This window comes from Trachypithecus francoisi, unplaced genomic scaffold, assembly GCF_009764315.1.
Source record: "Trachypithecus francoisi isolate TF-2019V2 unplaced genomic scaffold, Tfra_2.0 Lachesis_group14, whole genome shotgun sequence".
NCBI lineage: Eukaryota > Metazoa > Chordata > Mammalia > Primates > Cercopithecidae > Trachypithecus > Trachypithecus francoisi.
Window position 1 is genome coordinate 38,025,904 of NW_022681459.1, and position 68,885 is coordinate 38,094,788.

At 51.1% G+C, this 68,885-nt stretch overlaps 3 protein-coding genes and 1 non-coding gene across 9 annotated transcripts in view; all 4 read right to left on the bottom strand.

The window, feature by feature from the left end:
• Positions 1-7,634: 7,634 nt before the first annotated feature.
• Positions 7,635-26,684, bottom strand: TXN2 (thioredoxin 2). 2 transcript variants are annotated; one of them, XM_033232830.1, is made up of 5 exons: positions 26,227-26,684; positions 25,237-25,499; positions 20,736-20,859; positions 8,392-8,512; positions 7,635-7,926 (listed from the first exon to the last, which is right to left on the bottom strand). In XM_033232830.1, exons 2-4 carry the CDS (start codon positions 25,497-25,499, stop codon positions 8,399-8,401), a joined length of 501 nt encoding a protein of 166 aa, XP_033088721.1. In that variant the 5' UTR covers positions 26,227-26,684; the 3' UTR covers positions 7,635-7,926; positions 8,392-8,398. The 2 variants fall into 2 exon arrangements, with proteins under 2 accessions (XP_033088721.1, XP_033088720.1); XM_033232829.1 differs by having other exon boundaries at positions 7,635-8,512.
• Positions 26,685-34,000: 7,316 nt separating this feature from the next.
• On the bottom strand, positions 34,001-56,745 carry FOXRED2 (FAD dependent oxidoreductase domain containing 2). 3 transcript variants are annotated; one of them, XM_033232831.1, is made up of 9 exons: positions 56,573-56,745; positions 55,541-56,068; positions 54,157-54,408; positions 53,741-54,010; positions 50,352-50,518; positions 45,783-45,948; positions 43,746-43,987; positions 41,457-41,627; positions 34,001-37,036 (listed from the first exon to the last, which is right to left on the bottom strand). In XM_033232831.1, the coding sequence occupies exons 2-9, from the start codon at positions 56,065-56,067 to the stop codon at positions 36,777-36,779; spliced, it is 2,055 nt and encodes a 684-aa protein (XP_033088722.1). In that variant the 5' UTR covers position 56,068; positions 56,573-56,745; the 3' UTR covers positions 34,001-36,776. The 3 variants fall into 3 exon arrangements, with proteins under 3 accessions (XP_033088722.1, XP_033088723.1, XP_033088724.1); XM_033232832.1 differs by lacking the exon at positions 34,001-37,036 and adding an exon at positions 38,712-39,462 and having other exon boundaries at positions 55,541-56,745; XM_033232833.1 differs by lacking the exon at positions 34,001-37,036 and adding an exon at positions 39,359-39,481 and having other exon boundaries at positions 55,541-56,745.
• Positions 50,914-51,077, bottom strand: LOC117096796. The gene has a single exon (XR_004442642.1). It is a non-coding gene; the product is annotated as a U1 spliceosomal RNA (small nuclear RNA).
• A 3,617-nt stretch (positions 56,746-60,362) lies between the features above and the next one.
• Positions 60,363-68,885, bottom strand: part of EIF3D (eukaryotic translation initiation factor 3 subunit D) — an 18,300-nt gene continuing 9,777 nt past the window's right edge. For all 3 annotated transcript variants that reach the window (XM_033232834.1, XM_033232835.1, XM_033232836.1), the window contains 8 exons: positions 68,424-68,556; positions 67,781-67,928; positions 66,328-66,458; positions 65,731-65,816; positions 65,504-65,633; positions 61,645-61,787; positions 61,009-61,292; positions 60,363-60,509 (listed from right to left, as the gene is read on the bottom strand). In XM_033232834.1, coding sequence (XP_033088725.1) covers positions 60,496-60,509; positions 61,009-61,292; positions 61,645-61,787; positions 65,504-65,633; positions 65,731-65,816; positions 66,328-66,458; positions 67,781-67,928; positions 68,424-68,556 — 1,069 coding nt within the window. In that variant the 3' untranslated portion in view covers positions 60,363-60,495. The remainder of the gene's footprint in view (positions 60,510-61,008; positions 61,293-61,644; positions 61,788-65,503; positions 65,634-65,730; positions 65,817-66,327; positions 66,459-67,780; positions 67,929-68,423; positions 68,557-68,885) is intronic.

The following is a 68,885-nucleotide window of genomic DNA, read 5'->3' on the forward strand; positions in this document are numbered from 1 at the left end:
ACATTTACGATCTCATAACCATGAGGAGGGTCCTGTCCTCCCATTTCAGAGATGAAGGAAACTGAGGCTTGGCTAGTGAGGGAGAGGGCTGTGATTAGAACCAGTTCTGTGTGACTCCAAGGCCCCACCAAAGCCTCCTCCTGGGACGGACTGTGAACTTCCCTGCCTCTGTGTCATGCACACGCTCTCCCCTCTGCCTGGAATACCCTTCCCGCCACTTGCCTCTCAGGCTGAGTCCCATTTGATTCTTCAAAACTCTGCTCTTGGCCGGGCGCGGTGGCTCACGCCTGTAATCCCAGCACTTTGGGAGGCCGAGGCCGGCAGATCACAAGGTCAGGAGATCGAGACCATCCTGGCAAATACGTGAAACCCCGTCACTACTAAAAATACAAAAAAGAATTAGCTGGGCATGGTGGTGGGCGCCTGTAGTCCCAGCTTTCGGGAGGCTGAGGCAGGAGAATGGTGTGAACCCAGGAGGCGGTGGAGCTTGCAGTGAGCGGAGATCGTGCCACTGCACTCCAGCCTGGGTGACAGAGCGAGACTCTGTCTCAAAAAAAAAAAAAAAAAAAAACTCTGCTTGCCCAGGCAAGGTGGCCCACACCTGTAATCGCAACACTTTGGGAGGCCAAGGCGGGTAGATCACTTAAGATTAGGAGTTTGAGACCACCTGGCCAACATGGTGAAACCCTGTCTCTACTAAAAATACAAAACTTAGCCGAGCGCTGTGGCAGGTGCCCGTAATCCCAGCTATTCAAGAGGCTGAGACAGGAGAATCACTTGAACCTGGGAGGTGGAGGTTGCAGTGAGCCGAGATCACACCACGGCACTCCGGCCTGGGCAACAGAGCTAGGCTCCATCTCAAAACACAAACACAAACAAAAACAAAAAAACAACCCTTCTCAAGTATCACCTCCTTCCCATGCTTTACCCGACAGCCTCCTTTTGCAGATGTGCTGCTTTTCAGGGCTTGCAGCCAGTCTGTACTCTATCACCATGGCGGTAAATGTCATCTCTCTTGTAGCATTTAGACTTCAGATTGTGTCCATGTGTTTGCTTCAGGATAAACCATCTGGGAGGACAGGACCCTCCTCATGTGTTTGCTGTGAACTCCTAGAAGGTAGGATTCCGGCAGGAGATTCCAGATTGTGTCCATGGGGTGGGGGTGGGGGGAGATGGATAAGAGAGGTCCGGCCTGGCGCGGTGACTCATGCCTGTAATCCCAGCACTTTGGAGGCCGAGGCCGGCAGATCACAAGGTCAGGAGATCGAGACCATCCTGGCAAATACGTGAAACCCCGTCACTACTAAAAATACAAAAAAGAATTAGCTGGGCATGGTGGTGGGCGCCTGTAGTCCCAGCTTTCGGGAGGCTGAGGCAGGAGAATGGTGTGAACCCAGGAGGCGGTGGAGCTTGCAGTGAGCGGAGATCGTGCCACTGCACTCCAGCCTGGGTGACAGAGCGAGACTCTGTCTCAAAAAAAAAAAAAAAAAAAACTCTGCTTGCCCAGGCAAGGTGGCCCACACCTGTAATCGCAACACTTTGGGAGGCCAAGGCGGGTAGATCACTTAAGATTAGGAGTTTGAGACTAGCCTGGCCAACATGGTGAAACCCTGTCTCTACTAAAAATACAAAACTTAGCCGAGCGCTGTGGCAGGTGCCCGTAATCCCAGCTATTCAAGAGGCTGAGACAGGAGAATCACTTGAACCTGGGAGGTGGAGGTTGCAGTGAGCCGAGATCACACCACGGCACTCCGGCCTGGGCAACAGAGCTAGGCTCCATCTCAAAACACAAACACAAACAAAAACAAAAAAACAACCCTTCTCAAGTATCACCTCCTTCCCATGCTTTACCCGACAGCCTCCTTTTGCAGATGTGCTGCTTTTCAGGGCTTGCAGCCAGTCTGTACTCTATCACCATGGCGGTAAATGTCATCTCTCTTGTAGCATTTAGACTTCAGATTGTGTCCATGTGTTTGCTTCAGGATAAACCATCTGGGAGGACAGGACCCTCCTCATGTGTTTGCTGTGAACTCCTAGAAGGTAGGATTCCGGCAGGAGATTCCAGATTGTGTCCATGGGGTGGGGGTGGGGGGAGATGGATAAGAGAGGTCCGGCCTGGCGCGGTGACTCATGCCTGTAATCCCAGCACTTTGGGAGGCTGAGGTGGCTGGATCACCTGAGGTCATGAGTTTGAGACCAACCTGGCCAACATGGTGAAAGCTTATCTCTACTAAAAATACAAAAATTAGCCAGGTATGGTGGCAGGCGCCTGTAATCCCAGCTACTTGGGAGGCTGAGGCTGAAGAATCGAGTGAATCCAGGAGGTGGAGCTTGCAGTGAGCCAAGATCGTGCCACTGCACTCCAGCCTGGGGGAAAAGAGCAAAATTCCATCTCAAATAAATAAATAAATAAATAAATAATAAAGGCTCAAAGTCCCTACTCTGGGCATGAGAGGAGGGATCCTTTGACCCTCCTGGGGCAGCAGTGTGGCAGAGGGGGAGGAGCAGGGCATGGGGTCAGGCCACCCTCAGTCCATTTCCCAGGGTGTGGCCTTAGGCACCGTCACCACCTCTCTGGGCCTCTGGTGTCCACATGTATGAAATGGAATCAGTCCCTCCTTCCGCGGGTGTTAGGTCGAACAAGGCATGGAAGGAGCTTCTGGTGGTGTGGGTGCAAAGGCTGGACACTGGATGGCTTCCTTGCTGGGACGCTGAGCTAGGGGGCAGACCAGAGACAGACAGCTACTTGCCTAAGCTCCCCCAGCAAGCTGGCTGAAGGTGGGGAACTGGCTTGTCCCCCAGTTGGTAATTAACAGCTCTGTATAGCAGGGGTGTTCTTGCTCCCAGGAGACGCTCCGCTGGCCGCCACAGAGGTATGCGTGAGAGTGCCGCTCAGAAGTGGCTGGGAGGCACGGAGAATGGAGGAGCAGGTTCAGGGTGAATTCCAGCAGGCATTCTCCAAGGGTGAGGTCACTGCCTCCAACTCCCTAGGGCTGCCTGAGACACAGGCACCACCAAGCCAGCTCCAGAGCAGGAGGAGGTGGTGGCAGGGACCAGGGCCAGGGCACAGGGCTAAATGTAAGGCCCTCAGCCTGGTACAGCGACGGGCCCCTCCCATGGTGCTGGGGTCCTTATCTTGGGAAGCCTGGTGTTTCCTGTTTAAGATGTGACTGGGGGCAGGGGGAAGGAGAAAGCCACGCAGCTCAACACTTCTGGAGCTTCCAGTGGGTGCCAGCGTGCTTCCACCTGCTGAGCTGTGACCTCATTTGCAGAGACTGTCATGAGCCCCAGCTTGGAGATGGTGCAACGGGGGCTCAAAATGGTGAAACACCTTGTCCCAAAAGGAAAGCAGTATAATGAGCAAGAACAAAGAGAATTAGAAATTAAAGACATTGGGGTTCATTCTTTTCCCCCTTTTTAAAATTTATTTTGGAGCTGGGCACGGTGGCTCACGCCTGTAATCCCAGCACTTTGGGACGCCAAGGTGGGTGGATCATTTAAGGTCAGGCGTTTGAGACCAGCCTGGCCAACATGGTGAAACCCCGTTTCTACTAAAAATACAAAAATTAGCCAGGCATGGTGGCAAATGCCTGTAATCCCAGCTACTCGGGAGGCTGAGGCAGGAGAGTTGCCTGAGCCCAGGAGGCAAAGGAGGTTGCAGTGAGCAGAGATTATGCCATTCCACTCCAGCCTGGGCAACAGAGCGAGATTCCATCTCAAAAACAATAAAATAAATAAATAATTTTTATTTTTTATTTTTTAGAACAAGGTCTCACTCTGTCACCCAGGCTGGAGTGCAGTGATGAGATCACAGCTCACTACAGCCTCAAACTTCTGGGCTCAAGTGATCCTCCCATCTCACCCTCCCAAGTAGCTGGGACTACTGGTGCACATCACCATGCCAGGCTAATTTTTTTTATTTTTATTTTTTTGTAAAGACAGGGTCTTACTGTGTTGCCCAGGTTGATCCCGAACTCCTAGGCTCAAGTGATCCTCCCGCCTTGGCCTCCCAAAGTGCTGGTATTACAGGCGTGAGCCATCGTGTCCGGCCACATCGGAGTTCAAATCTGAGCTCTGAACTCCATTCATGCCAAGTTACTTAAGCCCTCCAAGCCTCAGTTTCCTCATCTGTAAAATGGCGGTAACAACGGTCCCTGCCTTTGGGGTTGCAGTGGAGACTCAGTGGGAGGATTCATGTAGCATGCACTCAGTAAATGCCAGCCGTCACTGCCAGCCTATTTCACTATCGTGAACAGAGCCTCAGAATGGAGAAGCAGCCTGCCCAAGGTCACACAACTTGCAGGTGGCACAGGCAGGATCTGAATCCAGATCAGATTCTTCCCGCCCTACTTCCATCACCGTGGAAGGGCCGGAGGGGCCCTGCTGCCAGGAGGTGGCTGGAAAGGGAGGTTCCTTGGAACAACCAGTGGCCCAGGTTTCCTGCAGAGCCAGGGACCCCAGACCTGGCCAGGGTAAGGGTCACGCCTGCAGCTGGTGTTCCAGGCAGCGCAGAGGAACTGCGGCTGCAGGCCTGGCAGCCTTACTGTCGCCAGCATCCTGCCCTCCATGGACACGGCCCCAACATTGTTCTCTGGGCCCTTCCCTGCCCAGAGCCCACACATTTGGGATTTCCGCAGCTTGGCCAGAACTACCTTCACTTCCTGGAACAGCTTTCCCCAGGCGGCCGGGGTGGGGGCTGAGCTGGCCCTGGCCCCTGGCAGGGGCAGGCCCTGCTGGGAAGGCAGTGGCAGCAGCAGCATCAACATCCCCTTGACCTGACAGGTCCTTACCTGAGTCCTCCCTCCTCAGAGACACAGCTGCCCTCCTCATGCCCCTCTCCCGAGGCCAGGGTAGAAAAGGCTCTGCCTCATTTCCACTTTAGGGCAGGCTGGAGTCAGGGCATGGGTTAAAATCCTAGACCTGCTACAAAGACCTGGGCAAGCCTCCCCTTCCCTCTGCCTCACAAGGGATGCTGGGTAGCCGGAGGTCCCTTACGCTACCCTGACGTCGGCTCAGGGATGATCGGAGCCCCGTGCTCTGAGGTCTCTGGACGTAAGTTCCTCGAGGACAGGGTCAGTTTCCCTCTCATGTTCGGGAGGTTTATTTATTTTTATGTTTTATTATTATTATTATTTTTGAGATGGAGTCTCGCTCTGTTGCCTAGAGTGCAGTGGTGTGATCTCGACTCACTGCAACCTCTGCCTCCCGGGTTCAAGCCATTCTCCTGCCTCGGCCTCCCGAGTAGCTGCGATTACAGGTGTGCACTGCCATGCCCGGCTATTTTTGTATTTTTAGTAGAAATAGGGTTTCGCCATGTTGGCCAGGCTGGTCTCGAACTCCTGACCTCAGGTGGTCCACCCGCCTCGGCCTCCTAAAGTGTTGGGATTACAGGCGTGAGCCACCGCGCCAGGCTCTGTGTTCTGTATTTAGAAGGAACCTGTGTTTGTGGCCACCAAATGTTCACTCTGAGCCATGCTGGTGCTGCCTGCAGGTGAGCGTGCCTGCCTGGACTGGTGTCTCAGTCGTCTCAATGCCCACCCTGGCACTGTCTCCTCTGTGGGCTGGCACCTGCTCCCTGATAGGGTGGAGCTGCAGGGCGCAAGGGAGCACAGAAGTCAAGCAGCCAGCCCAGCAAACTCGAGCTTCTATCCCTGCCGCCTCTCTGCAGGCAACCACAAGCACTTGGTGTCAAGAATAAATATACAGGGGCCATATCCCGGGTTGTCTTCAGGCTCAGCAAGCCTGCGACTTTGTCCCCTTTCCCCGGCTTCCCAACCTGGTGGCTAAAGCCTTTCAGCAGGTGTCTGCCAACCCTGTCCACAGTCCTGGGGCCCAACATGGGCACCCAGAGGACGACCGTGGGCTGACAGCCCAGAGCCAGCGGCATCCCCGGTGAGATCAGTGTCCTGGAATTGGTCAAACAGGATCACCCGGAGGATTCTGTGAGCACAGCCAGCGTGACTCATGGCCATGATCAGCTTCATGGGCACAGGCTGCCAACCTGGGATGGCCACAGCCACCGGCTCACCTTGCAGGGCAACGCACCTTTTAAGGAGAGGGAGCTGGAGCAGCGCCTGGGTCCTGCCTCTGGTCAAGGCCTCTGCCACAGTTCTCCACGCCCACCCGGGCAGAGAGGCCATACCCCCACTGGGTTCAAATTTGGCATCATCACTTTTCAGACATGACCTTGGGCAAGTCAATTTCTCTGAACTGTTTTCACTTATGATATGGAAATAATACTTGCCTCACAAGAGTGGAATTCGATGAGGTAATGTGTGTAGAAGGTGCGTGGCAAACGGTGCCTTTTAAGGAGTGGCAGTGGGGTCGGGTGGAAAGGGCCCAGACTCAGGAGTCAAGGCGCCCCAGCATTGTGCTCTGGCCCCACCCTGGGCTCACTGGGTGTCATTGAAAGAGTTACTCAACCTCTGATCTGCTCCGCTCCCATTGTGTCAAATGAGCTGACACCACCTGCCTTGTTGCCTGTTGTGAGACGAAAACCACACACACGCCACCTTCTATCAGATGAAGGGAGGCAGAGAGGTTGGTGCCTGGGGGTGGGTGTGGAAGGCTGCCTGGCCTTGAATCCCAGTTCAGCTTCTCAGGGGCTTTGTGCACTGGGGAAAGCTCCTCAACCTCTTGGGGCAGGTCTCAGGTGGAACCTGAAGGGCGATGCCTCCCTGCGGGGCTGAGGTAAGCTGAAACCCTCAGAACAGTGCCAGGTGCCTCCTGAGCCTGGACAGGTCCTGCTCATCTTATCCAGGGCTTTTGGCCTTTGGAGGATGTTCACTCCACGAACTTCTGTCTCCACTGACACCAGCTGCTGGTTTTGTCGCCTCCATGTGACTGTGACAGGCCCTGGAGCCTGGGGTCCTTCAGAGGCCACGGGCCCCTCTCCTCCCTCAGTCTAGGCAGCCTTCCCAAGGCAGTCCTTGGGTGGGCCCCTGGAGAACGCAGGCAGTTCTAACAGGAACAGGGTGAGCCTCTGAGAGCAACCAATACCAGCCCCATGGCATCCCTGAGGCCATGGGGGAGGCTGTCAGGATCCCCCTGCCGCCAAGTACCGGACTCACAGGAAGCTGGGGCCTCATCCGGGCAACTGAGCCCTAATGACAGCTTGGCCCCAGCACTGAGGCAGACGGAAGGCTTTCCTGACTGGCAAGCCTGGCTCCCCTGGCACACTCCTCTATGGCCAAGGGGAGCTGGGGGCCAAGAGAGGTTGTCTGGTCCCAAGGCCCAGAAGTTCCTGCAGGCACCCATGGGAAGGACAGCCTGATCCCCACAGGGTCAGGCACCTGCTGGGGCAGCCAGGAGCCCGTCAGATGGGTCAAAGGGATCAGCTATGGGAGCCCAGGTTTCAGAGGCAATCACGTCTGGATAGGAACCCCAGTTCTGCATCCCATGAGCCTCAGTGTCTTCATCAGGGTAATGGGGACAACAGCCTCTTGCCTTAGGAGGGCATGAGGACTGGCATGTGGCATCCTCAGAATAGCAGCCACAGCTGACAAGCATGATAGTGAACAGGAGGGGCTGGTTGGAGAGAGTGTTGTGGAGTTAGGGGAGGATGCGGGGACAGTGGACAAGCCCCCTGGGAAAGGGTCACAGGTGCTCTGAGCCCACACAGATGCAACATTGCAGACGGTGCAGACCCTTGCTTTATTGGTCTGACTTGTTCACAGTTCAGCCCCCCGCTCAGAAAACCAATGGGCCAGCTAAGGAGCGAAGGAGGTACCTCGAGACTTCCAGAGTCAAGGTTCTCCAGGGCTCCCCAGCCCATCAATCATTTTCTGCCCCACTGCCTGGGAGGTGAGGTGGGAGAAGGCTCCCGGGGGGTGAGGATGGGTGACTAGAGGGGATTTCAGTGTGGGACCCAGGGTCTGTTCTTCACAGTAGGAGGTGGAAGGGATGACTAAGTTCTTTATCACAGACCTGCAAAAAATGAGAATTAGACATTATTCTCACTAGTTTGGGCTTCGTTTTTCTTTTTCCAAAACAGCAGCAGGAAAGAGAAATGCAGGTGGAGATGTGGAGATGAGCCAGGCACGAGGTTTCAGATTGGAAGGGACCAGAGATGAGGACCAAGGTGTGGCTGCCTGACCAGGAACACTGTGGGCTGGCCCGGGCTCTCTCCACGCATCCTGGGAGAACTGCCACAGGCCCTAGAGGGAGGGACGAAATGCGTGTGGGAGGGAAGACGGCAGTCCCCGGATCAGCAGCAGCACCATCCTCTGATGGCCCCTGGGCAGTCCGCCAGCTCAGAAGCACTCAGGGCTGGAGCCTGGGCTCTAAGCACAGGCCCCAGAGGCCAGACAGGAGGGAGGCAGCAGGAAGGGCTGGCGTGGAAGGGCTGAGTTCTACTGGGGTCCCACGCAGGCAAGGAACCAGGACTCGTCCCTGCTTGTCAGCCAATCAGCTTCTTCAGGAAGGCCTCCAACTGATCCTCATCCTTGATGCCCACAAACTTGTCCACCACGTCCCCATTCTTCATGGCCAGTACAGTGGGCACCGCTGACACCTGGGTGGTGAGGACAAGGGGGTCCAAGTGAATTGGGAGTGAACGCTTCTTAACTGCCACTCCCAAGCCTTTGTGGGGAAAGCTGGTGGCTTATCCAGGGCACTGATTTCCCAAAGCCATGGGCAGGCCTAGAGGAACGTGGCTCTTCCCTTAGTGCAGGGGTACTGCAGGGCCCGGTGGCCACCCGTTGAAGAAACTTCTTCCATTGCAGGCTCCCAGCAGTACCCTTCCTCCCTTAACCACAAGACTGACTCACTGGCCCAGTGGTTTTGCTGGAATGACAGGAGAGATGAAAATAGCCCATGCAGCTGCAGGCCAGGGCTGGGGGCAGGGAGGAGCTCAGGGGAAGCCTGGCCCGGGGGGAGACAGAAGCTGGGGGACAGTTCGAGTCCTGGCTTTGCACTCACTAGCAAGGGAGCCTTGGCCAGGTCACAGAACCTTTCTGAGCCTCAGTGTCCTTTTCCATAAAATCGGGGTAATGTCTACCTTTAGGGTTTGGGATGAACATTAAAGATTCAAGTATAGGCTGGGCACAGTGGCTTACATCTATAACCCAGCCCTCTGGGAGACTGAGGCTGGAGGATCGCTTGAGTTCAAGAGTTCCAGACCAGCTTGGGCAATATAGTGAGACCTTGTGTTTACTAAACTCCCCACCAAAAATTAGCCAGGCATGGTGGTGCATGCCTGTCCTCCTGTACTTGGGAGGCTGAGGCAGGAGGATCGCTTGAGCCTGGGAGACTGAGGCTGCAGTGAACTGTGATGGTGCCATTGCACTCCAGCCTGGGTGACAGAGTGAGATCCTGCCTCAAAAAAAAAAGAAAGAAGAAAGATCTGAGTATAAAGCACAGCTCAGGGCAGGCGCGGTGCCTCACACCTATAATCCCAGCATTTTGGGAGGCTGAGGCGGGCAGATCATTTGAGGTCAGGAGTTTGAGACCAGCCTGGCCAACATGGTGAAATCCCGTATCTACTAAAAATACAAAAATTAGTTGGACATGGTGGCGGGCGCCTATATTCCCACCTACTTGGGAGGCTGAGGTGCATTGCTTGAACCTGGGAGGTGGAGGCTGCAGTCAGTGGAGATTGCACCACTGCACCCCAGTCTGCGTGACAGAGTGAGACTCCATCTCATAAATAAATAAATAAAGCAGAGCTCAGGCTCTGGCTGACCCAATCGGACTCCTACCAGCCAGGTGAGCTGGGGCATGACCCTCAGTAACTAAGCTTTTGTGTTGTCAGATGCTAGATGGAGATACTAACGACACTTCCATTAGAGGGCATGAAAGCTGAATGAAATAATGCGAGTAAAGTCTCAGCACAGCACCCGGCAAATAAGCGTAGGAACCTGGCATTGTGCCTGGCATACAGTGGGCATTCAAAAAAAAAGTGGCTGCAGAGGGCACAAGGAAAAGTCCAACAGAGGCCCCACGAGAGCATGTTAGCTTGCTGCCGTGATGAGTGACAGGGTCCAGAAAGTCAGGGACTTCTACTGGACAGCGTGGGAGGAGAGGCTTGGCCATACATGACCTCACGCTTATTGGCGGGTTGCAGGCAGATGGCAACGGCAACATTCTTGGTCTGTGAAGCATTTACTCAGTTCCCTCAGGGACCTGCATAGGTTACGTGGAATGCGGATGAGGCTGTGGCCCACCAGACTGGCATCGTGAGGTCTCTGCTGCCTGGGATCCCTGCCTGGCATTCGTGGGCATTTGAGAAAACCATTTAAACAGAACAAGATAGGCCGGGCGCTGTGGCTCACACCTGTAATCCTAGTACTCTGGGAAGCCGAAGCGGGCAGATCACTTGAGGTCAGGAGTTCGAGACGAGCCTGACCAACACGGTGAAACTCCATCTCTACCAAAAACACAAAAATTAGCCAGGCCTGGTGGTGCATGCCTATAGTCCCAGCTACTCGGGAGGCTGAGGCAGGAGAATCGCTTGAACCCGGGAGGCGGGGGTTGTACTGAGCTGAGATTGTGCCATTGCACTCCAGCCTGGGCGACAGAGCAAGACTCTGTCCCTGCCCCCAAAACAAAATAAATAAATAAAAATAAACAGAACAAGATAAACACAGACTTTTCTTACACACAAGTTAACTACAAAGTAAGAGCAGAGATTCACACAAACGTACCAGGCCTTTACATATCCCATTGCTGCCCTGCCACAGACCATCTTGGAAGTCAGTAAGATTTAGAATGTTCAAAAACCGTGCACATGGTAGTTAGGAAAGGCATGCAGGCCAGACCATCCCACCTTCACCCACTAACTTTACGTGGCAGGCCCCGCACCCCACTCCTCATGGGCACTTTGGGGACAAACACAGCAGGTCAGAGGACACAGTCCTTGTCCTTCTTAGTGCCTCAGGCCCCTTCAAAGTCTGTCCCTAGGCTGATGTGGGTGGCAAACCCTGTCTCCAGGCAGAGCAGGGCTGGAAAAAGTTTGCTCCAGGAGGCTCCAGGGAGCGCCTGAAGCCACCAGGGCCTTCCCAGGCATTCTCTGGTGCCCTCTAGTGGTCTGCAAAGGTAGCTGGAGCACCTCAAAGCCGGAGCCTCTTGGCAGAAGCACAGAGCTCAAGCCGCCGGCTCCCACCTGCACACTGTCCTATTCCTTTAATTAAAATAAACGCTTTATGCCACTGTATAAGAAATGGCCTAACCTTTTTCATGGTAGGACTCTAAGTTCACTGAAGAGGCTCAGAGAGTGGACTTAGTGTTCCTTAAGAACTCCAGATAGGGACAAGCACAGTGGTTCACACCTATAATCCCAAACACTTTGGGAGGCCAAGGCAGGAGGACTGCTTGAGGTCAGGAATTCATAGTAAGACCTCGTCTCCATAAAAAAATTAAAAAAAACAAAAAAAGGAACTCCAGATGAAGGCCATAATGATGTCATTCATGTAAACCTCCACACATGCTTCAACACGCACAGACCCTGCTGGTGTCAGGTAGACAGCAGATGTGCTGTGAATGGAGGTCTGGTCATTACTGATCAAGAGGATTTTTTTGAAGTTGAGCTGAAACACACACACGCACACACACACACGCACACGCGCGCGCACACACGCACACACACACACAAACCCCCCAACTAGGGCTCACAGGAAACCTGAGCTGGAATGGGACTTCCCTCGACCCCGAGGAGGCGGCTGAGGCTCCGCTGCTCCTGTGTTTGGCTCACACAACAGGAGGGGCCAGTGCCTGTAAACACTGCCTTCCGTGGAAGTGCACAGGGCCTTGGCACATTCTTCTGGAATGTTTTGAGTGTGAAAAAGGCAGTGACTGGGCCAACTGAGGGGCTGAGGAAAAGATACGCTAAGATGTGCTGCCTGTCCTGTTCCATGAAGCCATTTGGAACCTCCTATCCTTGGATAAAGACCCTCTGAACTCAGGGCAGAAGTCGGGGACTGTGCACATGTGTGCAGTCTCTTCCGGCTAGCCCACAGCCTGCCTGCACCACCACCAAGCTCCATGTCCTGGCATGTCTTCTCCTGTCTCACCCCGATGGCATCCCTCTGTTAACTCAGCTAAGGGCCTACCAAGGGAAAGGCACAGTGCTAGGTGCTGCGGAACGCTGCAACCTCCTCCTCGGCTCATTGCAGAGTTAAAAGGAAAAGATCACTGTCACATGCTGGGTGCTTTTTCGTGTCAGGAATGATATAAACACCTGTGTACGCTATCTCACACTCTCCTGGCTGTGGGTAGGGTCATTTTAATGATGAGAATACTGAGGCCCAAAGGGTGAGCAACTGTTCAAAATGACGCGGTGTAGGCCGGGCACGGCGGCTCCTGCCTGTAATCCCAGCACTTTGGGAGGCCAAGGAAGGTGGATTATCTGAGGTCAGGAGTTCAAGACAAGCCTGGCCAACATGGTGAAACCCCATCTCTACCAAAAACACAAAAATTAGTGGGGCTTGGTGACAGGCACCTGTTGTCCCAGCTATTCAGGAGGCTGAGGCAGGAGAATGGCTTGAACCCAGGAGGCAGAGGCTGCAGTGAGCTGAGATCACGCCATTGCACTCATTGCAGTGAGACTCTGTCTCAAAACAAACAAGGCCGGGCGTGATGGCTCATGCCTGTAATCCTAGCACTTTGGGAGGACGAGGCGGATGGATCACCTGAGGTTAGGAGTCTGGGACCAGCCTGGCCAACACGGTGAAACCCCGTTTCTACTAAAAATATAAAAATTAGCCGGGTGTGGTGCCACACGCCTGTAATCCTAGCACTTTGGGAGGCTGAGGCAGGAGAATGGCTTGAACACGGGAGGCAGAGGTTGCAGTGAGCCGAAATTGCGTCACTTCACTCCAGCCTGGTGAAAGAGCGAGACTCCCTCTACTAAAAAAAAAAAAAAAAAAAAACAAAGCTGGGATCTGAAACAAGATCTGTTTGACTTTCAGGCATCAAACTCCGTTGTGCTTCTGCCCAGCAGCAAAGAGACAGCACGGGGAAGAACATGTGGGGACGCATTAAAGCATTTCATGCTTCAAATGCAAAATGCCAAGTGTTTTGTAAAAGCTTTTAGATATGAGAGGGTTCTTGGAAAAACAACTATTGAAAAATTCAAATCCAACTACATGACATTCTGGCAAAATTAGGGAGACAGTGAAAAAATCAAGGGTTGCCAGGGCTGGAGGGAGGAGGAAAGAGAGATGAACAGGCAGAGCAGAGGACACGGAGGCAGTGAAATGACTCTGGATGATGCTAGAATGGTGAACACCGGCTTTGACACATTTGTCCAAACCCACAGAAGGCACAACACCAAGAGTGACCCCCGATGTAAACTTTTGGCTTTGGGGGATAATGATGTCTGTGTAGTTCATCAGTTGTGACAAATGGATCACCCTGGTACAGGCTGTGGATAGTGGTGAGGCTGGGCATGCGGGAGGACAGGGGGCTTATGGGAAGTCTCTGTACCCTCCCCTTCCTCTCAATTTTGCTATGAACCTAAAACTGCCCTAAAGACATAAAATCTTCAGAAAGAACGACGACAAAAAATGAGATCAGTGACTGCCGGGGGGTGAAGGTGGGGAGGGGCGGGAAGGAGAGGTGAACTGCTGGAAAACAGGGGAACTGAGGGCAGTGGAACGGTTCTGTATGGCGCTGGAATGGCGGACACATGCTATTATACATTTGTCCATGAACTTTCCTTTTGGCAAGCAGTCTGTGCTGAGAGCGGCAGCTGAGACACAGGCTTTCAAAGAGCAGTTCCTCCCCACAGAGTCAGTCCAGGGCCTCCAGAAGCAGAAAGTCAGTCTGGGGCCTTCAGAACACTGGCTTCTCTCCATGTTGGCTCAGGACGCCCAGCCTTGGCATCACCTGGGAGCTTGTTAGAAATGCAGTCTTGGTGGCCAGGTGTGGTGGCTCATGCCTGTAATCCCAGCACTTTGGGAGGCTGAGGTGGGCGGATCACGAGGTCCGGGATTCGAGACCAGTCTGGCCAACATGGGGAAACCTCGTCTCTACTAAAACAAAAAAATTAGCTGGGCGTGGTGGTGGGTACCTATAGTCCCAGCTACTTGGGAGGCTGAGGCAAGAGAATAGCTTGAACCCGGAAGGCAGAGGTTGCAGTGAGCCGAGACTGCGTCACTGCACTCCAGCCTGGGCAACAGAGCGAGGCTTCATCTCAAAAACAAACACATGGCCGGGCACGGTGGCTCAAGCCTGTAATCCCAGCACTTTGGGAGGCCGAGACGGGTGGATCACGAGGTCAGGAGATCGAGACTATCCTGGCTAACACGGTGAAACCCCGTCTCTACTAAAAAATACAAAAAACTAGCCGGGCGTGGTGGTGGGCGCCTGTAGTCCCAGCTACTCGGGAGGCTGAGGCAGGAGAATGGCGTGAACCCAGGAGGCGGAGCTTGCAGTGAGCTGAAGTGAGCTGAGATCCGGCCACTGCACTCCAGCCCGGACGGCAGAGCGAGACTCTATCTCAAAAAAAAAAACAAACAAAAAAAACACACACACACACACACACACACACAAATGCAGTCTTGGTGGCCGGCACAGTGGCTCACATGTGTAATACCAGCACTTTGGGAGGCTAAGGTGGGAAAATTGCTTGAGCCCAGTTCAAGACCAGACTCGACAACATAGGGAGACCCCATCTTTTCTAATTTTTTTTTTTTTTTTGAGACGGAGTCTCGCTCTGTCACCCAGGCTAGAGTGCAGTGGCCAGATCTCAGCTCACTGCAAGCTCCGCCTCCCGGGTTCACGCCATTCTCCTGCCTCAGCCTCCCGAGTAGCTGGGACTACAGGCGCCGCCACCTTGCCCGGCTAGTTTTTTGTATTTTTAGTAGAGACGGGGTTTCACCGTGTTAGCCAGGATGGTCTCGATCTCCTGACCTCGTGATCCGCCTGTCTCAGCCTCCCAAAGTGCTGGGATTACAGGCTTGAGCCACCGAGCCCGGCCAATTTTTTTTTTTTTTTAATGAAACAAACAAAAAAGAAATGCAGGGCTGGGCGCAGAGCTCACATGCCTGTAATCCCAGGACTTTGAAAGGCGGAGGTGGGTAGATCAACTGAGGTCAGGAGTTCGAGACCAGTCTGACCAACATGGAGAAACCCCATGTCTACCAAAAAATACAAAATTAGCCAGGCGTGGTGGTGGGCGCCTGTAATCCCAGCTACTCGGGAGGCTGAGGCAGGAGAATCGCTTGAACCTGGGAGGCGGAGGTTGTGGTGAGCCAAGATGGCGCCACTACACTCCAGCCTGGGCAACAAAAGCAAAACTCTATCTCAAAAAAAAAAAAAAAAAAAAAAAAAAAGGCACTCATATCTTCTAAAAGATGAGAAAATAAAAGGATAACACCTCTAAGTGTGAGGTGAGGAGAAGAAGCCCAAGAGGAAAGCACAAAGGCCGAGGGTCCACTCCTGGCCCATTCTCTCCCTGCCTTCCCCACGAGCTGGCAAGGTTGGGATGGTCGGGAGAGTGGCAGGTAGAGGCAGAAGAGTGGAGAGTCTTGCATCTTGCTAAGCCAGGGCAGTGCCAAGTGTGAAGAGGGGCTGGAGCATTGAACCCCAAGGCCCTGAGGGACTTTCCCTTCGCCCTCCCTTGGCAGCCAGTGAAGTCCTAGGGTGGGCAGTTAAAGCATAAAGTGGTTCAAGGGGAGAAATTTGTGTGAGGAAGGAGACTTACCTGAGGGTGTGTGCGGGGGGCGGGGAGGGTGTCATGAGAGCTCCGGGAGAAGCGCATAATTCCCTGAATATAATTTATTTAAAGCAGTTTTTCTTTTTTTTTCAAGGAGTCTCACTCTGTCACCCAGAATGGAGTGCAGTGACGTGATCTCAGCTCACCGCCACCTCCACCTGCTGGGTTTAAGTGATTCTCCTGCCTCAGCCTCCTGAGTAGCTGGCACTACAGGTGCCCACCACTACACAGCACTAATTTTTGTATTTTTAATAGAGACAGGGTTTCACTATGTCGGCCAGGCTAGTCTTGAACTCCTGACCTCAGGTGATTCATCCACCTTAGTCTCCTGAATTGCTGGGATTACAGGTGTGAGCCACTGCACTTGGCCTAAAGCCGTTTTTCCAACAAGGTCAACCAACATTTGAAAAAGGACTTGAAGGTCGGGAGTGGTGGCTCATGCTTGTAATCCCAGCACTCTGGGAGGCTGAGGTGGGTGAATCACTTGGGGTCAGGAGTTTGAAACCAGCCTGGTCAACATGGTGAAACCCCATCTCTACTAAAAATACAAAAATTAGGCCAGGCGTGGTGGTGCACGCCCGTAATCCTAGCATTTCGGGATGCTGAGGTGGGCTGATCACCCGATGTCAAGAGTCCGAGACCAGCCTGACCAACATGGTGAAACCCTCTCTATTAAAACTACAAAAATTAGCTGGGCGTGGTGGCTGGGGCCTGTAATCCCAGCTAGTTGGGAGGCTGAGATAGGAGAATCGCTTGAACTCGAAAAGTGGAGGTTGCAGTGAACCGGGATCATGCCACTGTACTCCAGTCTGGGCGACAGAGTGAGACTCCATCTCAAAACAGAAAAAGGACTTTAGGCCTTAAAGAAAGCTGTCATGGGGGCACTGTAGTTCTCTCAGAGGCAACTTGTTCCTCAGGCTCTCTTCAGAAAGAAAAGAGGAAGGAAGGAAGGAAGAAAGGAAGGAAGGAAGGGAGGGAGGGAGGGAGGGAGGGAAGGAGGGAGGGAGGGAGTGGGTCAGGAAGAACCCTGGCTGGAGCTTCCTAAACCCTGCAATGATGTCAGACCAGGGTTTGGCAAAACAACACGGCTGAGACCAAGCGATGTGGGCCCAGCAGCCTTGAGGACTTTCTGTGTGCTAGCGCAGTCCCCAGGCAGTGGAGGGGTGGCAGCGGCGGGGAGAGATTGAGAGGATTCCACGAGAGGCATCTCCCTCTCACTTACGAGGCTTTACCACAGGCCTTCGGTGCCCACTCCCACAACAGCCTCCTGGGGACAGTCCTCAGCATTCTTGCCACCCCACGAGACACTGGGGCAGGGCCTATGCGCTTCTTAGCATCTGCAGTAGTTACCATAATCCCTGCACATGGCTGGCCCTCAGGTGGTGTCTGCTGAATAGTTATGATGTGGTGTCTGGCAGAGCCAGGAGGCCTGAGACATCTGAAGCCCACGCGTGACCTGTGGGAGGCTCTAGGAGCCCCAGTCCGGGCTCTTACCCGAGGCATGGCCAGGCAGGGGAAAGCGAGGGGCGTCCAAATGGGCAGACAGACGCCTCCCTCACTGAGCAGTCAGTGGCCAAACTTTTTGAAAAAGTGACTCACCCCTCCTGCAGCCCCTGTAAGCAGCCCTCAGTTACTAACTCCCAAGGCAGGCCTGCTCCAGCAGCCACCTGCAGTGGCCATCGCGTTTGTCTGCCTGGTCTCCATCTCTCCTGCTTCTGGTCATCGCAGACTGATATTCCTTTGGGTAGTCACTCCCCACTCCCTGCCTAGCTCAAGGGGTGGCCAGTCTGTTCTCACCCCGCCCTCACCACCCATTTCCTGCCACAGAGCACTGGTTCAGGGATGGGTGCCTCTATTTGAGCTGGTCTAGTTTTTTCTTTTCTTTTTTTTTTTTTTGAGACGGAGTCTCGCTCTGTCACCCGGGCTGGAGTGCAGTGGCCAGATCTCAGCTCACTGCAAGCTCCACCTCCTGGGTTTACGCCATTCTCCTGCCTCAGCCTCCCGAGTAGCTGGGACTACAGGCGCCCGCCACCTCGCCCGGCTCGCTGTTTGTATTTTTTAGTAGAGACGGGGTTTCACCGTGTTAGCCAGGATGGTCTCGAACTCCTGACCTCGTGATCCGCCCGTCTCGGCCTCCCAAAGTGCTGGGATTACAGGCTTGAGCCACCGCGCCCGGCCTGAGCTGGTCTAGTGAGAATGAAACCTGGACTTGTAAACTCTGAGGAAGACAGAGGCCTCTTTCATTCACTTGTTACATGGAGGAGGAAGGAGGGAGGGGTGAAGGCTCACTCTGGCCAGGTTAAGGTATTTCAAGAAAATCAGAAATCCAGATTTCCACATGACATCGGAGTTTCATATATCAGCATCTGGTTCCTATTACTTTAAAATACTTTGAGTGCCAGACTAAAAGTGTCTGTGAGCCAGACTGGGCCCAGAGGCTGCCAGGAGTGCCCTCGGCTCTGCAACAGCGCTACCTTCAGCACGGCTATCCAGAGACCCACCCAATCCAGCTGCAGTCTGCTTTCCCCAGCTCCATGCTTGGCCCTTCACTCTGGCCACCCAGGCAAAGTGGGCCTCTCCCCTTTCTCCAGGCAGTGGTCTCCAAGCCCCAGAGGATGCCCCCACCCCAGACACCTCCAGGCACCTGGCCCCTGCTGGCCTGTAAGCAACCCAGGCTCATCAGACCTCAGGGCTTTTGCTTTGCCTCAATAGTTCTTCCAAAGACCCACATGCTTCACTCCCTTCCTGTTTTTGCTCAAAGGTCACCTTCTCAGGGAGATCTACCCTAGCATACCCTTTAAAAAAGAAACTCGCAGGCCGGGCGCGGTGGCTCAAGCCTGTAATCCCAGCACTTTGGGAGGCCGAGACGGGCGGATCACGAGGTCAGGAGATCGAGACCATCCTGGCTAACACGGTGAAACCCCGTCTCTACTAAAAATACAAAAACTAGCTGGGCGAGGTGGCGGGCGCCTGTAGTCCCAGCTACTCGGGAGGCTGAGGCAGGAGAATGGCGTAAACCCGGGAGGCGGAGCTTGCAGTGAGCTGAGATCCGGCCACTGCACTCCAGTCCGGGAGACAGAGCGAGACTCCGCCTCAAAAAAAAAAAAAAAAAAAAAAAAAAAAAAAAAAAAAAAAAAAAAGAAACTCGCTGGGCGCGGTGGCTCACGCCTGTAATCCCAGCACTTTGGGAGGCCAAGGCAGGCGGATAACCTGAAGTCAGGAGATTGAGATCAGCCTGGCTAACATGGTGAAACCTCGTTTCTACTAAAAATACAGAAAATTAGCTGGGCGTGGTGGCATGTGCCTGTAATCCCAGTTACTCGGGAGGCTGGGGCAGGAGAATTGCTTGAACCCGGGAGGCAGAGGTTGCAGTGAGCTGAGATTGCACCACTGCACTCCAGCCTGGGCGACAAGAGCAAAACTCTGTCTCAAAAAAAGAAACCCTGGCCGGGCACGATGGTTCAAGCCTGTAATCCCAGCACTTTGGGAGGCTGAGACGGGCGGATCACCAGGTCAGGAGATCAAGACCATCCTGGCTAACACGGTGAAACCCCATCTCTACTAAAAATTACAAAAAAACCAGCTGGGCGAGGTGGCGGGCGCCTGTAGTCCCAGCTACTCGGGAGGCTGAGGCAGGAGAATGGCGTGAACCCGGGAGGTGGAGCTTGCAGTGAGCCAAGATTGCGCCACCGCACTCCAGCCTGGGCGATAGAGCGAGACTGTCTCAAAAAAAAACAAAAACCCTGCCCCATACTCAGTACTCCCGTCCCCTTTTCCTGATGTATTTTTCTCCATTGAACTTATTATCTAAAACAGGGGTCAGCAAACTATAGTTTACAGGCCCAATACAGCCTACTGCTTGCTTTTGTAAATAAAGTTTTATTGGAACACAGTCATGCCCATTTGTTTGTGTAGTATCTATGGCTGCTTTCGGCTATGAGCAACGGCTGAATGGTTGTAGCAGAGACCACTGCCCTGTAAGGCCTCAAATACCAACTGGTCCTTTAGAGATAAAGTTTGCCGACCCCTGATTTAAAATACTAGAATGGAGACTCCATGAAGGCAGAGACTTTTTGTCAGTTTTGTTCACTGCCTTATCCTCAACACCAAGTAACAGTACCTGGCACTCGAGGGACTCTCAAATATCTGCTGAATAAATGGACAAACCAACCAACCAACCAAGTGAGATGACTCCATGTCTTTGTGCACGCTGTTTTCTCAACCCTTCCTCCTTCTCCGAGCATCCTTCATGGCTCGACTCAGAGGTTCTCTCTAACGTGAAGCATTCCTTTCCCCTCCAGCTCCCCCACAAGCAAACAGTCCCTTCTTCCTTTATGCGTCTCTTCTTCTAGCACTCCTCACCCTACACTGAGATGATCTTTCTACCTGCTGTTCTCTAGGAGTTGCTTGGAGACAAGATCTCATCTTATTTGTGTCAGAATCACAAATACTTGCACATCGAGCTCCCAAATGACTGCTCATTGAACATGTGGGTAGATGAATAAAGGAATGTACCAATGTCTGAGACTAAGAGAATGACCTGGTGTTTTCGGGTCATACTATCTACTTCCTAAAGGTGGCGAAGAGAGACAGGTGGCTCAGAGGATCAACAGCCACCTCTACAAAGTGCTCTGAGCTCCTAAAAGCTCTGGAAAAACAGGCCGGGCGTGGTGGCTCATGCCTATAATCCCAGCACTTTGGGAGGCCGAGGTGGGCGGATCATGAGGTCAGGAGTTCGAGACCAGTCTGGCCACCATGGTGATACCCTGTCTCTACTAAAAATACACAAAATTAGCCGGGTGTGGTAGTGGGCGCCTGTAGTCCCTGCTACTCGGGAGGCTGAGGCAAGAGAATCGCGTGAACCTGGGAGCCAGAGGCTGCAATAAGCCAAGATCACACCATTGCATTCTAGCCCGGGTGACAGTGAGACTCCGTCTCAAAAAAAAAAAGCTCTGGAAAAACCAAGAGACCTTGCTTACTGGCTACCTGGTGCTCCCCAAGATATCTCCTACACCAGCTACCCCTGGGCCCGACACCCCCTACACTGGCTGCCCTGTGGCAACTCCCTGTCAATCCATACCTCATACTCAATGGCGAGGTCTGTGTGGTCATCAATATCCACCTTGGCCATCACCACCTTCCCGTGCTGCTTGGCCACCATCTTCTCTAACCTCGGCCCCAGGATCTTGCAGGGCCCACACCACCTCAAAAGGTGAGAAAGGAAGCGTCCAGTCAGTCAAAAGACCGCTCAGCATCCCCTACCGGCTTCCCAGACCTGCATCTTTCCAAGGAATATTTTACCCTTATTATCTCTGTCTACCATGTTTAAAAATTAACACAGGCCGGACACGGTGGCTCATGCCTGTAATCCTAGCACTTTGGGAGGTCCAGGCGGGCGGACCACAAGGTCAGGAGATTGAGACCATCCTGGCTAATACAGTGAAACCCCGTCTCTACTAAAAATACAAAAAATCAGCCAGGCATGGTGGCAGGCACCTGTAGTCCCAGCTACTCGGGAGGCTGAGGCAGGAAAATGGCGTGAACCCGGGAGGTGGAGCTTGCAGCGAGCCGAGATTGTGCCACTGCACTCCAGCCTGGGCAACAGAGTGAGACTCCGTCTCACACACACACAAAAAATAATAATAATAATAAAATAAAAATTAACACACCAAATGGTAATGCCAGGAGATGCTGCACATGGGAAATCTTCACAGATCCCAGACTTCTAAAACACAGGCCTCATCAGAAGACTCTTAGAACAAAAGGGACTTATTTCAGTATATTTCAGATGAATATACTGTCATATAAAAGAATATGGGATTGGAAGTTAAAAGGTTCAAACAGGCCGGGCGCGGTGGCTCAAGCCTGTAATCCCAGCACTTTGGGGGGCCGAGACGGGCGGATCACGAGGTCAGGAGATCGAGACCATCCTGGCTAACACGGTGAAACCCTGTCTCTACTAAAAAATACAAAAAACTAGCCGGGCGAGGTGGCGGCGCCTGTAGTCCCAGCTACTCGGGAGGCTGAGGCAGGAGAATGGCGGGAACCCGGGAGGCGGAGCTTGCAGTGAGCTGAGATCCGGCCATTGCACTCCAGCCCGGGTGACAGAGCGAGACTCCGTCTCAAAAAAAAAAAAAAAAAAAAAAAAGGTTCAAACAGAGGCTCCTCACCAACCAGCTGATTATTCTGGGGCCCTATTTTCTTCACCTGAAAAAGAGAGATTATGGCTCTCAAAGCTATTAGGAGAGATCAACTAAGACAATGTGGGTAAGCATGCGTTGGAAGCTGCGGGGTTATTTCAAACACCATGTGGACTCAGAACTAAAAGGAGGGGAACCAATGGCCAGGAGTGTCTATAACGCGCCAGTCCCTGGACAAGCACTTTTTCTGCTCTTACCAAACACACCCCTCAACTCTGCAAAGAGAATGCACCTTCCAAAGAAACTGAAGCCCATATGAGTTAAGAAACCTGTGCAAGATTAGAGAAGCACAGCCGGGATCGATCATAACCCAAAGCTGTGTTGAAAATGTTTTCTTTGCCTAGGTGCGGTGACCCACGCTTATAATTCCAGTACTTCGGGAGGCCGAGGCAGGCGGATCACCTGAGGTCAGGAGTTCGAGACCAGCCTGGCCAACAACATGGTAAAACCTCGTCTCTACCAAAAATACAAAAATTAGTCAGGAGTGGTGGTGTGCGCCTGTAATCCCAGCTACTAGGAAGGCTGAGGCAGGAGAATCGCTTGAACCTGGGAGGTGGAGGTTGAAGTGAGCTGAGATCGTGCCACTGCACTCCAGCCTGGGCGACAGAGATTCTGTCTCAAAAAAAAAAAAAAAAAAAAAAAAAGAGGCCGGGCGCGGTGGCTCAAGCCTGTAATCCCAGCACTTTGGGAGGCCGAGACGGGCGGATCACGAGGTCAGGAGATCGAGACCATCCTGGCTAACACAGTGAAACCCCGTCTCTACTAAAAAATACAAAAAACTAGCCGGGCGTGGTGGTGGGCGCCTGTAGTCCCAGCTACTCGGGAGGCTGAGGCAGGAGAATGGCGTGAACCCGGGAGGCGGAGCTTGCAGTGAGCTGAGATCCGGCCACTGCACTCCAGCCTGGGCGACAGAGCAAGACTCCGTCTCAAAAAAAAAAAAAAAAAAAAAAGTGTTTTCTTTCACCCACAGGCTACCCTGTGATCCCACGGCGCCTGAATTGAACACTATCACTGCCCTGATCACAGGTTCCCCTCTTGCTGGGGAAGCTCATCCAGGACAGGCCTGGTGCTGTCATCTCTATGTATGTGGCACCAAGGACAGTGCCTGGCAATGAATGAACAACTCACACCCCACTTCTTTACCAAACAAAATGAGGCATCGTGCATTTCGGAAGCCCTCTCTGGAACGCTCACTACACCAGCAGGCCAAAACAGTTCCACCTTTCACAAACCCCTGGCTGACAACTGCTATTTTATTCTCAGCACTTACTTGTCTATTTTTGAGATGGAGTCTCACTCTGTTGCCCAGGCTGGAGTGCAATGGCACGATCTTGGCTCACTGCAAGCTCCGCCTCCTGGATTCAAGTAATTCTCCTGCCTCAGCCTCCTGAGCAGTAGGTGTGGTTGTGCACACCACACCCAGTCAGGCCTGAGGGTTTTAAATGCTGAAAATAGGCTGGGAGTAATGGTTCACACCTGTAATCCCAGCACTTTGGGTGGCCGAGGTCGTGGGGGTGGGGGTCACCTGCAGTCAGGAGTTCAAGAGACCAGCCTGGCCGATAAGGCGAAACCCCATCTCTACCAAAAATACAAAAAAAATTATCTGGGTGTGATGGCAGGCACCAGTAGTCCCAATTACTTGGGAGGCTGAGGCAGGAGAATCATCTTAACTCGGGAGGCGGAGATTGCAGTGAGCTGATCGAGCCACTGCAGTCCAGCCTGGGTGAATGAGACTCTGTCTCAAAAACAAAAAAAGAAAAAAACCCTCAGGCGTGGCGCAGTGGTTCACGCCTGTAATCCCAGCACTTTGGGAGGCCAAGGTGGGAAGACTGCTTGAGATCAGGAGGTAGAGACTGCAGTGAGTCGTGATCACACTACTGCAGTCTACATTCTAGCCTGGGTGACAGAGTGAGACCTTGTCTCTAAAAGAAGCAAAACAAAAACAACTCATAACACCTGAAAACCCAGTGTACAAGACCTTATCTCCTATCACAAGTGAAGAAGGGAGCACAAAGATATCAAGCGGCCTGCCCAAGGCCACAGGGCGAGTCAGAGAAACAACTGGAAAGATGGCAGAACAATCTGTCAGAGACCTGACCAGAAGGCCCTTCAATTTCTTTTTCTTCCTTCCTTTCTTTCTTTTTTTTTTTTTTAAGATGGAATTTCCCTCTGTCACCCAGGCTGGAGTGCAATGGTGCGATCTCAGCTCACTGCAACCTCCACCTCCCAGGTTCAAGTGATTCTCCTGCCTCAGCCTCTTGAGTAGCTGCGATTACAGGTGCCCGCCACCGGGCCCAGCTAATTTTTGTATTTTTAGTAGAGACGGGGTTTCGCCATGTTAGCCAGGCAGGTCTCGAACTCCTGACCTCAGGTAATCCACCCGCCTTGGCCCCTGAGAGTGCTGGGATCATAGGTGTGAGCCACTGTGCCCGACCTGAAGGCCCCTGAATTTTTAACTTATGCTACACTGGTTTCTCCCAGGATGCCTCATTCAGAGGGCTTTGTCCAGTTTTTGTGTAGTTGGGTGTCTAGCCAGGCCCCAAAGGTCTAGAAATGAAAAAGGCCAGGCTAAAAATCAGAAGGCCAGAGGGACTTAAATATCACTAAAGCAAACTCAGACAGCACTGAAAGGAAACTCCTTCCTATGCCCTATGTGCTTGGGCACCACGATAATGACACTAACCTTTTTTTTTTTTTTTTTTTGAGACGGAGTTTCGCTCTTTTTGCCCAGGCTGGAGTGCAATGCCCAGGCTGGAGTGCAATGGCATGATCTCGGCACACTGCAACCTCCGCCTCCTAGGTTCAAGTGATTTTCCTGCCTCAGCCTCCCAAGTAGCTGGGATTACAGGTGTGCACCACCATGCCTGGCTAATTTTGTATTTTTAGTAGAGATGGGGTTTCACCATGTTGGCCAGGCTGGTCTCGAACTCCTGACCTCAGGTGATCTGCCTGCCTCAGCCTCCCAAAGTGCTGGGACTACAGGTGTGAGCCACCGCGCCTGGCCGACACTGATAACTTTTTGCCAGCCCTTCTTGCAGTTTTCATGGCAAGGTGTTAAACTTATCTGCAGGGCCAGGAACTGATATACACCAAAAGCAAGGTGACAGTCATATTTTTCCAACTCTGGTCCACGCTGAAGATGATGCTGAGCTTTCTGGGCATTAAGAAACAGAACATATGTTTCTCAGCACTAACTGCAGTCAGCTTTGCAGACTGTTCACTCATCTGTCTTCTACTAGACTGTACTCCCCTTGAGGGCAGGGACTGGGCCTGACCAGTCTGTATATTGAGTGTACATATGAGCAGCATAGAACATAGCAGGCATTCAATAAATACTTGAACAAGCAGGACCCTAGTCTTCTGTGGACCCCCAATACTCACTGTGCGTGGAAATCCACAACCACTGGTGTCTCACTGTTGACCACTCGGTCTTGAAAGTCAGGTCCATCCTGGATATTAAAGGTGGTCAAGGAGATCCTGGTGGTGTATATTGTTCGGCCCGGGTTGGGTGTTATAGTCAGGCCACCAGGACTGCATTGTGGGGTCTGCAGGGTTCTGGAAATGAAGGGTGGCCACCGACCCTGAGAGGGCTTCCCGGAGATGACGGAGGCCAGGAACCTCCTTAGGAGAAGTCGCTGAGCCATCTGTGAGGGAAGAGGCAGAAGAATTGGGGCACACAAAAGGAAGTTGACACACTAGAAAAATAAAGAGATTTGGGGAGTACTCGGGGCTCAAGAAGAGGCAGAGTGGGAAGCAAAATGCAAGGAAATAATATGTAAGATTTGTAGTGTAGAAGTGAGGACGCTGAGAATCAAGGGAAAGGAATAGCTAGGCAAACCAGAAGGACAGGAAAATTGGCTTCACAACCAAAAAGAAATCGGGATTTAGATTATAACAGAAGAACGGGAGGGAGAAACCAACATTTAATAATTTATGTAAGGACCAAGTACCTTACATATATTATTGATCTTCCTACAGCAACTCTGAGGAAGTTGCTATTGTACTGCCCACATTGCAAGTAAGGAAAGGCATCCGAGGCTCAAGTAAGTTAAGTGACATGCCCAAAGTAACCCCACTATTAAATGACACCAACACTGGAACCCAGGGTCGTCTGAAAAGATGAAACGCAACAATTGAAGGAGGAACTAAGAGTATGATAGGAACCAAAAACGAAGAGACATGTACTGGAGGGAACTAATAAAGAAGGGACATGAATGGAGGGAACTGGGAAAAATCGGACGCCACCAGGGACCCCGGCTCTCCGGCGAGCCAGGTTCCCCCCGCCCGCCCGGCCGCCAGCCTGCGCAGGAACGCGGTCGCGTCATGCCTCAGTCACGACACCACTTCGAGCCAGCCCCACAGGGCTCCTACCTCCCTGCAACGCGAGCGGAGGGATGCACAGCTTAGCCCTCCCTGCCTGTCAAGGGCACTCCTGTCGTCACTTCCTCAGGGAGGCGGACATAACGTCACTTCCGGGGACAGGCAGGCGGAACACCGTCCCGCTCGAATTTTTTTTTTTTTGAGACGGAGTCTCGCTCTGTCCCCAGGCTGGGGTGCGGTGGCGCGATCTCGGCTCACTGCAACCTCCGCCTCCCGGGTTCAAGCGATTCTCCTGCCTCGGCCTCCCGAGTAGCCGGGACTAGAGGCGCACGCCACCACGCCCAGCTAATTTTTGTATTTTTAGTAAAGACGGGGTTTCACCATATTGACCAGAATGGTCTCCATCTCTTGACTTCGTGATCCGCCCGCCTCGGCGTCCCAAAGTGTTGGGATTACCGGCCTGAGCCACAGCGCCAGACCGGTCCCTCTCTAATTTGAGGAGCGTCTGGGATTTTCCGCCAATGGGAATGGCGGGAGGAGGCACAGCTGAAAGGGCGGGGCCTCAGCTAGGGACCGGAAGCAATGGGCAGGTCGTCGGGCGGGGGGGTGGGGATTGAAAGGCGGGCAGGCCCTGGTCGGAAAGAAGGCTGGCGCGGGGCGGAACCGGAAGGGGTGGGCGGGCCCTAGAGGAGGGACCGGAAGAGGAGGTGATGGCGCAGGGGTAGCAGTGGAGGGTACTTAAGGGAGAAAAGGCAGTTGAGAGGTCCCCGTGGTTTTTGATTTTGTTAACTCCTGTTGCTTGATGACAGATTCTCGCTCTCCCAGGCTGGAGTTGCAGTGACGCGATCTCCGCTCACTGCAACATCCAACTCCCGGGTTCAAATGTTTCCTCTGCCTCAGCCTGCCAGGTAGCTGAGATTACAGGCGCGCGCCATCACGCCGGGCTAATTTTTGTATTTTTAATAAAGATGGAGTTTCGCCATGTTGGCCAGGCTAGTCTGGAACTCCTGAGCTCAAGTGATCCGCCCGCTTCAGCTTCCCAAAGTGCTGGGATTACAGGCGTGAGTCACTTTGCCTAGCCTCCTGTTTATAACTGGCGCCGTCCACTTCCTACAGATGTTGACAGGTTCTGTTTCTTCATTTAATAAGTAAAGCTAAGCTCCTCAAAGGCATGGTGCCCTTTATATGTAAAAGAACTCACCCCGGAGTTGAGGGGTCATCCTTAAATGGCCCTCGTCTGTGTCCACCTAAAGGAAAACAAATAAAAACTGAGGCGAGCTTAATTTAAGCAGGGAGTTTATTTGGGTCAAGTTCGAAGACTGCAACTTGGAGCAGAGATTCAAGTTGTCCTGAATATACACTTGGATTAGCAGCAACTGAAAGAGCGTTTTTAAAGGAGAAGAACAGGCAGTTTCTCAATTGTTGATCAATAATTTTTTCTTTTTTTGAGACCGAGTGTCACTCTTGTTGCCCAGGCTGGAGTGCAGTGGCGCGATCTTGGCTCACTGCAACCTCTGCCTCCTGGATTCAAGGGATTCTTCTCCCTAAGCCTCCCTAGTAGTTGGGACTACAGGCATGCCTCACCATGCCCAGCTAATTTTTGTATTTTTAGTAGAGAGGGAGTTTCACCATGTTGGCCAGGATAGTCTCCATCTATTGACCTCGTGATCCGCCCACGTCGGCCTCCCAAAGTGCTGGGATTACAGGCCTGAGCTACCTCGGCTGGCCTCTTTTTTTTTTTTTTTTTTTTTTTTTTGAGAGATGGAGTCTTGCTCTGTAGCCAGGCTTCAGTGCGGTGGCATGATCTTGGCTCACTGCAACCTCTACCTCCTGGGTTCAAGCGATTCTCCTGCCTCAGCCCCCCAAGTAGTTGGGACTACAGGCGAGCACCACCGCACCTGGCTAATTTTTTATATTTTTGGTACAGACCGGGTTTCACCATGTTGGCCAGGCTGGTCTCGAACTCCTGACCTTAAGTGATCGCTCGCCTCGGCTTCCCAAAGTGCTGGGATAACAGGCATAAGCCACCGCGCCCAGCTGCCCTGCCCATTTTTGTATCTGCTTTTCTGTGTCTCTAGCACTTTCTCTTCCACAGTTACCTATCAGTCCTATTCAGCACTTCCACAGTATTTTGTAGAGAGCCAATTTTCCTGCCTAATTCACATTCTGAATTTCAAAGGAGGACCAGTCCTGTTTGTCCTTTTCCCACAGTCACTTCACCCTGATCAGCCTCAGTTTTCTCATCTGAGCAATGGGAAGAATAATGCCTTTCTCATAGTTGGGCTGTGGGTTGCAGTAGAGACAGAATCCATGTCATTGCTGCCTGATGACTCATGCAGGGAAAGCCTGTGAGACACATAGGGAAGGCTGAGCTCTCGGCGCCCTACAAAGGGGCTCTCAGCTACATGATGGCTCCTCTGTCCAGCTAGAGCTGAACAGGCCTGGGTCTGGCTTAGTCACAAGCAGGCTCAGGGCACAGCTGTGAGGCAAAGGGAAGGAAGCCAGGACTGGCAGCCTGGGCTAAGGGTAAAACTTCTACCTGTTACCAATATTTATTGCAGTGGTTTTCAAACTGCAGGATGTGGACATCAGTGGGTTTGCAAAATTAATTTAGTGGGTGGTAATCAACTTTTTAAAAAAACAAACATGGGGCCAGGCGTGGCTGCTCACACCTGTAATCCCAGCACTTTGGGAGACCAAGGCAGGCAGTTCACTTGAGGTCAGGAGTTCGAGACCAGCCTGACCAACATGGTGAAACCCCATCTCTACTAAAAATACAAAGATTAGCCGAGTGTGGTGGTACACGCCTGTAGTCCCAGCTACTCGGGAGGCTGAGGCGGGAGAATTACTTGAACCCAGGAGGCAGAGACTGCAGTGAGCTGAGATCATGCCACTGCACTCCAGCCTGGGCTGCAGAGTGAGACTCCACCTAAAAAAAAAAAAAAAATTACAGAGAAAGCAGCAGATGTCACATATTTAGGCATCAGTAAATTATTTGCTGCAGCATCTCATATCCTTATTGGAACAAATGGCTCAGTCACCCTTCAGGAACTGGGTAGGCAAGATGTGTGTAACAGGATTTGATATTATGAGTTTGATCCTATCAGAGATTTTTTTTAAAAAAGTTTTGAAAAAGGCAGGGTGGGATGACAGGATTCAAATTCTGGTTTACCTGTAATCTGTATGCAATACAACATCCTGGTTAGGGAGAAACCTTTAATTTAGAAGTTTCAGCCTCATTCAAGTTATCCCAAGTATTATTGTTAGAAATACATTTTTGGTGCTGCAAAAGAAATAGCACTCGAACATAAATTTTCTCAGCAAGGCAATTTTACTTCTATAGAAGGGCGCATCTCGTGGATGGAGCAATGGCAAGAGCACACCTGAACAAGGGAGGGGAAGGGGTTCTTATCCCTGATGCAGGTAGCCCCTACTGCTATGTTGGTCCCTTATTGGCTAGGGTTGGACCACACAGTCTAAGCTAATTCTGATTGGCTATTTTAAAGAGGGCAGGGGTATAAGCCAGACTGGTGGGGTGAGCAGTTTCGACAGGAAAGATGGTTCCGGACCAGGTGACTAAAGGTCACTCAGGTCAGAGCAGGTGATAGAAGCTAGAAGGGGATTGTTTACTGAAACTAGGGGCAAGAAGACATAAAGAATGAGGAAGTTACTTTAAAATGAAGAACAAAGAACAGGGGAGCTGAACACACTGATACATTGGTTCTTTGGAGAGGATCTCAGAACTCATTGTACTTAACAATTTACAGGCTAAAACCTTTGAAGAGGAATTTATTATATCCTACATTTTCCCCCCTTTCAATTTTCATAGTACTTCCTCTTCAAACCTTTTTTAACATGTCTTGGCTTTGCTGCTCAACTTAATCCTCTAAAAGAAAAAACTGATGTGAAGAAGGTGGAGGAGAGAGGTAAGGGAGGTTTTAGTAAATGCTACTTCTATAAGTCTTTGCACTAGCCCATGGATGCATAGTATGACACAACACCCAACAAGAATGAGTACACCTATTATGGCTGCAAGAGAAGTACGAATTGAGGCTATGATTTCTTTTTTTTTTTTTTTGTTGTTGTTGTTGTTGTTTTTTTTTTTTTTTTTGAGACGGAGTCTCGCTCTGTCGCCCAGGCTGGAGTGCAGTGGCCGGATCTCAGCTCACTGCAAGCTCCGCCTCCCGGATTCACGCCATTCTCCTGCCTCAGCCTCCCGAGTAGCTGGGACTACAGACGCCTGCCACCTCGCCCGGCTAGTTTTTTGTATTTTTTAGTAGAGAGGGGGTTTCACCGTGTTAGCCAGGATGGTCTTGATCTCCTGACCTCGTGATCCGCCCGTCTCGGCCTCCCAAAGTGCTGGGATTACAGGCTTGAGCCACCGTGCCCGGCCCGAGGTAAGATTTTTATAGACTCTTTTAAACCCTTTATCATTTTTGTTAAAGAGCAGGTTAGTACTTTAAGAAAAACCCGTTTTGCTTTTATTTTGATGTCCAGTTTACAGAAAAACTGGATGGTACCAGAAAAACTGGAGTACCAGTACCCCAGTAAAGTGGAACTGGAGAGTACCCCTTTAACTTTAGCCATTATGTCTACACATGGAATTTCTTTTACAATTAACATTTCAAAACTTGCTTAAACCTTCAAAACATTTTTTTAACCTTTTAATGTATGTAAAAATCCACATTCTTATGCCTCCTTATAATTCTTTTACCAAAAGTATATTTTGCTTTTCTTACACACTTTGCACATAAACTGTTTCTTCAGTAGTTTTACATTCAGGAGTCCTAATTACTTTTAAATTATACATTTTTTGCATAAATTTCCTTTTATAACATTTTTCACGACTTTTACAGACAATCTTTGACATGCCTTAACTTTCTGACTTGTAAACATCCCTTTCTTTAAACAACCAGTTCATTTACTTTAGGACAAGAATTTACCATATGAAATTCTTTTTACTTTAGGACAAAAATTTACCATATGAGATTCTTTTTTACTTTAGGACAAGAATTTACCATGAGATTCTTTTCACATAATTCTCCTTTTTTTAATGTCAAAAATGATAACTGTTATTTTCCAAAGTGAACTTCCTTTGCGTCCGGGGACTAGACTGCCTAAGGCCACAAGATTAGAAGTTAGGAGAATACATGTTACACTGTTAACTTTTAGCAAACTTTGCTTTTGTTGAAAACCTTATAAGTTTGGGATTTTAATTATGTGCCAGGTGTAGAGCCTAGGACCTAGACAGAAGTGCAGATAAGGTCTGGCTTATTCCAGCATTTAACTCCATGTGTCCTAGGTTTTCCCTAGCTGCAAACTGGGCTAGTGGTACAGCTAAGAAATGGTAGCCTGTTTGGATATCTGATTAATAGCTCTAAGGTCTTGCACTAACCAGTATGACCTGTCTGGCTTCTTTACAGGCAGTATTGGAGTGTTATAGGGAGACATACAGGGTTTAACATGTTCATCATGGAGAAGACCTTCAATTATCAACTATAGGTTTTAAATACTCTGGCCTTGAAAGGAATAGGATACATTGCCTTCTTTACTACTTCCCCAGGGGTTTTTAATTTAACATGAAACCGAGGAATCTGTAACTTTCCTCGGTTCTCCTCTTTTGACCATACCTTGGGATGAATGAGTTGTCTGTGGTGGTGAGCAAGTTTAAGGAGGGGAGGAATTTTCCCTGATTAATATAGAGGCCTATGCCAAATTTTAGCATTAAATCTCTCTAATAGGTTTGTTCCTGCCTCTGGGATAAACAGAAATTTAATATTAGCTGATTTGCTTTTATGTATGACTTTTGTTCTTTTTCCCATTTGGGACATTCTCTTTTGAAGTGACTTACTTTTAATTTGAAATATTTGTTTTGTCCTCTTTCTCTCCCTTTGCCTCTCCCTCTCTGCCTCTTTCTCTCTCTCTGACTCCCTCTTTGCCTCTTTCTCTCTGTCTCCCTCTCTGCCTCTTTCTCTCTCTCTGACTCCCTCTTTGCCTCTTTCTCTCTGCCTCTTTCTCTTTGATGCTGACTCCCTCTTTGCCTTTCTCTCTGCCTCTGACTCTTTCTCTGAGTCCTTTACCTCGCTCTTTTTGCCTCTGTTCTGTCAGTCTTTTTCTCTCCTCTAAGTTTTTTTTCTCTACCTTTGAGTCTCCTGGCTTTACTCTTTCATACCCTTTATATTGCCTGGAGAGTAGGGGTCTAGGTTTTTATAGGTTCTGGCCCCCTGGGTACTTTGTTGTATGGTGGACAGCAGAATTTTTGCCTTCTGCTTTTGTTTTTCTTCATTTTTTCTTATATATAGTTTTTGGGCTTCTCTTAGAAGCTTGTCTATAGGTTTATCTTTCTAGTTCTCCATCTTTTGTAATTTCTTGTTAATATCTGGCCAACTGTTAGTGACAAAATGAAGTTTTAACATTCACTGCCCAAGAGGATTCTCAAGACCTAGACTAGTGTATTTTCTCATTTGTTCCTTTAATCTGTCTAAAAATCCTATAGGCCCTTCATCTTTCCCGTGTATTTTTTTTTTTTTTTTTTTTTGAGACGGAGTCTCGCTCTGTCGCCCAGGCTGGAGTGCAGTGGCCGGATCTCAGCTCACTGCAAGCTCCGCCTCCCGGGTTCCCGCCATTCTCCTGCCTCAGCCTCCCGAGTAGCTGGGACTACAGGCGCCCGCCACCTTGCCCGGCTAATTTTTTGTATTTTTTAGTAGAGACGGGGTTTCACCAGGTTAGCCAGGATGGTCTCGATCTCCTGACCTCGTGATCCGCCCGTCTCGGCCTCCCAAAGTGCTGGGATTACAGGCTTGAGCCACCGCGCCCGGCCCCATCTTTCCCTTGTTGTATATCAAATGTTCGGGTAAGATTCTGAGTTCGGGGTACTGATTCTTCAGTCCCCTTTATCATCAATTCCCTAAAGTCCTGCATATTTTCTCGGTGGACTGTGTTGTTATTGGCCCACTGGGGGTCTTGGGTGGGAATTTTTTGATCTGTTGTAGGAATGTTTTGGCCAGGAGGGTGTTCATGTTCCTAGGCTCCCATAGCAGCTCTATGGATCATGCCTCTTTCTTCCCCTGAGAAGAGGGGGAAAGCGAAGTTCTGAGTCTCTTTTTTACATTGCTCTATCTTGCGTTGAAGTCCTTTTAGGGAAAGGTGCTTAGGCTGCTAGTGAGTGGGCTCTTGGGATGATTCTCAAGAGACAGGATTATAAGAAAGGGGACAACAGGGATAGGAGAAGGGTCTGGGACAGCAGCTGCTTTTTTTTTTTTTTTTTTTGGTCCTTTCATTATCCTTCTAATATTTTAACATTAGGCCTAGGGGATTATTAGGGGGAATATTATTGTTGCTAGCTTTCTCCTTTTTATCTCTTACCTTACTTGGGGCATTTCCCATCTTGGGTCCTGGTTAGGCTCCATCGCTCCTATTGGAGATGTCTCGCCTATCCTTTAGCTCCACCTGCTGGAGGCTCCTTGCATTCATGCACACTTTCAACCCCCAGAATATCCTGACCACCAAGGAAATACTTTGTCGCCCCTGCGATGTTTCTTACCTTGGTCTGTGCAGAGAGTTATTTGGTCACTGTGGTATGTGAGGATCCTTTCCCCCAGGAAAGAACCAGCCGGTTTCCTTCCACATTGCTGAGAGTATAGGTTTACTTGTCACACTGGTGGGTCTCGATTCCTTACCCCTGTGACCACCGCAACAAGGCAGCGGGGCATGCCTCCTCATGGGAGAGGTCTCGACCCTCCTCAGAGGAGAATGGGAATCCCAAACAAGACCCCAAAATTGTTAGAAATAAATTTTCGTTGCCACAAAAGAAACAGCACTCAAATTTTCTCAGCAAGGCAATTTTACTTCTATAGAAGGGTGCATCTCGTGGATGGTACAATGGCGAGAGCACACCTGGACAAGGGAGGGGAAGGGGTTCTTATCCGTGATGCAGGTAGCCCCTACTGCTGTGTTGTTCCCCTATTGGCTAGGATTGGACCACACAATCTAAGCTAATTCCTATTGGCTATTTCAAAGAGAGCAGGGGTATGAGCCGGGGTGGTGGGCTGAGCAGTTTTGATGGGAAAGACAGTTCCGGACCAGGTGACTAAAGGTGACTCAGGTCAGAGCAGGTGACAGAGGCTAGGAGGGGGTTGTTTACGGAAACTAGGGGCAAGGAGACATAAAGAATGAGGAAATTAAAATGAAGAACAAAGAACAGGGGAGCTGAACACACTGATACATTGGTTCGTTGGAGAGGATCTCAGAACTCATTGTATTTAACAATTTACAGGCTAAAACCTTTGAAGAGGAATTTATTATATCCTACATTATCATGGGGTAAATAATTTGTCCCTGACAGAATAAGGCTACTGGAGTCCTCTTCCTGTAATTTGAGAACTGGAGGGAACTGTGTCTGCAGACAGTGGGGCCAGATGGTTAAGTCTGAACTGGGCCAGGCATGGTGGCTCACACCTGTAATCCCAACACTTTGGGAGGCTGAGACAGGTGGATCACCTGAGGTCAGGAGTTTGAGACCAGCCTAGCCAACATGGTGAAACTGTGTCTCTACTAAAAATACAAAAATAAGCTGGGTGTGGTGGCAGGTGCTTGTAATCCCAACTACTCAGGAGGTTGAGGCAGGAGAATCGTTGGGACTCGGGAGGCAGAAGCTGCAGTGAGCCAAGATCATGCCATTGCACTCCAGCCTGGGTGACAAGAGCAAAACTCCATTGCAAAAAAAGAAAAAGAAAAAAGAAAAAAGTCTGCACCTAGCCAAGAGGGGAAGAGGACATCCCCATGAAAGAGCTTTGGATCCAGAAAGCCTGGGTTCTTGGAACTTTTTTTCACTTTTGTTGTAGCATACTTTATTTTCATTTTCTTGAGATGGGGTATGGGGGCTTCACTGCAGGCCTTGCTTTGTCACCTCGGCTGGAGTGCTGTGGCTCAGTCTCTGCTCACTGCAACCTCCGCCTCCCAGGTTCAAGCGATTCTCCTGCCTCAGCTTCCCAAGTAGCTGGGATTATAGGCATGCACCACCATGCCCAGCTAATTTTTTTTATCTTTAGTAGAGACCAGGTTTTGCTATGTTGGCAAGGTTGGTCTTGAATTCCTGAGCTCAGATGATTAGCCCGCTTCAGCCTCCCAAAGTGCTGGGATTACAGGTGTGAGCAACTGCACCCAGTGCATGCTTTATTTTAATTTAATTATTTTTTGAGACGGAGTTTCCCTCTTGTTACCCAGGCTGGAGTGCAATGGCGCTATCTCGGCTCACCGCAACCTCTGCCTCCCGGGTTTAAGTGATTCTCCTGCCTCAGCCTCTCAAGTAGCTGGGATTATAGACATGTGCTACCACGCCTGGCTAATTTTGTATTTTTAGTAGAGATGGGGTTTCTCCATGTTGGTCAGGCTGGTCTCAAACTCCTGACCTTAGGTGATCTGCCTGCCTGGGCCTCCCAACGTGCTGGGATTGTCCTTGGAATTCTGAGTGGATACATGAAGAGCTAGTAAGAACTAGTGAAAAAGCAATCACCTATGATCCTGGGCTTTGAAAAATCATTGTGATTATGGTATGCCCTTATAAATGAGACTAAGATGCCCGACGGGAGAGTGCAGACTGCTGGTGAGGAAGGACAATGAAGCAGAGACCAGGAACCAAATTCATCATCATTATCACATAAAGGCATTAGGAAATGTCACCTTACACATGGTGAGCACATATGGGTGCCCACCACAGAGACAGCAGGATACATTTTACAAAACTTGACCAGGCAAGTTAGAAGCAAGGCATGGTTCAGGATGGCAGAGGGCAGGGAGTAGGGTGGGGAGAAGAGCCAGTTGGAAGATGGGTCAGGGGGTGCAATTGGGGAGAGCAGCTCTGAATCCTGCTGCTCAAGGAGAAAGTTGCTGAGATAAGATGGCTTTCAGGGAGCTGTCCTATTGCTGCTGGAGAGCAGCCTGCTGGGCCTACGATGATAAGCAAGGCTGACCCTCTTGGGCTCCGTAGCTAAGTTCAAATACTGCTGAAAACGGGGCGGAGTTGAGGCAGTGTGTGGCAAGTGACACAGACGGGGACTCGCAGCAGGGGGTCCCTGGGAATTACTTGACATCTCTCAGCTGGCGTCTTCAGCAGTCATCTGGGGCAACAATCGTAACTGCCCGTTATGGTTGTTGAGGATATGAGAGTTTTTGTTTTAAAGCGCTTGCCACAAACCCTTAAGATGCAGATGGGTTTCCCCTGTGAAGCGCTCCACAGGCGGGACGCAGGCCCATCTGAGGAGGGGCCTGGAAGGAAGAGGAGCACTTGAGAGGGGGCAGAACCAGGCTGGCCTGGGGCTCAGCGATCGCTCCACTGCAGAGAAGCTGGGCTGAGGAAGGCAGCTCACACCTGGCGGAGGATGCCCTTCTTCTGCCCCCAGACAGGAGGGAGGAGACCACCATATCCCCGACTTGCAGCCCTCACGTGCCGTCTGGTGGCTTTGGTGCAGTCACTGCCATGATCTGAGTGGTCTTTGGCAATCGCGCACCGGTGGGAGCGTGAGGTTGCGGGGAAAGAGGAACTAACCATGGGCCTGGGTGGGGAGACCTGGCCACTGTGCCCACAGCCTAGGAAGGGACAGTCAGAGCTCCTCCTTGTTGCTATCGAGGGACTGAGCCAGGGGCCCTGGAGCCAGGGGGGCACCTAGTAGCTCTTGGTCTCCAGGCTGCTGGCTGCTGTCCTCCAGGTCCCTGCCCGTGGGGGCATCGTCCCGTAGAAGCCTGCTCTCCACTCTGTGATGCCAAAGGCTCTCAGTACTCATGAGTCCCTGCATCCTCAGGTACCCCTGCTGGCAAAAGGGTGGCAGCTTCTGGCGCGTGAGGGCGAACAGGAAGCAGGACTCTACATAAAAGCAAAATGAAGAGAATGAGCCAGGCTGGGACGTGTGGGGAGGGGTGCAGGAAGGGGAGCTGCCAATGCCAGGTATGGGGGCTTCACTGCAGGCCTCGCCTGGTATCTTCCATCCCTTGAAACTGGGAGCTGACCTTTCTGGGCATCTCACATCCAACTTGAGTAGGTCATGAATCATGACCCTCCATGAGGCTCCAGGGCAGGGGGCTGCCTTGACACTCTGGAAGAACAAGGCTCCAAAATGAAAGTAAACCACAGCAATGCCTCAGCTCCCAGAGATCAGGGCTGAGCCTGGTACTCTGCAGGCAGCCACACTGGGGTTGGGGCTCCGGCCCTCATGAACAGACCCTGGACCTGGTGCAGCTGGGAACTCAGTGGTCAGTCCCGCTGTGAAATCAGATCTGCCTGCAAAGACACATTCCCTCCACATCTGAGTTGCAAATACCACGTGCAAAGTTCTGAGCTAAACAGTGTGGGGGATAGAAAGATAAATGGGTATATCCTCACCTGTCCCACAACAGAAAGCTGGTGCATGCATCAAATTTGGCCAATCATAAGATAGCTGTGGATACTTATCACGTAGAAATATGAAGAAACGGCCAGGCGTGGTGGTTCACGCCTTAATCCCAGAACTTTGGGAGGCCGAGGTGGGTGGATCGCCTGAGGTTAGGACTTCGAGACCAGCCTGGCCAACACAATGAGAAAGAAACCCCGTCTCCAGTAAAAATACAAAAATTAGCCAGGCGTGGTGATGAACGCCTGTCGTCCCAGCTACTCGGGAGGCTGAGGCAAGAGAATCGCTTGAAGCCAGGAGGCAGAGGTTGCAGTGAGCCAAGATCATGCCACTGCATTCCAGCCTGGGTGACAGAGACTCTGTCTCAAAAAAAAAAAAAAAAAAAAAAGAAATATGAAGAAATAACCAAAAGAAGCCGCGCGGAGGGAGAAGCTACTAAAAAAAAACAACCACTAGAGCTGGGAGTTCCTTGTGGGAATGAGAATGAAGGTAGGGAATAGGGAAGGTGGGTGATACAGTTTGGGTCTGTGTCCCCACCCAAATCTCATGTTGAAATAGAATCTCTAATGTTGGAGGTGGGGCTGTTGGGAGGTGACTGCATCATGGGAACGGTTTCTTTCTTTTTTTTTTTCTTAAGGCAGAGTCTCCCTCAGTGACACGATCCCAGCTCACTGCAACCTCTGCCTTCTGGGTTCAAGTGACTCTCCTGCCTCAGTCTCCCCAGTAGCTGGGACTACAGGCGCCCGCCACCACACCCAGCTAATTTTTTTTTTTTTTTTTTTTTTTTTTTTTTTTTTTGAGACGGTGTCTGGCTCTGTCGCCCAGGCTGGAGTGCAGTGGCCGGATCTCAGCTCACTGCAAGCTCCGCCTCCCGGGTTTACGCCATTCTCCTGCCTCAGCCCCCGGAGTAGCTGGGACTACAGGCGCCCGCCACCTCGCCCGGCTAGTTTTTTGTATTTTTTAAGTAGAGATGGGGTTTCACCGTGTTAGCCAGGATGGTCTCGATCTCCTGACCTCGTCATCCACCCGTCTCGGCCTCCCAAAGTGCTGGGATTACAGGCTTGAGCCACCGCGCCCGGCCGACAATTTTTTTGTTTTTTAAATAGAGACTGGGTTTCACCATGTTGGCCTGGCTCGTCTCGAACTCCTGACCTCAAGTGATCTGCCTGTCTCGGCCTCCCAAAGCGCTGGGATTACAGGCGTGATCCAGCATCCAGAAATAGATGCTGCCATGTGTCCTATACAGCCTGCAGAACTATGAGCCAATTAAACCTGTTTCTTTGTAAGTTACACAGTCTCAGGTATTTCTTTACAGCAATGTGAGAACAGACTAATACAGTGAGAAAAAGTCTTTTAGCCAAGTACTTATAAGACTTTAAACAAACAGAAAAGCTGATGCAGATAGGGGCTCAGACTTCTGAGGGCGTCAGAGACAAGGAGGGCAGACGGAGAGTCAGGAATGGGCTGGAGTCCTTCTGTAACTCTGAGTGAGCCTTCTCGCCTGAGCCCCTCTATCTCAAGTGGAAAATGGACACAGTACAAAGGATGTCGTGAGGCTTCCATGGGTGACCAGGCTGAAAGGTGCTCCAGAAATACGACTTCCTGTTTCTTTCTGACTCTTAGCATGGAGGCCCCTGGCTGGCCAGGCCATGGCAATCCTCTCCAAGCAGGGAAGACAGCAGATGCACGAGAGGACAGCGGGAAGACTGGGAGGGCAGCAAGGTGGCCATTTGGCAGGCACCACCTTCTGACTACATCATCCCCTCTGCAGGGGCTCAGCAGAATCTGGGGCCAGCACTAGCAGCTGCACATCAGCTACAGAACGGAGGGACAGCGGCCACCATGCCAGCCGGCCTTCTGCTGCGGGTATTCTCTCCAGTCCAAGGCAGCAGCACACAGTGGCCTGAACAGTTAAACAGTGTCTAGAAAGTGGGAGACAGGAGGCTAAAGGGCCTGGGATGATGCACCGGTGGAACCCACAACTCAGGATTGGAATTCACTCCCTCACACACCCTGGCTTTTTGTTGTTTGTTGTTGTTTTTGAGAGGGAGTCTCGCTCTGTTGCCCAGGCTGGAGTGCAGTGGCATGATCTCGGCTCACTGCAACATCCGCCTTCCGGGTTCAAGCGGTTCTCCCGCCTCAGCCGCCCAAGTAGCTGGGATTACAGGCGCCTGCCACCACCCCCAGCTAATTTTTATACTTTTAGTAGAAATGGGGTTTCACCATGTTGGCCAGGGCTGGTCTCGAACTCCTGACCTCAGGTGATTCACCCACCTCGGTCTCCCAAAGTGTTGAGATTACAGGCATGAGCCACTGCACCTGGCCTAAAAGTGTATTTTTTGAGAAGGTGTGCATTTGCTTCTGTGATTTCTACAGCTCAATGATCTCATGAAGTTTGGTCCCAAATTTACACAAGTGGGGCCTACTGGTTGGATATTTTCAGAGATTTTCTCTCCCACTCTATCTAGGGCCAAAACCATGCGTCTCATCTATCTCCTCCCTCGGAGGGTTTTGGCTCCCAGCTTCCCTACCGAGATCCAAGCTTTATTTGCGTATCTCTAAACAGGCCTCCCATCCTGCTCCAGCTCTGTCTTCCACCCCAAGGGGTGGTCCATTAAAACCCAGACTCTGGGCTCTTGACGATTGGCAGGGGTCCAGCTCAGCAGGTTTAGTGCTTTTTACAGGTCCGACCTCTGGGAAGTGCCCTTATTTCCCTGCCAGTTCTTTATGTGTACATAGCTATCTCTTTTTTTTTTTTTTTTTTTTTTAAACAGAAATCACTACTAGCCCCTGCTAACCTTTTTCTTTTTTTTTTGAGACAGGGTCTCGCTGTATTGCCCAGGCTGGAGTGCAGTGGTGTGATCTCGGCTCACTATAAGCTCTGCCTCCTGGGTTCACGCCATTCTCCTGCCTCAGCCTCCTGAGCAGCTGGGACTACAGGCGCCAGCCATAATGCCCGGCCAGTTTTTTTGCATTTTTAGTAGAGACGGGGTTTCACCGTGTCAGCCAGGATGGTCTCAATCTCCTGACCTCGTGATCTGCCCGCCTCAGCCTCCCAAAGTGCTGGGATTACTGGTGTGAGCCACTGTGCCCAGCCCCCTTTTTATTTTTTTTGAGACGGAGTTTTGCCTTTGTCACCCAGGCTGGAATACTGGTGGATCGTGGCTCACTGCAACCTCCGCCTCCCGGGTTCAAGCAATTCTCCTGCCTCAGCCTCCCGAGTAGGTGGGGCTACAGGCGCGCTACCATGCCTGGCTAATTTTTGTACTTTTAGTAGAGATGCGGTTTCACCATGTTGGTCAGGCTGGTCTCGAACTCCTGACCTTGTGATCCACCTGCCTCGGCTTCCCAAAGTGCTAGGATTACAGGTGCGAGCCATGGTGCCTTGCCCTGTTAATTCTTTTGAAAAGACATATTATCGGCTGGGAGTGGTGGCTCACGCTTGTAATCCTAACACTTTGGGAGGCTGAAGCAGGCTGATCACGAGGTCAGGAGTTCGAGATCAGCCTGGTCAATATGGTGAAACCCTGTCTTTACTAAAAAATACAAAACTTAGTCGGGCATGGTGGCATGCACCTGTAGTCCCAGCTTCTCAGGAGGCTGAGGCAGGAGAATTGCTTGAACCCGGGAGGCGGAGGTTGCAGTGAGCTGAGATTGCGCCACTACACTCCAGCCTAGGCAACAGAGTGACACTCCGTCTCAAAAAAAAAAAAAAAAGAAGATATATTATCCAGTATTTTTAGGTGTATTGTAATTTAGCCCACGGCATTGTCAGGTATGGTAGTCTGGGGTTTGGATTTCCAGATATGGGTCCTGAAACTCCACGGGGCTTGGGTCTCTGCGACCTTTCTTCAACCTCGAGCTTAGACCCTTTGTCCTCCTGGGAGCTTAAATTACCTGCATAGAAGCTTCGCAAATCGGTGTCCAAACAGTTCTCCAGGAAGCGCCTCAGAGGTAGGATGTGCCCGATCGGGGCGGTCCAGTCTGTTAAGAAGTCTTCCACGATGTGGTGGATGGCCGTGGGTCGAGGCAGGGGCCAGTGTGCAGGGCGGAACCTCACCTCCTGTTCTGTGGGGAGGAGAGAGGGGCCATGTCAGAGCTGCCAGGCTGGGCTTCCCCTCCTCGGGCCGACACAGCACGGATCCCACACAGCCAAAACACTTCCCTCACTTGCTTGTGCTCGGCTTTCCCGACAGCCTCCCAGGCTGGGCTGTGGTCAGCCTGTTCAAGAGCCACCTGCAGATATTGGAAAAGCTGCCATGAGGAAGAGGAACTAGGCTTTTCCCTTGTGGTTTCAGAAGGCAGTGCTGAAACTAGTAACTTCAGGCTGGCGTTTCTCTAACACTCACATGGACTGAGATCTATTGTGTTGCTTTATTTTTATTTTTTATTATTATTTGAGACAGAATCTCACTCTATTGCCCAGGCTGTAATGCAGTGGCACAATTTAGGCTCACTGCAACCTCCACCTCCTGGGTTCAAGCGATTCTTGTTCCTCAATCTCCAGAGAAGCTGGGATTACAGGCACCCGCCACCACACCCAGCTAATATTTTACATTTTTGGTAGAGACGGGGTTCTAGTCTCTACCATGTTGGCCAGGCTGGTCTCAAACTCCTGACCTCAGGTGACCCAGCTGCCTCAGCCTCCCAGAGTGCGGGGATTACAGGCGTGAGCCACTGCGCCTGGCTGTGGCTGCTTTCAAACTGGCCTTTCTGTGAGAAGACTCAGAGGCGAGGGGTCTCAGCACCCATCTAGTTCAGCTTCCTGCTGGTGTGGACTCCCTTCTGTGGTATCCCAGTCAGATGGCCATCGAGTCATGACTTGGCCATCGCTATTCTGGGAAACCTGAATTTGGAGGTGACCAATTTCCCCACTGAACAGCTTTAACTTTTTTTTTTGAGACAGAGTCTTGCTCTGTCGCCCAGGCTGGAGTGCAATGGCACAATCTTGGCTCACTGCAGCCTCTGCCTCCTGGATTCAAGCGATTCTCCTGCCTCAGCCTCCCTAGTAGCTGGGAGTACAGATGCCCGCCATCACGCCCGACTAATTTTTGTATTTTTATTAGAGACGGGGTTTCACCATGTTGGCCAGGATGGTCTCAACTTCCTGACCTCGTGATCTGCCCACCTCAGCTTCCCAAAGTGCTGGAATTACAGGTGTGAGCGACTGTGACCAGCATTTTTTTTTTTTTTTTTTTTGGGAAAGAGTCTTGCTCTGTAGCCCAGGCTGGAGTGCAGTGGTGTAATCTTGGCTCACTGCAACCTCCGCCTCCTGGATCCTGGTTCAAGCCATTCTCCTTCCTCAGCCTCCTGAATAGCTGGGATTACAGGCATGGGCCACCATGCCCAGCTAATTTTTGTATTTTTTTCACGTTTTTAGAGATGGGGTTTCACCATTTTGGCCAGGCTGGTCTTGAACTCCTGACCTTGTAATCCGCTTGCTTTGCCCTCTCCAAGTGCTGAGATTACAGGCGTGAGCCACTGTGCCCAGCCTCTTAGTGCTTCCTTATACTGACCACAGACCTGCACCCTGTCGTTGCTACCTGCTGACACGACTTCTGCCTTTGGGAACAACCCATTTAAACCACCCTCTTCCACCTGACTGCCCTTTAAGCTCAGCGTTCCCGAGGTTGTTCATTTATCAGTAGCTACTCTGTGCCTGCACCGGGCTGGCATTCTGTGTACGCTGTTAGAGTTAACCTCATGGAACCCTACAAGAAAGGTACTGTTGTAATCCCCATTTTACAGAGGAGAGGTTGAGGCTCAGAGAGGTTAAGTAATGGTCCAAGGTCACACAGTAACAAAAGGACAGGCCCAGGGATTTTGCCCAGTTTCTCTGTACCATGTTAACCAGCTCCGGTTCCCTCACTCTTCAGACCCCTCCTACCCCACCATGGTCAGCCTCCTCTGGAGACCTGCAGCAGGGCCGTGTCCCTCTTACTACACAGTGGCTGGCAGACAGCACGACACTCCTTGCGTGTTCTGTGCCGGTCACAGTATGTGTCAGAATCTGGAAGCACTGTTTATCGTTCTTGGACCTTCTGCTCAAGTGGTCTCTAGGCGGAGTCCCACAGCCATCCCCCGGTCAGCTAAGCGTGTGTGTGAAGGTTTCAGGGTGGGAGGCAACCCTGCAGAGGGTGAGGTCTGAGGAGCCCACAGGTTGGGGGAGGGCAGAGACCTGCTCACCGGTGGGGAGGTATCTGTAGTAGTAGATGACAGGATGGAGGAAGTTAGACTGCCAGGCATCTTCCGTGTGCCCCACAGACCGGTCATCAAAGAAGACGTCCTTGTCGGGGCCAGAGAAATTTCTGCCATATTCCATGTTAATGACGAAGAGCCCGTGCCTCGCCTTCCTCCCTGTGAGTGTCTCCAGTTGGGCCAGCATCTGTATGGGGAACTCCTCCAGGTACTCAAAGGCCATGGCATTCCTGGGAGAACGGCAACACGGGGGAGGCCCTCAGTGCTGTGGCAGAGGTGAGGGGTGAGGCACAGGGGTGAGCATGCATGTGTGCACGTGTATCTCCCCTCTAAGGAGCGTCAATCAAGCAGTGCACCCCTCACTTAACATTACTGTTTCAGCTGAGCTCTCACACACATGTGGGGTAGAGTCCAGAAAATTCCATGTAACCTGAATGGGATATCTGGGGAAAGAGTGTCCCAGGCAGAGAGAACAGTCAGGAAAAAGCCCTGAGGAGTATGTGAGCACTTTGTGTTCAAGGAACAGAAGAGGCCGACATGGCTGAGAGGAGTGAACAAGGGGCAGGGGCAGGAGAGGGGATCAGAGTCCTGAGAGGTCAGGTCAAGGAGGGCTGTGCCTCCCATGACGAGACATGAGGGGTCGTCTGGCCTGAGAAGTGATGCTGTTGGTCACTGGGGAGGACTAAGCAGAGCTAGGATCAGCATTCCTCAGGTTTCTAAGGACCACTCTGGTTACTGTGCTGGGAACAGACCCCAGGCCAAGTGGGGCGGCTGTCATATAGGTGCAGGCGGTAGAGCCTGGTGATCGGGACCGAGGTGGTGGTGGTAGAGCAGGTGAGAGCTGGCTGGGTTCCAGACATCATCTGAAGGGAGAGGTAACAAGACTTGCCAATTGTTTGCATGTCGGGTGTCATTCGAGACAGGGGTGCTGGGCACGCTGACTCATGCCTGTAATCCCAGCACTTTCGGAGGCCAAGGTGGGTAGATCACCCGAGGTCAGGAGTTTCAGACCAGCCTAGCCAACATGGTGAAACCCAGTCTCTACTAAAAATACAAAATTAGCTGGGTGTGGTGGCATGCGCCTGTAATCCCAGTTACTCAGGAGGCTGAGAGACATGAGAATCGCTTGAACCTGGGAGGTGGAGGCTGCAGTGAACCAAGATCACACCACTGCATTCCAGCCTGGGCAAGACACAGAGAGACTCTGAGTCAAAAAAAAAAAAAAAATTAGCCGGGCATGGTGGCGGGTGCCTGTAATCCCAGCTACTTGGGAGGCTGAGGTAGGAGAATTGCTTGAACCCAGGAGGTGGAGATTGCAGTGAGCCGAGATCATGTCACTGCACTCCAGCCTGGGTGACAGAGCAAGACTCTGCCTCAAGAAAAAAGACAGGGGCAGGGGCATGGAGGGTGACGCGAGGGTTTTGTGCAGAGTACAGCTGTGCTACCTGCATGTCCCTGAACCTGGTATGCTATAGCATATCCTTCCTTTGGATCGGGCTGTTCCCTCTGACTGAAGGTTGTTCCCTTGCTTCTCCCTGCCACCTGTCTCCCCTTGCCCCTCACCCCTCTGTGCCCTGCACTGTTTCCTTCTCAGGGACTGTCCATCCTCTGTGATCTGCTGCTTATTTCTAAATTGACTCTGATGACGGTGGCTGGCAAGGCCCTGGCCTGAGGGAGCTCTGAGATCCACGCAGCTGCCTCTGACTACTGCTCATCCACGTGATGCCAAACACTTTCCACAAGTGACCTTTACTCTTTCCTTTCTTGCTGCAAGGTAGGCACAATTTCCCCATTTTGCAGATGAGGAAGAAGAGCTCAGAGAGGCTCACTAATGTGCCCATGGCCACTCATAGGACTGTCTGTAGAGTTGATAGCACTGTTTTTCCCCAGAACAGACATGTTCCCCCCAGCAGCCTTCATCTTAGGAAAGAACTGGGTACCCCGCACCTGGAATAGGAAGAGAAGCGCTATGCAGTGTGTGGGGAAAGCTGGGCCAAGGGGAATAGGGTGGGGCGGGCTACTCACTCCTTCAACAGGATGACGTCGGCCAGCACACCGAACATCTGGTAGAGCCCAGAAGCCTCATTCACACGCCGCACGATGGAGCTGGTCAGCTGTGTGATGGGGAGCTCAGTGGCAGGCCAGGCGACACTGTGGTGGCGGTGCTCCAGGAGCCGGTGAACAGCACGCACTGGAACAGCCAGAGGAAGGAAGGGCATGCTGCACTTACAATTTTATCTCTGGTCACTGGGAGGGATGCCCAGGCCTCATCAACCCCTGAGAATGCCATACACACTGGTCCGCATGGCCCAGAGCAAATGTGTAGGTGGTGAACACACGAGGGGAGGAGATGGCAGCTGCCTTTAAAGCTGGGTCAGCAGGTATGTTCTGGAAAGGACCAGACAATCCATATTCTCTGCTTTGTGGGTCATATACTACTCAGTGATGCTGCTCAATTCTACCCCTAGTATAAAAGCAGCCAAGACAACAGGCAAAGGAGTGAGCACAGCTGGATTTGGTCTCCAGGCCAGAGTCTATCTGCCCTTGCTTCAGGCCATCTGTACGTGGGAGTCCCACCCACCCCACCTCACATAAGGAACATCAAGTCTGACACAGAGCCTTCCCCAGAAACCTTCCCCCCGTCACAGCTCTGTTTCCATCAGAGATGCGCCTATGGAAATCTTTGATTTCACCCTCTCTTTCATAGCCTAAATCCATCTGTTTCTAAGTTCTTTTTTAAAATATTTTTTATTTTATTTTATTTTTTTATTTTTTATGTTTTTGAGCCAGAGTCTCGCTCTGTCGCCCAGGCTGGAGTGCAGTGGCGCGATCTGATCAGCTCACTGCAAGCTCTGCCTCCCAGGTTTATGCCATTCTCCTGCCTCAGCCTCCTGAGTAGCTGGCACTACAGGCGCCCACCACCTTGCCCGGCTCTTTTTGTTTTTTTTTTTTTTAGTAGAGACAGGGTTTCACCGTGTTAGCCAGGATGGTCTCGATCTCCTGACCTCGTGATCCGCTCGTCTCGGCCTCCCAAACTGCTGGGATTACAGGCTTGAGCCACCGCGCCCAGCCATATATATATATATATATATATATTTTTTTTTTTTTTTAAGACAGGGTCTTGCTCTGTTGCCCAGGCTGGAGTGCAGTGGCACGATCTCGGCTCACTGCAACCTCTGCCTCCTGGATTCCAGGAGGAACCGACTCCCAGAGTTGAGTCCAATCCTTTGCCCCCGTACTGTAAGACCCCTCTGCAGTGGTCCCTACACCTATTATTGTAGTCTTCTAACCTGGAATAAAGTCCACCTTACTGTCTTCATTTTTATTATTATTTTTGAGACAGAGTCTCAATCTGTCGCCCAGGCTGGAGCACAGTGGCGCGATCTTGGCTCACTGCAACCTCCGCTTCCTGGATTGAAGTGATTCTCCTGCCTCAGCCTCCCAAGTAGTAGGGATTACAGGTGTATGCCACCAAGCCTGGCTAATTTTTGTATTTTTAGTAGAGATGGTGTTTCACCATGTTGGTCAGGCTGGTCTCGAACTCCTGACCTAAGCTGATCTGCTGGCCTCAGCCCCCCAAAATGCTGGGATTATAGGCATGAGCCACCACATCCGGCCTGCCTTACTGTCTTTAAAAAGAAAAAAGAAATATAAACGTTGAATGTCTTTGAGTGGCAGAATATAAAGATTACTCCCCCTAGTTCCCTATATTTTCACATTTTTGATGCTCAGGCTAGGTATGGTGGCTCATGCCTGTAATCCCAACACTCTGGGAGGCTGAGGTAGGTGGATTGCTTGAGCTTGGGAGTTTGAGACCAGCCTGGGCAACATGGCAAAACCTTGTCTTTACCATACAAAAATAAAAACAACAAAATTAGCTGGGTGTGGTGGTGCATGCCTGAAGTCCCAGCCACTCAGAAGGCTGAGGTGGGAGGATGGCCTGAGTCTGGGAAGTTGAGGCTGCAGTGAGTTGAGACGGCGCCATTGTACGTCAGCCTGGGAAAAAGGACAAGACACTGTCTCAAAAAATAATACTACTACTAATTTTTTAAAGCTCAGCTGTAAGATTTTGACTCCATTCTTTCAAATGGACTCACCTAACTGAATATTGTATGCCTCACTGAGTGAATTTCAACCAATACCCTGTCCTTCTCAGAAGGTTAACCACAGGAAAGGGAATATCTAATTTGTATTTATTTATTTATTTTTGAGACGGAGTTGCACTTCTTGCCCAGGCCGGAGTGCAATGGTGTGGGCTTGGCTCACTGCAACCTCCACCTCCAAGGTTCAAGTGATTCTCCTGCCTCAGCCTCCCGAGCAGTTGGGATTATAGGTGCCCGCCACCACGCCCGGCTAATTTTCTATTTTATTTTATTTTATTTTATTTTTTTATTTTTTTATTTTTTATTTTTTGAGACGGAGTCTCGCTCTGTCACCCGGGCTGGAGTGCAGTGGCCGGATCTCAGCCCACTGCAAGCTCCGCCTCCCGGGTTCAAGTAATTCTCCTGCCTCAGCCTCCCAAGTAGCTGGGACTACAGGCGCCTGCCAATGCGCCCGGCTAGTTTTTTTTTTTTTTGTATTTTTTAGTAGAGACGAGGTTTCACCATGTTAGCCAGGATGGTCTCGATCTCCTGACCTCGTGATCCGCCCGCCTCGGCCTCCCAAAGTGCTGGGATTACAGGCTTGAGCCACCGCGCCCGGCCTAATTTTCTATTTTAATGAGAGATGGGATTTCACCATATTGGCCAGGTTGGTCGCAAACTCCTGCCCTCAGGTGATCCGCCCACCGCAGTCTACCAAAGTGCTGGGATGACAGACGTGACCCACCGCGCCTGGCCACATCTAACATTTGAGACTCCTCTCCACAGAGAGGGCACCGGTTTGCTTTCTATGAAAGAAGAGAAGACCTTTGTAGAAAGTGTCTTTCAAGAAAGCGCCTGGCCTTGGGAGTTTAATTCCCATGATGGTGAGAAAATCACGAAAACTCTTGAGCCTCAGAGTTTCACACTCTGAGGAAAATGGAGATTTCACACCGACCTTTTGGGGTGTTGGCGGCCCTGCCAGGGTCGTGTGTTCAGTGCTCAACCCACTGAAGTCACCCAACATGTGTGAATTCATTTCTCTCACTTCCTTTTATTTCCCATTTATTCCTAAAATCACAAATATCAATTTTTGGTTGGGGATTATTTTAGTGCAATAAATAGAATTATGTTTTTAAAATATATTTTAGTATTTTCTTTGTAAACATTCTCAAGTTAGCAGAAAATTTATACCCTTGGTACTGAGAGTTTTGAAAAAGAACTGATATAATCCAATTGCAATTTTTTTTTTTTTTCTGAGACGGAGTTTTGCTCTTGTTGCACAGGCTGGAGTGCAATGGTGTGATCTCAGCTCACTATAACCTCCGCCTCCCAGGTTCAAGCAATTCTCCTGCCTCAGCCTCCCGAGTAGCTGGGATTACAGGCATGCGCCACCACACTCGGCTAATTTTGTATTTTTAGTATAGACGGAGTTTCTCCATGTTGGTCAGGTTGGTCTCAAACGCCCAACCTCAGGTGATCTTTCTGCCTTGGCTTCCCAAAGTGCTGGGATTACAGGTGTTAGCCACTGCGTCTGGCCCCGATTGCAATTTTTATTGAAATGTGTCACTACCCAAATTGTCTATATGGGCATGGAGCTTCATAGCTGCTTGGTGGCCAGGTATTGCCTTATTTAGCCCTCACGATGGACCCACGATGGTGGAGAGGTCACCTCATTTCCATCTGTAACGTTAGGATGTCCATCAGGGGCTTGGACGCTTCGCCTCTAGGACCACCCAGCTGGGGAGGAACCAGGTTCACATTCTTCAAGCTCAGCGTTCCTGCCAACACATGATACTTAACCTGTCTGGGGCTTATGCACATAACATAGCACTTCCAGATGTATCTACTTTTATGCTTGATTTTAATTTTTTTTGAGACAGGGTCTGACTCTGTCACCCAGGCTGGTGTGCAGTGGTGTGATCTTGGCTCACTGCAACCTCGACCTCCCGGGTTCAAGCAATTCTCATATCCCAGCCTCCTGAGTAGCTGGGACTATAGGCATACATCACCACTCCTGGCTAATTTTTGTATTTTTAGTAGAGACAGGGTTTTGCCATGTTGCCCAGGCTGGTCTTGAACTCCTGGCCTGAAACAATCCACCTGCCTCGGCCTCCCAAAGTGCTACGATTACAGGTGTGAGCCACCACACCTGGCCTACGCTTGGTTTTATTTTATTTTTGAGACCGGATCTTGCTCTGTCGCCCAGGCTGGAGTGCAGTGGCATCATCACGGCTCACTGCAACCTTGACTTCCTGGACTCAAGGGATCCTCCTGCCTCAGCCTCCCAAATAGCTGGGACTACAGGCGTGGACTTTTACACTTTATTTGTTACTTCCCTAGATGTGTCTTCAGAACACAAAAATCTGCTGTCACTTCCCCAAGATGATTTATGACAATGAGCTACTGACAAGCAATCCCCTAATGCTTCTGGACATAGGAGTAGATTTAGAAGCCCTGGGATGCTGAGAGTGGTTCTGTCTGGGGACAGTTCTGCCTTCTCAGCTGGGCTCACCTGTGTATCGGAAGCCGTGGATGAAGCCCCCAGCAGATTTCCGGTAGTCCACCGAGTGGCTGGCGGTACCCAGGATAAACAGACCCCGGCTTCCTTTGGATTCGTAGCTAGCTCGAATTAGAGGGTACTTCTTGCCGAATGCATTTCCCGAGTTAAGTCGGAGAGACCTGCCAGTGGAAAGGGCTGCTGATGAAAATAGCTGCTATGTGGGAGGCACTTATTTACTTATTTAGTTTTGAGATGGAGTTTCGCTCTTGTCGCCCAGGCTGGAGTACAATGGCATGATCTTGGCTCACTGTAACCTCTGCCTCCTGGTTCAAACTATTCTCCTGCCTCAGCCGCCCGAATAGCTGGGATTGTAGGTTCCTGCCACTGTACCCAGCTCATTTTTGTAGTTTTAGTAGAGACAAGGTTTCACCACGTTAGCCAGGCTGGTCTCGATGTCCTGACCTTAGGTGATCCGTCTGCCTCGGCCTCCCAAAGTGCTGGGATGATAGGTGTGAGCCACCGCACCCAGCCAGGAGGCACTTATTACAGTGGCACTTATTTTTTTTTTTTTTTTTAGGGGAAAGCGCGAACGCAGTCCCCCACTACCACAAATTATGCAGTCGAGTTTCCCACATTTGGGGAAATCGCAGGGGTCAGCACATCTGGAGTGCAATGGATAAGCCTCGCCCTGGGAAAACCACCTTCGTGATCATGGTATCTCTCCTGCCAGGTAAGTATACAGTGGCACTTATTACTGGCACTGAGTGCCTTACTTTTCTCGTCTCATTTAAACCTAGCAGATGGGTATTATCATCTCCACTTAAGGAGATGAAGTCGGCCGGGCGCGGTGGCTCACTCCTGTAATCCCAGCACTTTGGGAGGCCGAGGCGGGTGGATCACAAGGTCAGGAGTTCGAGACCAGCCTGGCCAACATGGTGAAACCCCACCTTTATGGAAAAAATACACAAAGAGTTAGCTGGGGGTGGTGGTGCATGGCTGTAATCCCAGCTACTTGGGAGGCTGAGGAGGGAGAATCACTTGAACCTGGGAGGCAGAGGTTGCAGTGAGCCAAGATTATGCCATTGCACTCCAGCCTGGGCAACAGAGTGAGACTATCTCAAAAAACAAAAACAAAAAAACAAAAAAACAAACAAAAAAAAACAACAAAGTCAGGCCAGGTGCAGTGGCTCACGTCTGTAATCCTAGCATTTTGGGAGGCCGATGGAAAGGAGGGTCTGGACAGGCACAACAGCTTCTCCTTTGTCTTTCTGCACCCTGGTCAGAAGGCAAATGAAAGACTGGATATTGCTTTGATACCAAACCTCCCGAGGTGGTTGGCAGCAATGTTTAAAGTCTAGGCTTCATAAAACAGCCCTTGAAGATACAATGATAAATAACTTTAGCAACTAACATTTTATTGAGCACATGATACATGCCAAGTACTTTCTCTGATTTATTTTAAGAGATCCCTATCTCTTATGTCTTATTATGTTGCCCAGGTTGGAGTGCAGCTGCTATTCACAGGCACGATCATAGCACACTGCAACCTTGACCTTCTGGGCTCCAGTGATCCTCCTGCCTCAGCCTCCTGAGTAGCTAGGTACTCATCATTGCACCTAGCTCCCAGCACTTTCTTCCCTTTCTTTCTCTCTCCCCCATCTCTCCTTCTTTCTCTCCTCTTTTTTTTTTTTTTTTTTGAGACAGAGCTCTCACACTGTGGCCTGGGCTGGAGCGCACAATGGCACAATCTTGGCTCACTGCAACCTCCGCCTCCAAGGTTCAGGCGATTCTCCTGCCTCAGCCTCCTGAGTAGCTGGGATTATAGGCACGTGCCACCATGCCCGGCTAATTTTTTGTATTTTTGGCAGAGACGGGGTTTCACTATGTTGGTCAGGCTGGTCTTGGACTCCTGACCTCATGATCTCCCCACCTCGGCCTCCCAAAGTGCTGGGATTACAGGCGTGAGCCACTGTGCCCGGCCATCTCTTTTTTTGTTTGAGACAGGGTCTCACTCTGTTGCCCAGGCTGGAATGCAGAGGCATGATCTTAGCTCACCACAGCCTCGACCTCCTGGGCTCAAGCAGTCCTCCCACCTCAGCCTCCTGAGTAGCTGGGACCACAGGCATGTGTCAACACACCTAGCTAATTTTTGTATTTTTTGTAGAGATGGGGTTTCACCATGTTGCCCAGGCGAGTTTTGAACTCCTGAACTGAAGTAATACGCCCGCCTTGGCCTCCCAAACTGCTGGGATTACAGGTGTGAGACCATGAGCCACCGTGCCTGGCATCTGTGCACATTCTTCTTATTTTGAGACGGAGTCTCGCTCTGTCGCCCAGGCTGGAGTGCAGTGGCGTGATCTCGGCTCACTGCAACTTCCGCTTCCCAGGTTCCAGCGATTCTCCCACCTCAGCCTCCCAAGTAGCTGGGATTACAGGCACCCACCACCAGGCTTGGTTAATTTTTTTATATTTTTAGTACAGACGGGGGTTTCACCATGTTGGCCAGGCTGGTCTCGAACTCCTAACCTCAAGTGATCTGCCTGTCTCAGCCTCCCTAAGTGCTGGGATTATAGGTGTGAGCCACTGCACCCAGTCTCCAAGCATATTCTTTTTTTTTTTTTTTTTTTTTTTTTTGAAGCGGAGTCTCGCTCTGTCGCCCGGACTGGAGTGCAGTGGCCGGATCTCAGCTCACTGCAAGCTCCGCCTCCCGGGTTTATGCCATTCTCCTGCCTCAGCCTCCCGAGTAGCTGGGACTACAGGCGCCCGTCACCTCGCCCGGCTAGTTTTTGTATTTTTAGTAGAGACGGGGTTTCACTGTGTTAGCCAGGATGGTCTCGATCTCCTGACCTCGTGATCCGCCCGTCTCGGCCTCCCAAAGTGCTGGGATTACAGGCTTGAGCCACCGCGCCCGGCCTCCAAGCATATTCTTATGTTAATCCTCGCAATAACCATATGAGAAAGAAACTTTGAATCCCATTTTAGAGATGAGGATACGGGGCCACAGCCTGGTTAAAGAACTTTCAACGAGGTCACAGATTTGGCAAACTGAGAATCTTAAGACAATTCCCGCACCTGTGCTCTCAGCCACTACACTACACTGCCTTCCAGCAAATTCCCCTCTGTATTCTCTCTGAGCCCGCCTTTCCATCTCACAGGTGGAGGCTCCCAATGTCGATGAAGATCTGCTGGTACTGCTCCAGGACCAAGGGCCTCAGGGCCACCTGGGACCCTCAACGGTCAGAGAGCTCATGTCATGGAGGGAAACTAGGCAGCACTCACATCCATTCTTAGGGTGCTGTCCTGAGAGCTCTGTCGCCAGCCTACTGAACAGCCACTGTGTTCCCCTAGGGAGGTCAGGAGGGTTTGCTAGGAGAGCCCACCTCCTCCCGCATGGAACTCACTTATTGAAAATGGAGAAGTCAAAGTTCCAGCCCAGGCAGCGGATGACCCGGTCATAGGGCACGCGCATGGCAAAGTTGTCATTGTCGTCCTGGGGGAGGGTGATGGCGTCGGCACTCTGGTTGGTGCTGGCTTCTTCCAGGAAGAATTTCAGGGTGACATGGAACTTGCCTTTGCTATCCTTCAGGATGGCCAGATCCCTCAGGTCAGACTCGAGCAGCCCATCCAGGGACTTCAGCTGGTAGGTATCCAGCAGGCCATTGTTGATGGCTCTGGGCCCACAGAGAATGCAGGGAGAGAGACTCAGAGGAAAGCTGGGCAGTGCAGCTGGGGTCAGGAAGGGCAGGGGAGGGTTGGGGAGGCTCTTTCCACACTCTGGGCTCCCAGCACAGAACACACACGCAGGGATGTGGCCTACCTGAGGTCTCCAACGTAGTGGGTGGCCCAGGACAGACGGACCCGGGAGCGGCTGAGCATGTGGATAAAGTTTGTGACACCCAAGATGTTCTCTGCCGTCTCAAAGGCTGAGTTCCCACGGCCCAGGATCAGCACATTCTGGCCTATAAAGTCCTCAGGGTCTATGGACACAGACTCGTAACCCTCCACATTTTCGGAGCCAGGGAAGTCAACCTGGTTGGGGACTGATAAACCAGTGGCTACAAGGAGGACGCTGCAGGCAGGGACAAAGGAAAGATGGCTTAGTCTCTTAGCTATAAGATCACTAAGTGAAAACCACTCCCTGGACCCACCCACCCACCTGCCTCACTCCAACCACTGACCGCTAAAAGAAAATAGGACATTCATTCATTCATTTGTTAATTCATTCATTTGTTTACACCCTCACCCCAGTGCACTTGAGAGGCTCTGCCCTTGCCTCTCCCTGAGCTCACAATATTTTCCGTAGCACTGTACTGGGGGTTAATTTTGCCCTGTGAGAGAGGAGAAGATGACATTATGAGAAACGGAGAATTCACCTAACGGTGAACACAACAGTCAGACCAGGTATCACCCTTGGTGATGAAAGGAAACCTGATGTTCTACTTTCCCCTTTCGGAGTCCTCTGATGGATGCATCTATCTACTGAGAAGTAATTCTGTACCAGGCCCTGTACTAAGTGTGCCTGTGCACCATCTTACTGACTCCTCCAAGCAACCTGGAGGTGGTACATGGTCTGCTTTACAGGTGAGGAGGCACAGGCTCTTCAGGTCTGTGGCCTAAAAGCTCCTAAAGGCAGCAGAGCCAGAGTCTAAACACATATAGGCCTGATTTCAAAGTCCTGCTCCTTCCATTGGTAAGGATCGCCATCCAGGGGAGGGCAGCTGGGGACTTAGATCCTGCCGGCCTGCAGAAGAATGCTTTGATCACAGGGTGATTTCAAAAATAGAATCGAAGGCTGGGTGCAGTGGCTCATACCTGTAATACCAGCATTTGGGGAGGCTGAGGTGGGTGGATCTCCTGAGGTCAGGAGTTCAAGACCAGCCTGGACAACATTGTGAAACCTCATCTCCACCAAAAATATAAAAAATTAGCCAGTTGTGGTGGTGCGTGCCTGTAGTCCCAGCTATTGGGGAGACTGAGGCAGGAGAATCGTTTGAACCAGGGAGGCGGAGATTGCAGTGAGCCGAGCTCGTGCCGCTCTGCACTCCAGCCTGGGCGACAGAGTGAGACTCCGTTTCAAAAAAAAAAAAAAAGCGAAATACCCATCTTCTTCCATTCCTCCCACACTTACTGGCCAATCAAGGTGTGTGGTTCGTGTGGGGAAGGTCCTAGCTTCTGCAGGTGAGCTCAGGCACAGGCCTTACCTGCACTGGTGCACCTGGCCCTTCTGGTCGGTTAGGATGAAGTAGTGGCCATTCCAGGCCCGTCGGTCCTTGTCCAGAGTGACGTGGGCGATGGTGGTGTTGTACTGGATACGGAGCCCCAGTGTGTCCGCGAAGTCACCCAGGTAGCGCACCATGTCGCGGGCGTCGGGGAAGTAGGCACGTGAGTAGTGTCTGAAGAGCAGCCGGGGGTCGTGGCTGAGCAGAGAGTTCCAGTCGTGGCGGAGGTTGAACTCGGCGTTAGCCTTGCCAGTGTACCGCTTGTTGATGCTGATGAGCTTGCGGTGCCGCGGGAAGCGCGTGAAGAAGCTGCCGGGCCGCGGGGCGCGCTCGAACACTTCATAGTCGCGTCCAGCGCGCTGCAGGAAGTAGGCCATCTGCAGGCCCGCGGGCCCAGCGCCCAGCACGCAGTAGTCCCGGCGCAGGGGTACCGACAGCGCTGGGTGCAGGGCGATGGCCAGGAGCAGCCCCGGGGGGCCCCACAGCGGGGCCACAGCGGAGAGGCCCATCCTGCAGCAGACCAGAGGGGTAAGGCCTCGCACCCGGCCGGGCGGCCGGGACACACGAGGCCCAGAAAGAGGCGGGGCTTGCGGGAACTCTCACTGCAATCTGGGTCAGGGCCAGGCCCAGAAGCCACGGTCCTCACAGGAGCTCATTTGCCCAGACTCCACCGTTTCAAGCTGAGACCTGGGGCTCCCCGGAATCCCAAGCCCCTCCATCTTAATCTCATTCAGGATCTCCTTCCTCAGGGGCACCGGCTCCCCGCTTATAATTGTAGAAACCTCCACCCTGGGGAAGGAGAGGGTGCTCCCCAGTTTTCCCCTAATTTGAGGGTGCCTAATACTCCTTTGAACCACCCTTCACGTTGGACCTTCCAGAGGTGCACTTCGCCTTGGCCCCTCTCCAATGCCCGGGCTGGAGTCTGAAGGGGGTGTGGCCTGCGTGCGCCCCGCCCCCTGCCAGGCTCCGCGCGCCCCAGGCTGTTCGGCCACGTGACACAGATGCCCCGCACACCTGCTGCCCGCCAGCTTGCGCTTCAGGAGCTGCCAGGTCCCCACGCCCGCAGCTCCGGCCTCCCCGCCTCCGACCGACCCCCTACAAGTGCGCGAACCTCCCGGCCGCTCCGACTGCAGCCCGCGGTCTAATGAGGTCGCGCTTGGCTCGCTCACTCCGCGGCGGCCCCGCCCCTCGCGCCCGGACCAATGGCAGGGGGCGGGGTCACGTGCGCGGCGCGCTGCAAGCCGGGACAAGTTGGCGGGCTGCCGGCACCCGGCCCGGTGCGCGGGAGAGGCGGGCCCGTCTTGCGTGCGCTGCTCCGGGGGCTGGCAGAGGGTCCTGGGGCTGGCGCGCACCGGCTAAGGTGGAAGGTCTAGAGATCCGGGGATGGGGAACTGGGTCCTTCTTTTTAAAATGTGCCTGTCTACACGGAGGGAGGGGAGCACGTGATTTTTGGAGCTAATCCTACCTCTCATATTCCATGAATGTAGCCAAACACTAAAACTAGTTGGCCTACCCAGTTTTGTGGGACTGGAAACCAGCGTGGTGGAGCCAGGACGGATAAGCCAATTAACAAGCGTTTGCTGCAGTGACTCAGTGTACTGCTTATCAAGTAACATACACGACTGTCTTGATCTTCCACCAAACAGGAGAGGCGGGCAAGGCATTGTTTCCGACGTTTGGTAGCTGACTGGTCAAATGGAGACATAGGGATGAAGGGATATGTTTGCAATCACAGGAAGTGGAGCCTGGAATTAAAACTCAGTGGAGGCAAGATAAATGGCAGGAGGGAGATAACGTGAACTGGATGATCAAGGTTGGCTTCCCAGGTGTGGCATGTGGCCCCTGCATGAGATTTACATGGGAAGAAATACGAGGTCAGCGTAGGAACCTTCAAAGTCCATTGAAATGGGGCTGAGTGTTCTTGTGGTAAGGGCAGGTGGAAAGAACTGCAAGCTTGCAGCTTTGCATGGCTGGAGATTCTTTTTTTTTTTTTCCTCTTTTTGAGACGGAGTCTCGCTCAGTCCAGTCGCCCAGGCTAGAGTGCAGTGGCACGATCTCGGCTCACTGCAAGCTCCGCCTCCCAGGTTCACGCCATTCTCCTGCCTCAGCCTCCTGAGTACCTGGGACTTACAGGCGCCCACCACTACGCCCAGCTAGTTTTTTTTTTTTTTTTTTGAGACAGAGTCTCGCTCTGTCGCCCAGGCTGGAGTGTAGTGGCCGGATCTCAGCTCACTGCAAGCTCCGCCTCCCGGGTTTACGCCATTCTCCTGCCTCAGCCTCCCGAGTAGCTGGGACTACAGGCACCAGCCACCTCGCCCGGCTAGCTTTTTGTATTTTTTTAGTAGAGACGGGGTTTCACCCTGTTAGCCAGGATGGTCTCGAACTCCTGACCTCGTGATCCGCCCGTCTCGGCCTCCCAAAGTGCTGGGATTACAGGCGTGAGCCACCGCGCTCAGCCAAGATTCTTTTAATTAAACATCATAGCTGGGGACTCCTTAGAAAAACTTCCCTGACCTCTCAGGCCTACAAGTACCTACCAAAGAATGTCATTTACTTTTTTTTTTCTTTGAGACAGAGTCTCACTCTGTTGCCCAGGCTGGAGTGCAGTGGCGCAATCTTGGCTCACTGCAAGCTCCGCCTCCCGGGTTCACGCCTTTCTCCTGCCTCAGCCTCCCGAGTAGCCGGGACTACAGGCGACCGCCACCACGCCTGGCTAATTTTTTATATTAAATAGAGACGGGGTTTCACCGTGTTAGCCAGGATGGTCTCGATCTCCTGACCTCGTGATCCGCCCGCCTCGGCCTCCCAAAGTGCTGGGATTACAGGCGTGAGCCACCGCGTCCGGCAGAATGTCATTTACTCTTCAGTCTGTGTCAACATCAGAGAAAAGCTCCCTCAGAGCAGAAATTGTCCAGTATCTGACATACGGAAGTTCAGGCATTTGTTGAATAAGCACTGCAGCCAGAGAGGTTAGGCAAAATACTTTGCCAAAAATAAAGTAGGGACGTCTTATTTCTTTTTGAGACAGAGTCTTACTGTAATCCAGGCTGGAGTGCAGTGACACAATCATGGCTCACTGCAGCCCTAACCTCCCAGGCTCACACGATCCTGCTTCAGCCTCCCAAAGTGCTAGGATTACAAGTGCCACCATGCCTAGCTGATTTTGGTATTTTTAGTAATTTTGGTGTTTTTAGTAGGGGTTTTGCTATGTTGCTCAGGCTGGTCGCGAACCCGACCTCAAGTGATCCACCCACCTCAGCCTCCCAAAGTGCTGGGATCACAGGCATGAGTCACTGCACCTGGTTTTTTTTTTTTTTTTTTTTTGATAAAGGGTCTCCTGTCACTTACGCTGGAGTGCAGTGGTGTGATCATAGCTCACTGCAGCCTTGAACTCCTGGGCTCAAGCACTCCTCCCACCTCAGCCTCCTGAGTAGCTGGGACCACAGGTGGAAGCACCATGACTGGCTAATAGTTTATTTTTTTTGTGTGGAGACAGGCCCCGGTCTCCGTGTTACCCAGGCGGGTCTCAAACTCCTAGGTTAAAGTGATCCTTCTGCCTTGGCCTCCCAAAGTGTTGGGATTAGAGGTTTGAGCCACCATGCCTGTTTCCTCACCTTTACAATGGTACTACTCCTGCCAGCATCACACTTCTGTATGAGGCTTAGATACTACAGAAAGCTCAGCATTAACACCTGGCAGGGTAATTACTCCATAAAGTGTCCAGAACAGAACAACGTCCACTTATACAGAAGTTTACATACCCTTGGCTGGGTGCGGTGGCTCACGCCTGTAATCCTAGCACTTTGGGAGGCTGAGGCGGGTGGATCACCTGAGGTCAGGAGATCAAGACCAGCCTGGCCAGTATGGCAAAACCCCATCTCTACTAAAAATACAAAAACTAACCAGGCATCGTGGTGCATGCCTGTAATCCCAGCTACTAGGGGGGCTGAGGCAGGACGATCGTTTCAACCTGGGAGGCACAGGTTGCAGTGAGCCGAGATTGTGCTACTGCACTCCAGCCTGGGTGACAAAGTGAGACTCCGTCTCAAAAAAAACAAAAAAGTTTACATATCTTAAGCATCTAGAGCTCTTATGACATATTGCTTTGTAGGGACAGGCCTGAGACTGTCACCAGCCCAAGCCAAGCTTAAAAACAATTCACAAACCATTACACAGTCAGCCAGTGGGACACCCATCAAGCTGTCCGTGGCAGCCTCCCTCATGCGCAGCAGCGCCACCTCACCCACGCCCTGCTCTGCGCTGTACTAGCGCTCTGCACTCCAGCTCCTCAAACTGAATTCTCCAAAAGCAACAGTTGGCTCTTCACACAGCCAGCAGGCACTCATGCTTGTGGAAATGAGCTTCTTACCACAAATGATGACACCCAGATTCTGAATTCCACATAGAAATTGCTGAATCTCATCCCCTCTGCCAGCAATCTTTCAAGAAAGGACTGTAAATTGTTTTTTTTTTTTTTTTTTTTTGAGACAGAGTCTCGCTCTGTCGCCCAGGCTGGAGTGCAGTGGCCGGATCTCAGCTCACTGCAAGCTCCGCCTCCTGGGTTTACGCCATTCTCCTGCCTCAGCCTCCCAAGTAGCTGGGACTACAGGCACCCGCCACCTCGCCCGGCTAGTTTTTTGAATTTTTTTTAGTACAGACAGGGTTTCACCGTGTTAGCCAGGATGGTCTCGATCTCCTGACCTCATGATCCGCCCGTCTCGGCCTCCCAAAGTGCTGGGATTACAGGCTTGAGCCACCGCGCCTGGCTAGGGCTGTAAATTGTTAATGCAGATAGACGATGAAGGAGAGACTAAACAGACTTATATTTTATTTCATCTGCTAAACGTCAGAGAGCAAGTTAGATACACATTCTACAAAGCGTCAAAGGCCCTCGTAGTCTCGGTGGAAGGATAAACTCCCAGCTCCACATCACTGGTTTAAGTTTCTTCCTCTGAAAGACACAAAAAATGTAAGAGAAATAAGCCAGGTTGTGTGATATGGCGTTCACTTTCCTTTCTGAACCTCTGCTGGACTGCGTGTGAGTTTTCAACACTTCCACTGAGAAGTGAAGTCTTTTAGATCCTCACAGGGCCGGGCAGGTATTTCCTTCAGTCACCAGCTGGTGGAGCTGGAGAGACAACTTTCAAGCTATTTAACCCAGAGTGAAGCTTTTCCCTCTAGACCATGGGCTTCCATCTGGGACTTCCCTCATCTTTCTCTACCTCTGCCACAGTCCAGCCACTTCTCTAAAACACTGCTATCCTCCCCAACCACTTGATGTGATCTAAAGGCTCTGGAAGAAGCTCTTGGAGGCAAAGTGAATGCTGCTTCATACTTAAGTCTCGGAATTCTCGAAGTTTTATCAAGGTTAAAGATCACAATGGCTATAGAACTTGCTCTGTGCTAGCCCACAGATCACTCTAGACCTCAGAAAGTGGGTTGCTACACACCTTCTTCTTCCTCTTCTTCCTCCTCCTCTTCCTCCTCGTCTTCATCAGAGCTGAAGGTGCCATCAGGGAGGCTGTAGACACGGATGACCTGCTTGTTGGGGTCCTTGAGGATGAGGTATTTGCCCTCCTCCAGCTTCATGCAGATGTCGATGACGCAGCGTAGAATGCCCCAGGCATTCTCCACACTCAGGTTGATCTGGCTGGCAAACTCATTAGGCTTGAACTGCTGGGTGCCCAGGATGACATGGCGTGAGGAGTCTTTCACGTGGTACCGAGACACATAACTGAGGAAGGGATATCAGTGGTCAGAGCAGGCGGCACAGAGACAGCAACACTTGGCATCAAATGTCAATTAAATGGTGATACCTGGTCCACTGCTATTTTCAAGGGAAAGGGAAAACTCCGTCTTCTGAGTGTTCAGTTCTGGATTTCACTGACATCATCGCTCTAGTTCAGGACTCCATTCAGCATGCCTGCTGTTTGGCATCTGTCTCCTAACTGATCCCTCCATCTCTACCCCATCCCTGGATTTATCTCTGCCAGTCAATTGTCCAGTACATGGGGAGAGGGCCAACCTCCCTACCCAGACCCTTCCTTTCACAAGATCAGCTGCCAGCTCCTCCACAGGACTCTCACCCAAGCTTGAGGTATTCAGATCCAGCCAGCAAAGCACAGCAGGTCCACCGGGCCAACTTGTAGCTGTTGTTCTTCAGCTCCGTGGCAATGACGGCCCCTCGCTGAGAGTCCAGCTTCTGACGCCAGTCAACGCCGTTACAGTGCTGCAGGAGAGCCCCGTTAGAGAAGCAGAAGCAAGCTCTAAATGCCCAAGGTGCTGGGAGCTCCTCTGGCAGAGAAGGAACTCCCCAGTCTGCTTGCTTAGAAAGTGGGTAGGTATGCACTAAATCTTATCATTTAAGAGACAAAGACATGGTCCCTTCCCTTGCACAGCCTGCCACACAGCAGGCACTCAACGACTTACAGTTCCTCTCTTCTAAAAGCTCACCTAGACAGAGAATGATGGACACACACACACACAACCACACACACACTTTAAACAGCAGAGGCAAGTGTCTACTGTGTGTTGCATGGTAAGGGAGGGCTTCACAGAGGATGTGTAACAGTGAGCTAAGTGGAGAATATTGGCACAAGTGCAGGTACAGACAGGAGCTCTTGATCTGAGAGGCGCGGTGGGCTAGGAAAGACAGGCGGAGCTGGCCTTAGATGGGGGTGGAAGCCTGCAGTGGGTGCAAAGCTGAGTCTGTCATTTTACATAAATGCACAAACAGCAGAAAAGGACCCCAAAGAGATCCTCTTTTCTACCCATATCATTTATAGACGTGGGAAGTTGGACCCAGAATGAAATGACTGGTCAAAGGTCACATGACAAGAGGTTCCCAAACTTTCTTGGTTCATGGCAACCACAGGGCAAAAGAAATACTCAAGAATTCCTTTTAAATTTTTTTTTTTTTTTTGAGAAGTTTTGCTCGTCGCCCAGGCTGGAGTGCAGTGGCGCGATCTCAGATCACCGCAACCTCCGCCTCCCGGGTTCAAGCGATTCTCCTACCTCAGCCTCCCTAGTAGCTGGGATTATAGGCGTCCGCCACCATGTCCAGCTAATTTTTGTATTTTTGGTAGAGACGGGGTTTCACCATGTTGGCCAGGCTGCTCTTCAACTCCTGACCTCAGGTGATCCGTCCGCCTCGGCCTCCCAGAGTGCTAGGATTAGAGGCGTGAGCCACAGTGTCTGGCCAATAATTCCTTTTATTTAGTTAGGTTCAAACCATGTAGTAGTATTCTGACAAGATGTCGCTGGTGTTTCCCTAAAAAATTTATAATATCCTGCAGCACTGCTGTGAGTATGCTTTTTTTGAGATGGGGGTCTCACTATGTTGCCCAAGCTGGTTGAGTTCAGGATTTGAACTCCTGAACCCATGCGATCCTCCCATCTCAGCCTCCTGAGCAGCTGGGATTCCAGGTGCGCACTACTGTGTGCAGCTTGCTGGGGCACGTTAGAGTCCTTCTCCCAATCTGCACTGCTGATGAAGCTGTGTATTGGCTTGCTATCAGTGAAATCCAGGACTGAGTCAGAAGACAGCAAAGCCTTCTATTTTGCTAACAGCAATGTAAAAAAGGAGTTGGAGATGTTAGAGGCTCAGAGCTTAGGTGGGAGAAAGACAATGCTGAGGGACAGCTGGCCCAGAGGCAATGACAGGACTGGGGGCACATGGAAGGGGAAGGTGTTTTAGCAGAAAAACAATGGGAAGTATAATAAATCAGAGTGGATTTGAGAAATCATTTTCAAAGAGTTCATGGTTGAGGCCTGGGGTGGGCAGAATTCTAAGATGATCCCCAGTGACCCTTGCCCTTGCAGAGTCTCCTTCCCTTGACTGCAGGCAGAACCTATGGCTAGGATCAAATATCACCCCCATGATTATGCTACCTTGTATGTCAAAAGGGATTTTGCAGATGTAAGGCCCCCAATCAGTTAACCTTAATATACACTACCTGGCTGGGCCTCACCCAACCATATGAGTCTCTCAAATCTAGGTGTAGAGATCAGAGACAGAGGAAGTCAGAGATTTGAAGCATGAGAAGGATCTGCTGTGCTGTTGCTAGCTTGGAGATGGAGGGGGCCACGTGACAAGGAATGCAGGTGGCCTCTAGGAGCTGAGAGAGGCTCCCAGCTGACAGCTGGCAGGGGGATGGGGGCCTCTGTCATCTAACTGCAGGGAAATGAACTCTACCTACAATGAAAATGGGCTTGGAAATGGGTTTTCTTTCAGAACCTCCAGATGAGAACTCAGTCCTGTTTCTATTGACACTGTGATATCTGCCTTGTTTGGATCTGTGTCCCCACCCAAATAGCATGTCAAATGGTAAACCCCAATGCTGGAGGAGGAGCATGGTGGGAGGTGACTGGATCATGGGGGTGGATTTTCCCCTTTGGCACTATTCTTGTGATATAGATTTCTCAAGAGATCTGGTTGTTTAAAAGTGTGTATCAACTTCCCCCTCTTTCTCCTACTCTGGCCATGTCAGATGTGCCTGCTTCTCCTTTGCTTTCTGCCACCATTGCAAGTTTCCTGAGGCCTCCTCAGTCATGCTTCCTGTAGAGCCTGCAGAACTGTGAGCCCATTAAACCTCCCTTCTTTATAAATTACCCACTCTCAGGCATTTCTTTACAGCAGTGCGAGAATGGACTAATACAAGGACCAAACACACAGCACTGGACTTCTAACCTACAAAAATGTGAGCTAATAAATCAGTATTGTTAGGCTGGGTGCCATTGGCTCATGCCTGTAATCCCAGCACTTTGGGAGGCCGAGACAGGCGTATCGCCTGAGGCCAGGAGTTCAAGACCAGTCTGACCAACATGGAGAAACCCTGTCTCTACTAAAAATACAAAATTAGCTGGGCGTGGTGGCGCATGCCTGTAATCCCAGCTACTCGGGAGGCTGAGGCAGGAGAATCGCTTGAACCCTGGAGGCGGAGGTTGCGGTAAGCCGAGATAGTCCCATTGCACTCCAGCCTGGGCAACAAGAGCGAAACTCTGTCTCAAAGAATGAAAAATAAAAAATAAAAATAAAATATATAAATCGGTATTGTTAAGTCACTAAGTTTCTGTTGTTACGGAGCAAAAGATAACTAACACAAAGTTGTGTAATAAAGAAGTACGTGTGGCGAAGAGAGCTGTCTAGGTGACTCCACGGGTCAAAAAGGAGGGGAGCCAGCAAAGACAACATGCGAAGGGAACAGGGAAACGGGTGAGACTAGAGTAACACGGTAACACAGAGGGCAAAGCAACACAGGCGCAATGACCCTGAATGCTTTGGGGAGCTCACCGGGAAAAGTCCAAGAACAGGCCACTGGCCCCAGAGGGAGGTCACAGCAAACCTCCCAGTGTGCTCCTCCAACAGGCGATGTGGGCGGGGGTGGGGTGGAAATGGAAAGAGGAGGAAAAGTGAAGGAAGCATGTTTCTTTCCAGGTGCCTCTGAAGCGTCAATTCCAAGCCAGATCGTAGAATCCATGAGTTCAGGAAATGAGGCATTGGAAAAAAGGTATGAAAAGACTGAAGGCAGTGGCTCAGTCAGTGAAAGAAGAGGTCAAAAAGAAGAGAGGCCAGACTTACAGGAAACTGCCAACCCAGATAATAAGGAGAGGAAAAAATCAGATGCTCAGAGAGCAGAAGCCAACAGGAGGCCACAATGGAATAGAGATGAAGAAAGTACTGGAAGAAGAGAGTTAAATGGTTCCCGTGTAAATAATAAACAGAAAAGTTCTCAACACTTAACATAGTTCTACACACACAGTCATGCTCTTTCTCGGCAAGGAACTAAGCAGAGGAAAAAACTCACAAGACAAAAAAAATCCAGGTAGCTCTCTAAGTAATGAAAAGGGATAAGAAACAGTTTACACAACCCAGCCTGCGTAAACAGACACTGTAGGGAACAGAGACATGGTGTCACCAGGAGGGTGATGGAGATGGCGGCTCACCCTGGAATCCCACTCATTCAGTGTCTTGATGTTGATGAAGGACACTTCCCCGTTGGCTCCAGTCATGACGCCATCATGCTCACAACGGACAATAAGGTCAATATCGTCTCCAAGCTTCCACCTGCGGTAACTGCAGCGAAGGAGAAACTCACGTGGTCACTGGGGATTCGACAGAGTGGGGCCCATGCTCCAATCTGGTCACAATACCCACCAGAGAGGTGACCTACCGGTACGCAACAGAGGCGATTTCATTCTTATCCATGTCGTCCTCTACAAACGGGTTTGGGTTGGGGAAGTTGTATCTCTCCTTCCCCTGCAAAAACAAAGGTGTCACAAGACAGAGCTAACTTTGTTGACAAGGCCGAGGCCAATCAGTCAGAACCAGCACCTCTGCTTAGTTGCAGCTCTGGCCAGGTTCCTGGGGCCCTTGATGGGGCTCTGAGCTCGCTGCCTGTTTTATGCCTACTTGACCCCTCCCAACTGTTAGCACCTGATGAATGAAAACGAGTTAGTAACCATGCCCATCTCTACTTCATTTTTTGCCATGGCACACATCACCATTTGATGTAAATCAATTTATTATTTATGGTTCACGGTGTTTTCTCCTCCACTATAAAGAAATTCTGTAAGGACAGGAACTTTGTTCAAAGTCAGACAGCCTGACCCCCCAAGCCCAGGCATGTAACTCCCCTGCTAAATAAAGGTGAGGACTGGGTCTGTCCTGCTCAATCCCACAACCCAAGAGTCTCGCAAAAAGCAGATGCTCCACAAATAGCAGCTGGTTAAATAAGAATGTATCAACGCCCAGAGACTTGTTTCCTCACCATTCTTAAGCACTGCTGGGAGAAATTGTGGTTGATGTAGGTTGCCTCCATGGCCAGGTTGCGGGGTGAATTGAAGGAATTACCTTCATCTTGAGGGGGCTCGTTGGCAGTCTCACTCACTGTCAGGAGGTCTGCAAAAGCGTGGCATGGTCACTCACCATGCAACAAAGAGTCACTGACAATGTGCGCCGCGCTGTGGGGAGACGTGGAGAGGCAAACAACACAGGTCCTTCCTTCAAAGAACCGCCCTCTCCTAAAGTGGGTCTCCCTGGTGTGGAACACATAAGCAGGGGAGTGGGGCAGCTGCTCCAGGATAACTTAAGATAGTACCCGACATTCAGTTCAATCACACAGTAAGGAAACTGTCCCTTTTCAATCGTTCTGGATTCCTCAACAGAATTATTTTGTAAGCTTTTGAGTCAAGACCGCAGGCTTCAAGCTCAGAATATAAACTTTTTTTCTTTTTTTTTGAGATGGAGTTTTGCTCTGTCCCCCAGGTTGGAGGGCAGTGGTGTGATCTCAGCTCACTGCAACCTCTGCCTCCTGGGTTCAAGTGATTCTCCTGCCTCAGCCTCCTGAGTAGCTGGGATTACAGGCACGCGCCACCATGCCCGGCTAATTTTTGTATTTTTAGTAGAGACGGGGTTTCACCATGTTGACCAGTATGGTCTTGAACTCCTGACCTCAAGTGATTCTCTGCCTCGGCCTCCCAAAGTGCCAGGATTATAGGTGTGAGTCACCATGTCCGGCCTGTTTTGTTAATTTTTGAGTGACATGGTTTTCTTTTATGACGTATAAATACATATACGTATGGCATAAAATATGTAAGTGTATGTACTGCAAGCAAACACTGAAGAAGGTATGCAAGATGGCAAAACTCAAAAAAGTGGTAAACAAGTAAAATTTGGGCCAGGCACGGTGGTCCACACCTGTAATCATAGCACTTTGGGAGGCCAAGGCTGATGGATCACTTGAGGCCAGGAGTTTGAGACCAGCCTGGCCAACATGGTGAAACCGTCTCTACTAAAAATACAGCAAGTAGCCAGCCGTAGTGGCGCAAGTCTGTAATTCCAGTTATTTGGGAGGCTGAGGCAGGAGAATGACTTGAATGTGGGAGGCGGAGGCTGCAGTGAGCCAAGATTGTGGCACTGCACTCCAGCCTGGGTGACAGAGTGAGACTAGGTCTCGGGAAAAGAAAAAAAAAAAAAAAAGCAACATTTGGAAGCCTGCTATCAAGGTGCAGTGAGGACTCCAAAAGCTGGGGCCTCAAGCAGGCACTGCAGTGACAGTCTCTTCTAATCTCTGAAGAGCCTGGGAGAGATTCAGATGCTGCTGCTGTCAATGCCCTTGGGAAGATGGACCACTTTCTATCCATTCTCTAGCACCAGAGACTTGTTCTGTACCAACAAAAATACTCAATGCCTTTGAGTTGTTCCCCAGGCATGCTTCTTACCAAAGTCAGAGTTGTCTCTCTTGTCAAAGAAGAGTTTGGATCCAACTCTCTGGACGACAATGTCCCAGGAATACACTGAGCGGGTACAGCTCATCAGCGTGGCCAGGATGGCATCAGTGGCAAACACATTCCCCTGAGTTTTTGCCAGCTGAAAAGAGGATCAAAGAGAGAAGATGGAAAGACGCTCCCAGGTCTCACTGCCCACTCACAAGGACGGGAAAGAACTCCTTTGCTGACCACATAAATCCTTAAGAATGAGGCCCCACCTCATTGACCAAAAACACTGCAGCCAGTCAGCCAGCAAGTTTCGGGTGGCAGTGGCACTGCAGTCCCCTAAGCACCTGCTCGATTCCAGCCAAGTGCTTCAGATGCTTTCACCTTTGCCCCAGGGGTACACGCTATGTACATCTACCCTTGGCTGCAGATGAGAGAACTATGGCTCCACAGACTGAGCCAGGAAGCATGGCGGAACTGGGCTTCAAGTCCAGCTGTGTTTAACATCCACGTTTCCGGTCTACCTGGCAAAGTGCTTTTACATATAATACATACATTATTCCCATGTCTTCTGCTCTTTCTGCAGCTTCAGCTGTAGAAGCCGACAGCATTCCTACCTAGTGGGAGAGGGGCAGAAGGAGGCGCACACCTTGCGGATGACAGGGTCGTCTGTGGTGGTGACAGTGTGGAAGATGCGCTTGATGCTCCGCAGCGGCTTCTCGCTCCTTGTGGTGATGCGGTCAAAGGCTTTGTCGTAGTATTCCAGGGCCCCGCAACACTCGCTGCGGGAAGAGCAGGCAGAGACATACCAGGTAAGGGAGATAAACCCCAGGTTTTTCTTTCTAAGCCATAGATCCAGAAGTCTTATCCAAAAATCTAAAAGAGGTGGAAAGCAATTTCTGGCCAGAACAGGAGAGACGAATCCCCAGTGCCTGCTGAGTTCCTGTCCACTTAGGTCCTGGTATAGAACAGAGCAAGCACAACTCATTCAGCCCAACGCCCCCATTTTAAAGGTAGGGCGACTGAGGCTAAGACAGGAGATGACTAGTTTCAGAGGCACCTGGGTAGGCTGACGTCTGGTCTGGTGCTCTGGTTTCCCACTACCTAAGTT

Coding starts and splice junctions, on each gene's coding strand:
- TXN2 (XM_033232830.1), bottom strand. CDS start 25,499: ATGGCTCAGCGACTTCTCCTAAGGAGGTTCCTGGCCTCCGTCATCTCC. Junction 20,860..25,236: donor GTTGTGGATTTCCACGCACA/GTGAGTATTGGG, acceptor TCACCTTTTGAG/GTGGTGTGGGCCCTGCAAGA. Junction 8,513..20,735: donor ACCTCGCCATTGAGTATGAG/GTATGGATTGAC, acceptor CTCACCACCCAG/GTGTCAGCGGTGCCCACTGT.
- FOXRED2 (XM_033232831.1), bottom strand. CDS start 56,067: ATGGGCCTCTCCGCTGTGGCCCCGCTGTGGGGCCCCCCGGGGCTGCTC. Junction 54,409..55,540: donor GGCCAGGTGCACCAGTGCAG/GTAAGGCCTGTG, acceptor CCCTGCCTGCAG/CGTCCTCCTTGTAGCCACTG. Junction 43,988..45,782: donor GACGTCATCCTGTTGAAGGA/GTGAGTAGCCCG, acceptor CCGTTCTCCCAG/GAATGCCATGGCCTTTGAGT.